We start from the raw sequence: 72,089 nt of genomic DNA on the forward strand, positions 1-72,089 counted from the left end.
AGGCCTAGCTTGCACTAGTGGGCTTAATTAAAAGTTTATTAGGCCTTAAGCCTATTTAACAATTAATTAACATATAAGAGCCCTTAAACCCTATGCTAAGCGCTCACTCTCACGCCTCACACACTTAGACACGCAGCACAAGAGCTTTACAAAAGCAAAACTCTCCTCGGCACACAGGAGGCTACGGCCGTGAGGAAAATAGCCTTTTTCCTTCAAGGTTTTAAGAGTTTCAAGCCTCGGTTCTCCCCGTTCTTCGTCGCCATCGGTATATCGTGCATTTACGACGCAAAGGCACGCCAAAATCTTCCTTTTCTCATCCATTGAATCATAGTATCGGATTTATTTATGTGTGCACGAAGGACATGAAGATTTATTTAAAAATTCTCGGTTTTTACATGTATATGCTATGATCTTATGGTTTTTATGAATCAAATCATGTTTTGTCTGTGTTTAGGGGCTGCCATGGGGTTACTTGACGTTTAGATAAAGGTTTCACGGAAATATATATCCACTTTCACGAACACACACACGACAGAAACCAAACAGAGCAGGAAACGGGAGTCTGTAACCTTACGGCCATGTATGATGGGATCAGGTTTCTTGAGGGCAGGCTGGTCTTGGCTTGGGCTGGAGCCAGGGCACGGTCAGGGCCTGTACAGGGTCTAGGGAGTGTCCTAGCCACGCTAGGACTCAGGATCGAAGGCAGGGAGGAGTCCTTGCACGCAAGGACTCCCACCCGAGAAGCTGCATGTCGTGATGCAGACTTCGGGCGTTCGGCAGGGGGTCAGGGCTCAGTCCAGGGCTCGTGGGCTGGGTTAGGAAGGTTCACTAGGGTCCTAAGTAAGGTTTATGGGTTGGGTTCCAGCGGTAAAGCATCGGCTGGGCTCACACGGTCATGAACATGGAGTTCATGCAAAGTGGGTTCTCGGCCAACTCAACAACATATCTGATTTAGTGAAACGTATATCTTGTGAAAACATTTCGGAATTCAGTGGTGCTCAATCCTTCAGAAAATGAATGGGCAAACACATCTATAACACGGCGGAGACCATGGAAAAGATGTATGCTGAAACCAGTCGTTTTCAGACAAGCTATATCGAGAACTCACGGTACCATCATGCTTGCTCAAAATGATATACTCAACCGAATCACTGAGCATGATGATCTCTTCCGATCACTTTCTACTTCCGTGGAACTTATGGATGCCAAGATTGACTCTCAAAATCAATCTCTCGCTTCATTGGATAATCGCATATCTTCTCAAACTCCGTATCTGGAGATGCTAATCGATGGCATTCAAAACATATCTGGAAGACTGAATGACCTCTTCGCCCATGTAATTGCGGCTGATGCAAAAAAGGGGAAGATAGAGGAGATCCAGCAGGAGCCAGACAACCAGAAGATGAAGCTGAACCATCAAACAGAAGACTTCAAGAACCTCAGAATGAGGAAGTCATATTCAGGGATATTGAAACTGATTGATCATTTTCTTTGATACTCTATTGACATTATCTTTTTGATGAAATGATTATCTGCTTTATTTAACGTCCTTCTACTGTTTAGGTTTTGGCATCACCACAAAGGGGGAAATTGTTAGACATGAATTTTATTGTGGCGATGATAAACTAAAACCAGCAGACCAGAACAGTTGACTAATTTATCAGGAGCTACTGGTCTGATAAAACAAAACCAGTAGAAAGGACAGTAATACAAAACCAGTAGAGGACGTTTCCTAACGTTGCTACCTTAAATGTTACCGTTAAGGAGTTCCTAGTACTAGTATTAATTGTAGCATTAATTACTATACGGAGTCATTTAATGCATTTTACCCAAATAAGTATGAAACAAGACTGATTGTTTTATAGCTTTTCTGCAGGAACTTCTTTTGGAAATAAAGCTGATTGTATCAGTTATCTGAAGACATCCTCTGATTGTGAACGTTGAACTCAGTCGTTTATATATACTTGGATCAAATCCTTTTACGACAGCTCGCTTCGCATAATATTATCTCTCAAGGAACAAAGCTATTCTATTCTTATCTTTTCAGACTTATCTCGAAATTCCTTGAGTTCTTAAAAGTTCAACACAAAGAAAAGTAACACACGCTTCATAGCAAATATCTGATCTTTCGAAGATCATCTTGTGCTACTGATTCTTACACTCTTCACAATCTTTACCTCATTTATACTTTATCAAGAAGAGTCTGTAATCTGAAAAGAGTCTTTTCAGAACTTTGTGTTTCGCATTCTTGTGAGTTGAGAAACTAAGAGTTTCAGTAGGCCGAAGTGTAAGTCCTTTTGAAGTGGGTGTGTACAAGAGTTGTACTGTAATATCCAAAGTCTTTTAGTTATACCTTCTGGAAACAGAAGAAGGGGAGACGTAGAAGAGTTTATCTTCTAACTTCCATAAACAACTGCTGCCTACTGTTTTATTGTCTTTCAACTATTTCATCAGATTGTTTCCGCACGTTCTATTGTAATCAGGTGAAAGTTTTCGCACAAGATAAACTACTATCCCTAACAGGATTTTAGTACCTCATCAGAAATGAAAGAAAAACGAGTAGAGTTTATTCACCCCCCCTCTAAACTCAACTTCGATCCCCAACACTAGCCATGCTAGGACTCGAGCTTAAGGGCTTGTGAGGAGTCCTTGACAACAAGGACTCCTACCCGAGAGATGCTAGGGAGGGGGCGCAGGTTCTGTGTTTTACGCGGGCTTGTGGACTCGGTCCAGGGGGATTGGGCTGTGTTTTAGTGAGTCATTAGGGTCCTAGGAGGGTGCTTAAGGGCCTGGGCAGGGGGAGTGGCGGCTTGGTTGGCGGCTGGTTCAAGAAAACGTGAGAGAAGCACTTTGGAGGCAGCATGTGCGCAGCTGGGTGTTGGAACTTGGGGTTGGTCCGGGTATGGGCTGGGCGTGGTCCAGGGAGGGTTAGTATCGTGAGGGGTCGAGTGGTTAAGGCCGGGAGGTGTCTTAGTTGACAAGGGAACCTAATACACCAAGGATCCTAACTCACGCACACATACAGAGTAATGGTGTCGAGTTTCAGCAGGTTTTGAGTGAGCATGGGCCGGGTTTTTGGGCTTCGCTTGGTCAATAGAGTCCCTAGGTGGGTTGGCTAAGTTTTTGCTCAAGGTGGCTCAGACGTGGCTTGAGTAAATTAGGAGATGGCTCGGTGTGTTTGATAAGGTGTCTATTTCAAAATTTCAAAGGCTAAAAATGAATCCATGTGTCCACGGGGGTGGCTCATGACTTGTAAGGGTAGAATAAATAATAATAATGCTATGTTTAATGTTTGGGATCAAAATAATGAGTTTTGGATTTATTCGGGATTTAATCGCCGCATGAAACGCTAATTAACGAGTTAATTGAAAAGCCTAGTTTTATGTCTCATAAAATTATGAAAATTATATTTAAGCTTAAATAATTATTATAAGTCTAAGTTTTTAGTTTGGGAATTTTATATTAAGGTTTGGTTTAAGTCGGGATTAAAACGCATTAATACGTCATATTTAAAGATTAAATTAGAAGTCATCGATTTAAGTCAAATAAATATATGAGAAAATTCATGTAAGATTAAATAATTATTTAGGACATGTTAGAGTCAATGGAATTATCAAAATGTCAAAAATGTGAAATTTTACGTCTAGGGGTAAAACGGTCTTTTTACACCTAGAAATTAGTAAACGTCATGACAGTGTCCTAAATGCTATTTTATATGCTAATATGATTATTTGCAATGATTATGGATGTTTATGAATTTTTATATGTTGAAATATGATTTTTAAATGTTCATGAATTATTAAGGTTTAAATTGGACATTTAAAAGATATGTTGCATGCTTGGTTTCAAAATAAAATGATATTATATGTATGTTTTTATTAAGTGATGGAAATATGACATGTTGAAGGATGTGAAGGGATTGTGACTAAATATGTTGGAGATATCGTGAGGGTTATGGTCTCAATGGGAGCCCGACGATCGTGTTTTCTTGGATACGGATGTTGGATCCGGTTTTCTACGCGCCCAAACACAGCGGAAGTTTTAAAATTTTTTTATTTATTTTGACAATCAAAATATGTTGGGACGCTCGTATGATTTTACTATAAACATTCATAGGGTGTAAAGAATGTTATACCTTTGGTGAATAAATCACGTGGCTCCAACTACACCGGTATTAACGGACGTAGCTCTTGTTGTAAATCCCTACGAACATTCTTCGATATCCTAATCCGGTCCATGACTGGAATATTTGTCCCTCTTCTAAATTGCACTAGTAATTTAAAAGAACTTTTGCGTTGGAGAGAAAAATATGAGAGACGGTTCAATCCCTTTTTTTTTAAAAAAAAGGAGGCCGAAATTTCTTTCAACCAAGAAAAGGATGAATCTCGAGAAATCAGCAATTCTCGTTTTTTTGGAAAACCAAATCCCACCGAATGCATGCTATCCTTTAAGAATTAGAAATATTCTTATTTTAATACTAATCATTCATTTTACTTAATTAATTAAATTAACTAAGTTAATGAAGGATTCTTTAGGCATGTAAATCTCGGTAAATCTCGAATGAAAAACTTTGGAGTATTAGTGGAGGCTAGGTCAATTTTCTTTTCTTTTCTTAAAAACAATAGTCTTGACCTAAATTCCATAATTAACATTAATGAGCTTGATTAATTAATTGGGCTAGTCCAACTAGTTTAATTAATTAATCAAAGTCCACTAATAACTTTAATTATTTAATATGTTGGACTTGTACTCCTACAAGCCCATTAAATATATTTTCAATATGTTTAATTTAATATTTAATAAACTCAACTATTGAGCTTAATAAATTAAATCAATTATAAATTCAACATTTGAATTTAATATTTAAATTATAAATTCAACTCCTTGAATTTATCACCTCCAAAATTTAATATTTAACAAACCCAACTTTTGAGTTTAATAAATTAAATTCTATAAATTCAACTCCTTGAATTTACTATCTTATAAATTCAACTCCTTGAATTTATTTTCTCAAAATTTAATTATCATAAATTCAACTCCTTGAATTTACTATATCATAATATAAATTCAAATCTTTGAATTTATTCTCTCAACGGGAACAAACGATCCAGTGCTTGTGTGACCCTCAATGGTTCAGGGATACAGCTAGCCGTGGGTTCACAACTCTTTGTGATTCAGGACATAATCCTTTATCCGGGCTTACCCTAGTTAGCCCCATTCTTTTCATCAACACTTTGATCAAGAATGTCAGAACTCATTTCTGATTGCACCCATCGGATCATGGTAAGAGCGTCTAGTAGCATCGCCCCATGATCCCCTAGGTATCACTGATAGTGCCTGCAAGAACCAGTCGATTATGATTAACGTACAGTACGGTCCCTTCATCTCATATATCCCGATCGAATCTGCAACCATTGGTTCATCGAGGGTTGCATATTAATTCGATAACTATGTGATAACTATAATAGTGGCATCACATGTACTATTTGGAGAACTCCTTCTCCAACGTACATCTCGTACTCTGGCCAGAGATTCCATGCACTATTATTTCATTAGATCACATAGGATATCCACACCCGTAGGTGAACGGTGAATCCCCGACTACAATGTACTGGCTCCTATATGTGTCGCAACTGTGCCCAACCTCGCCACCTGATGACTCTCCTGGAGCCGGTAAACGAGTCAAAGCACAGCCCTAGCATATAGAGCCTCAGTGTTGTCCCGGGTAGTAAGGACTAATGGTGTACAATCATAACCACGGACTTATCCTCTCGATGAATGATAACCACTTGGAAAGTCCGAGGGAGGGTTGTTCGGTATAATCATCATATGACTACCCATCTGCATGTTTGGACATCTCTATGCCCTTACCAAGAAACGCAGTACACAACATCACAGATGCTAGTCTCGAGCTCAAGCGACCTTTATCCATTTTTTAGGCGGCTGAATCGACTAGGAACGAATTTAGAATATGCAGTGTTTACAAATGAGTTTCAACATCGAATTACGATTCATTTGTATTAAAGCATAATCAAGGGCTTTATCTATGCTGATTGCATGGGTATACAGATAAAGTATAACGAAACCATTAAAAGTTAAATTATATTAAAATAAAGATTGTTTATTTCACTTGAGTCAATAAATTCCCTAGTCAACCGTTGGCTTGCAGAGCATCTACTCTAACAACGGATACGAATACGAATACGAATACGTTAATACGTTTGCCAAGGCCCAGTTCACAGGTGAGAGTGTCGCTGGTGTCCCACCGCGCAGTACCGTGGTTACATGTAGATGGATCCATCGCCCAATACGATCAAGAATACGAGTCACAATCATGATCTGAATTCAACAAACACGAACATGAATATGAATATGTTTATGTGATATGTTTAGGTTTTTGAAAATGTTTAAGTTAAAAGTTTATGCATTATTAAGAAAATGATATTTTAAGTACAAGTATTTTTCACTGTTATATGTTAACTGTATTACGTATTACTTGTTATCAAGGATATGACGTGTTGAGTCTTTAGAATCACTAGGTGTGATTGATGCAGGTGATTATGATGATTATGTTTATGGAGGTCTTAATTGTTGATTTGACTGGACTGAAGGTGCACATAACCCGAGGAACAACGTTAGTTTTCCGCACTAGTTATGATTTATGGTTTTAAGTTATGTTAAGAGTATTTTTATGACTTTAAATTATGAGTGATTTTTGAGAGGTTATAATATGTGCTATTTCCTTTGATTTCAAATGTTAGTTGGTTGATTTATTTTTAAAATGATGTCAAAAATATTTTATGGTTCGGCTGATGCTAAGTGATGTTTAAAAAAAATTTCTAGCACTTTTAAAGCAATAAAAAAGGGCATACATTTCAGTTAAAATGTTTTCTAATATAACAGTTTTCTTTACGAAGGATTACTTCGAGTTTCTTCTGCTTGGTGTTAACCAAACTCGATTTTCATCGGTGTTAATATTCTTAGAAAACGAGCTATTGCAGCTCATTGGAGAATATATTGTAAGAAATACCTTCGAAGGAACTAGCACACTCGATCGTTCAGTCCTTGTATTTTTCTAGGATGAGGGGTATTTGTTCTCTGTGTGTGCGAGTCAGGGTTTTTGGGTTAGTTTTAATATAAATAACAATATACAAAGTTTAAGCCCATTAACATGGATATAAAAGGCCCATTAGGTAGTAACTAAAATATTTTTTTTAGGTTGCTTTTCTAAAATAATAATCGAACCTCCAAAAAGTCTATATTTTTTGTCAAAATTGATTGTCGGTTTAAAATACGACTCAACACGTAAAAACACCTCAAAATACCCTATGTTCGAAAATATCTATCAAAATATAGGGGTTGTGGGTTTTTCCTACCAATTGAAGCTCTCCCTTCGCCACCCCATGGGTAGGGGTGGGCAATTGGGTCGGGTTTTTCGGGTTCCACCCGACCCGAACTCGATCGGGTGCAATTTTCGGGTAAAATAAGGTACTACCCGAACCCGAATATTTTTTAGTCAGATCGGGTTCAGGTATAGAGTTGCTACCCGAATTACCCGATCAGGTACCCGATTTTTTTTAAAAAAAAACATATGGACTTCTAATGACCGGTCCACTTTAATAAATTGGAAAGACCAAAGGTATTTTAAATTTAATTTTATTTACTTTAGATATATCTCAACATTTCGAAATACCAACATTTTAATTTCTTTGTTTATTTTGTAGAGTTTACAAAATTGGGTGTTGATGCATCTATTTTTGATGTTTGATTGTCATAACTAATTCAACGGTAAATGTGAAAAAAATGTAATCAATTCAAGGTTGGAAGTTTATGCATGTGAAACTTATTATTATTTATATTATGGATTTTGTTTCCTGCATTGATGAAAAACATGAATGGTTGGTACACTTTTTTTTTATGATGTTTATTTTTTTGTTAATAAATTTACATCTTTATGTAGGTGATGAAACATTCCAGATGATATTTTGAAAGTCAAACAAGAAGTTGATTCTGATTTTTTTGGTGAAGATCAAAGTTGGATTTCAATAGTTTATGCTCGATTTAAAGATTTGTTAATTATAATATTCATTTTAAGTTTTGAGATAAATATTTGCTGTGTAACTTTTGTACACATTTACGAGACAATATTATTTTGATAAGCATATTTTCTCGTCATATATTATTTGGTAGACACAAAATGATAAAATGTTACTTTGTCAAAAAAAAAAACCCGAACCCGACCCTTACCCGAACCCGAAATTATCGGGTACCCGAAAATTCGGGTAGTGACCTAAATCGGATCGGGTTCGAGTAATTAAAATGCTACCCGAAAAAATCGGGTACCCGACCCGAACTACACGAAACCCGAAAAACCCGACACGTGCCCACCCCTACCCATGGGGATGGTCTACCATACATTAAATAATTTAAAATAATCATTTAATAAAAATATTTCTCTTATATGGTCATCGATATTCGTTCTTCGATTGTGTCTCGAATCATATTAAAACACAGTTTTATGCATTCTAGTAGAAAATCATATTTTAAATATGTAAACATGTCTATCACATTTAATTAATGCAACTAAAATAAATTGATTAAAATACATAAGAAATTTTATAACTTGTATGCATGTGGTTCTCGTGAACCTTCAAATTTTCAAGACGTTACATAGCACGTTACATTATTTATACTCAATTAAAACTTGCGCAAATGTATATTTTAGATAATTAAATCACTAACTAAAGTAATTTTTCAAATATATTTTTAATAGCAAATACTATTTTATAACAAAATAGGATACATAATATATGATATATTGACTGCAAAGATCTATTTTGGATTTTTTTTTAAAATAAATAAATTATTTCATATTACATTCAAAAATATGCAATCATTATTATTACCTAAAAAAATAAGCCGAAATGGTAGAACAAATTGATTTCTGAAGTTAAAACAAGGCACGCGACGCGATTTCGATCGTCAGTTTGACCCATTACTCATTCGAATTTGTACCCTCTCTTTCACTATCTCCATCACAAATTCGCAGGTCACTATCACTCCAAGCTTCTTCTGTTTCCGCGTTTGAGATTTGTACTTTGCCTTTATTTTACGTGTATATTTTGATGCTTGACGAGTTACCTGCTTTTTTCTTGTACTGGTAGCTATGTTTGGGACTGAATTGATTTATGGATCTGTGATTTGGGTTGTTTCTGAGATTGAACTGACACGGTAGCTGGCTCTGTTGTTAGTTATATCCCCTGCTAGCTCTATACATTGCATATTATTGGGTGTCTAGGGTTTCAGGACGGATTGTCAGAATATTTACTAGATCTGCTTTGTTCTTTTGGTATTCAAATGAGTGGATAGTAATCTAGTTGATATTTTTTCATACTGCCTTTGAATATTACTACACATGGAGAGATGTATGGTTTGTGATGCCTTTTTTTTAAGCCTAGAGAAGGTGTTTGTATACCCTGCTATATGCTATCTTATACTTCACATTGTTTGTTAATCATCTCAAAATGCCTTTCCTTTCCTTTTGAATTATTATTGTCCATTTTCTTTCCGCAATCTTTCAGGATTTGACTTGAATTTTTATCTAGATTTTGTATCTTTTTCTTTATTGCCAAAATTTACATGCATCGGATGGTTGATTGGCGGCTTTGGTGATGCTCTCCTTTTCAGAATATATGTAAGCAAGAAGGAGCAGCTTCAAAATCCTTAGGAAAAGTTTTCGGACTTTAAAGTGGAGGAAAGTTGCCATTCGTTGACTGAAAATTTATTCAGGACCTTTTTGGCATTTTCACAATGTCAGGGTTACTTGATGTATTCTTCCCTCTGATGCAGAACTTACCGTATGATGGTTTTACATGATAAACTTGAATTAGTTGTATTTATTTACTTTGTTGTTTTATTGAGTAACATTACCACTATTTGCACTTGGAGAATATTTTACTCCGACATTGATTAAGGTTAACCATGTGATTATGATGATTTGCTGTAATAAATTATTCAACATCGACCATTCTAGTTTTATGGTCATTTCAATCGGCATTTTATCACTATGCCATGAATCTCTTTGGATGTGTAGGTTTGTCACTCATGTTTCAGTAGAAATCTCTCTGAGTATAAGGATTGAGCCTGATCTTGATATTATTTTATCAGGATTTTTTTTTCCAGAAGTCGTAGAGATAACTAGTAAACCACAAAAAATCAATTCTGCTGGGATATGTTTGAGAATATGACAGCTGACCATGACTGGCTTCCATATTTCCTCGTTATTTTCACGCATTGAAGACGAGGCAAGAATTAGTCATCTAACTCCAAGTGTTTCTGCTAAGTTTTCTAAAATCTTTTTGTTTCTGATATTAATTGGATCATGGACTGGTTCTTTATAAGTTCCAGTATTTTTTTTCTCTGGGATCATTCTTACCTTTTGTCGGATGTTTGATAAATAATAATTAATTTACTTTGAGCATTGACCTATTTAATCCAAATTTACTATTAGAATCAGTGTTCTAAATGGCGGTCGAGGCGGCCGCCTAGGCGGTAGGCGGCTCTCGACCGCACAACCTATACATGAGGCGGGTGTTTTAGGCGGCCCAAGCTATACGGCGTTGGGGAGGCGGGTCGAGACGGCGAGCCAGCGGGTCGAGCGGGGCGAGAGCGAGACGGCGAGCAAGCGGGCGAGGCGGCGAGCAAGCGGACAAGGCGGGCAGTCAAGATTTTTAAGTTGTAGTCACCAATTTTAAAAACCTAATCAATAATTTTAAAAACCTAGTCAAAGTCAACTAATTTTAAATATTAAAACCCTAAGACACCTCACTTTCTTTATTTTATTTTTTGTTTTCACTCTCAACTCTTAACTCTCAACCACCACACACAATCCGTCCGCCGCCTACTGCCGCCAGCAGTCAGAAAAATAATTAAAAAATTTAAACTTAGTTTTTTGGTAAAAATAATTATATTACTTTGTTAGCATAATAACATTAATATGATGATGAATCTTTATTAATTGCACATTATCTAGATGATATTATATTTTGTGCTTAAACATTATTTAATTGCACATTTTATATAAAAATGATTATATTGCATGATTATCTATACAAAAATCACTTAAAAAATTCGGCCGCCTGGGCACCGTCTAGGCGGCTGAGGCGGTAGGCGGTCACCGACCGCCCCGCCACCGCCTCCCGCCATTTACAACCTTGATTAGAATACTTGTCTTTAATTTTTTCCTCAGTTTCTGAAATATCCAGTTGCACTAAGCTAAAATGACGAAGTGGAGCTTGTTTGAGCTCTTGCCTAATATCATACTCCAAACTCCTGAGTGGAGTTTTCTTGGATTCTTGGAACTACTTTTGAAAGTTGTGCCTCGGTAATTGGTTTCAATATTGCGATGTGAGATGTGACTAGGTTGATGTATGATTCTTTTAATGAGCAGACCAAAAAAATGTAGGGAAATTGTTTTTAAAATTCGTGATTGCATATTTGAACTAAAAAGTTAAATCCAAATTTTTTAAACTTTTTTTGGAAATTGCTGATCCCCTAAATGTTTTTTCAAAAATATGGGAGTCGGAGATGAAAATGCTCATCTCGAGCCATTCAAACACTACTAACTTTGTTGGTACTTATCAGTGGTATGATTAAGCATAATTCTTATGTAAAATGTTAGACTCAGTCGCCCCTTAACTTTCTTGTTAAATGGTGAACCAGCGCACAAAATATGACCCGTCATACATGTTACTGTAGCTTCTTTAAATCTACTTTCTTCTCTGCTTAAGGCTTTAAGCACTGCCACAGTCTTAGCTATTATTGTTAGATATAACTTGGGAAATTGACCTTTCATGTTTCCAAATGCATTGAAGCTTTGTGCAATTTGAATTTAATAGTTCATCATTATGCAGATGCCGAAGGGAACAGCTTTGAATCTTCCTGACAGTCCAAGTTTCTCTTTTTCTTCATCTCTCTCAGCTCATTCTGGCACTGTCTTCTGTGGTTCATCACATTGGTTAGTAATTTGTCAGAACAGACATTTTTTGTTATTCGGCAAGTTTTTGTACGAATATAAGCACCTTCTTTTGAAGAAATCTTTTAACATTCGTTGGAATTTCCATGTTGCTGACATGCCAGGATCACTTGGGTTGAGGAATACTACCATGAATAACATTACTTCGGGAGGGACACAACAAGCTGCAGGAAACCTTTCTAGCGGGCGATTTGCATCAAATAATCTTCCACTTGCGTTTTCTCAAGTAAGATTTTCCATCTTAAATGATGCATATGTGCCGCTTTTTATGCTAGAGTTGCTAGTGAAAGGTTGAAAATATATTTGTATAATGGTAAGGCATGCATTTGCTTAGGTACTATCGTAAGAGAGCCTCAAAGCTTGTGCCTCTCTAGTGCCTATGCTATAAGAGGCACCATTATTTTGATCTGCTTATATTATCCATATGGCTCACTGTAAGCACAAATTTGTTAAGAAATGCCTTGTCTCCCCCCGCTTTCCCCTCATTTCCTCGTCTTTTCCCCCGTTTTTTTGAGTATGTTACTAGTATGCAGAAAGTCTTTTGTTTATAGCATTATAAACTCAAATTTCTCTTATTCTTGCGAACAAACAAAATTTTGATCGTGTGTTTATTTATTAAATCATCCAGTCATTACTGATGCAAAATACCTTATGTATGCTGTCTTTGATGTACAGATATCTCACAACAATGCACATGGTCACTCAGGAATGTCTTCCAAAGGTGGTATGGGTGTTGCTGGAAACCAAGGCTATAGTAGCACTAATGGAGGTGGTGGTTCTGTTCCTGGAATTCTACCGTCCTCTGCTGCTACTGGTAATCGGATGGCTGTACCTGGTTTTGGTGTGTCTCCTGTTCTGGGAAATGCAGGGCCACACATTACAAGCTCAGTGGGGAACATTGCTGGTGGCGGCAACATTGGCAGAACTATTAACACTGGTGGAGGACTATCTATGCCTGGGTTTTCTTCTCGCATAAATTTATCATTCAATAATAGTTCTGGAAATCTAAATGTGCATGGGCAATCTAGGCTGATGGGTGGTATGCTTCAACAAGGTAATTTATCAGGAATATAGTTCTCTGCTGCTAACTAGTGCTTACAGACACTGTAATGCTACATTTGAAATACTTTTGTTGTGTTGTGATTTCTGATTCATCTTTCCAGCATCTATTTTTAGTGAATATAGAGCTGTAGTTTTTTATAAAACAATATTTGAAAGATAATGTATATTCTTCCTACTATTTCACTTATTTTGTGTTAAATACTCCATAATTCAATCACCCAGAAGACATGTATATGTTTTGTTATCATGTTAGTCTGTCTAACTAGAGAATTAGTAAACTTTAATGGAAGATGTTTGAGGTAGACTTAAACAATTACGTTCTGTTGGTCTTAGATATTTCGTTTTTGTACTTTTCATGAACAAGAAATATGAATGCATTTAAATTGATTTCTCTGTGGATTTAGAAGGTAAATCTACAGTCTGAAATAACTGAAAGAATCAATATGTGTGTTCGATTAAAAATTAATTTACTTGGATTTAGAAAGGAAAATTTACAATCTGAAATAATTGAAAAGATCAATTTGCGTGTTAATTAACAATTAATTTACTATCCATAGCAATTTGGTATTTAGCCTGAAGTTTTTCTTCAGTTACTATTGTTATTCAAATCACAAAATATGACTTACACATTGTTGAAATATTGCATGTACAGATATCTAAGACAAAATAAAATTATTATGATTACCTTTTTTTTAATGCATTATCATCTTCTAGTATTTAGTATTTTATTAATATTTGTGTTCAAGCCTTTTTTTTAACGATTTGTTTGATAATACTTGAGCTTTTAAAATTAAACCTAAACTTATTTATTCGAGAATAAGATCAAGGAAGTGAGATCAAAGTGGCTTGATGGTGGCAGTGGTTTTTTTTTCAGCTTCCCCACAGGTGTTATCTATGTTGAGCAATTCTTACCCTACTGCCGGTGGCTCCTTAACTCAAAATCATGTTCAGGCTGTTAATAACCTTGGTGGTATGAGTATGTTAAATGATGTGAATTCCAATGATGGTGCCCCTTTTGATGTTAACGATTTCCCTCAGCTTTCTAGTCATCCTAGTTCTTCTGGAGGTCCTCAAGGACAACTAGGTAATTGTTAGACTTATTTCTTTGTGAAGCTTATGTTTATTCTTTCCTATTTCTTCTGCAAGATCCAAGGCAACTTCATATTTCGTAGGGTCATTAAGGAAACAAGGTCTTAATCCTATAGCTCAACAAAATCAAGAATTTAGCATTGAGAGTGAAGATTTTCCAGCCTTGCCTGGATTTAAAGGTGCTTATATTGTGCCCTACATTATGGTCTAATGCGTTTTGCTTGAATGTTCTGTCTTCCTATGTTTACTGTCTGATTCTCTAGTACACTCAATGTGGCAAAAGTCAATGTATAGTATTCAGTGACCGCCTTCCGTCCTGTTTCTTAGAAAGATGATACCTCTGGGAGTTGTTACATTAATCGACCGCCGCCTAGGTGGCTCAAAATCCGTAGGTAGCCGTCTAGATTAATATTTAATTTTTTTAAGTTTTAATTTTTTTTATAAATTTGTTGGCATATTTGCCCATCTCGGTTGAAGACGATGAATATGCAACGAATTTTGAGTTTGACTCGCATATAGAAGAATTGTTGGAAAATATGGAAATGAACAAAAAGAATTATATATTTAGGCTAAAAAAAATAGTCTAGTCTCTAGGCGGTGAGTGGTCGTCCGCTTAATGCATTTTAGAACGCTGATGTGCTTATAGAACAAAATAAAGACGTTTGAATTTGAGATGAATCTTATTTTGATATGCTTAAAGGACATTTAAAAGATTTTTAAATATACGGTTTTAAAATGGTGGTTGATTCTTCTTATTAGGGACTCAGTTATTCTACAGTTCTCTAAGTCCTTGTTCGCTCAAGTCTGAAATGAGGAAAACACCTCAACCATATATGAACTTTTTGGGATGTACCATCAGTCTTTTGATGTATGGATTGCTTCACCTTAGTAACAAAACTCTTAATTGTGTAATATGCTGGTGTAGAGTAATGCACACTTGTGAAATGCATTTAAATTTAATGCATGCCTTTTTAATATTGATCTATTTCTGGTTACTATTTTTTGAAAGGTCAAGTTTAGGGACTAATGTGTTACCATTTATAATTAAGGGGTTGATGTCATACAAATATTCTCCCAAGTTTCAAGGAAGGTTAAATTAGCCTCTGTGAGCGTAACTTGTTATTCCTATGTTATACGTGGTTTTTGGAGGAGTGTATCCTGGAGAGTTACTGATGAAGGAGATATGTGTTTAAATCGGAATATATGAGCTCCTATGTCAATGCTACAACCACTTAGGTTTTCACTCTCTGCTTGCCATCCTGGTGCATAACTTCATCGGAGTACACTGAAAATTGATTGACTTTGTTGCTGTCTGAAGTTATCACCCTTGTCATTCTGGAGATGACCACATGTAACACAGTTATCTCAGTGGATGCCCACATATTCTCTTTTAGGTTAGGAAACTTGGTAGGTTTAGTACCTTTGAGTTTAGTCTAGTTTTGTCTTATATGTAAATTGTTTTATGACATTTTTTACGTATGATGTTCTGAATGCTGACTGTCAGCCATCAGACTTTTCTTATCTTGTCCTTTGTCTGCTTTTGCTTAGCATTGACAGTCTTTAACACAGGTGGAAATGGTGATTATTCTATTGATTTGCAACCGAAGGATCAACTACATGATACTTCTGTTTCTATGATGCAGCCACAACATTTTTCTGTAAGCGATTCATTATGTTGAGAACTGAGGCGCCTTTTAGTTGTTAAATTTTGTATTTTCTTAGTTTTTGGTCAAACAATGCAGATGCTGCTGGTTACAATCTGGGAGCAATATACTCTCCTTTTCGACAACAACAGCAACATGCTCAATCGGCAAATGGCAGTGCTACCTACTTGAATATTAACAATCAAGATCTACTCCATTTACATGGTTCAGAGATGTCTCCATCTCCTCATCCAACCTTCAATTCACAGGTGTGATGAATGGTATTCTCCAATTAATTTTAATTTTCCCACTTCTATTATTACTCTTCTAGGTCAAATGTGTCTACCACGAGAAATAATATTATTGTTTCTTGTCTCATGCATATATTTTCATGTTTTTTTATCACATCTTGATTTTCTCTCAATTATTTTTAAATATAAAAAAAATGACATTCTGTTCATTGCTTTCGTTTTCTTTCTTTTTTTCTTCCGTTAAATTCAGAGCAGTGGACACCCTGGCCTGGGATTGCGACCTTCGAATTTTCCAACTTCAGTATCTGGCACAGGGTCATATGACCAGCTCTTGCAGCAATATCAGCAGTATCATAATCCATCTCGTTTTTTCCTTCAGCAAATGTCTCGTGTTGACCAATCATACAGGGATCAAGGAAATAAATTAATGCAATCCTCACTGGCTGCTTACGATCCATTTTCTTTGCTTGGTTTGTTAAAGGTCATAAGAATGAGTGATCCTGATTTGACGGCTCTTTCTCTTGGAATGGACCTAACTACCCTTGGACTGAACTTGAATTCTGCGGAAAATCTCCACAAGACATTTGGCTCCCCATGGTCAGATGAGCCTTCCAAGGGATATCCTGAATTCACTGTGCCACAGTGTTATTATGCTAAGCAACCACCACCTCTAAGTGTGAGGTTTTTGTATATCCTGGTTTTAGATATCTAGTTTTAACCCCCTTCTTTTTATTGACGTGTGCTTGATTGACTGCAGCAAGCATACTTCTCAAAGTTACAATTAGACACTTTGTTTTATATTTTTTATAGGTAAATCTGTAGATTAACCTCCTTAACTATTATCTTCTCTTGGTGATCGTAAAAATGACACTTTCTTATTCGTTTATGCAGTATGCCTAAGGATGAAACCCAGTTGTATTCAGCAAATGAATTGTATGTTATCCACACAATGAATATTTGTTTTGCACTTGGCCTGCTTGTTTTCTTATAATTATTTAGTTTTGTTTGCCTTCTCTTTTATCTAAGAAATCCTCGTGAGTGCCACAGCTTTCGTGATTGATTATGATTATCCTGTATCTATCAACAATTAACTGAGCTAATTTAACTTGTATGTTTTTCAGGTATAACAGAGGTTGTTTCTATCACAAGGAGCACCGATTATGGTTCAAAAGGGTCACTAACATGGAGCCTCTTATCAAGACGAATTCATACGAGAGAAGTTCTTTTATTTGCTTTGATCCAAACACATGGGAGACAATACGCAAGGTTTGTAATTTCCATTACCTGTTTCAAAACAGAGAAGACATTTTCATTCACTTAATTGTATCCAAGTTTAAGCTCTTAGAATGGATTCGTCAAATGCAGGATAATTTTGTTCTCGATTATGAGATGCTGGAAAAAAGACCAGCTCTGCCTCAACATTGATTTTGCTCATGTTTTTATCGTATAGACAAGCTTGCTTTTAGTTTTACTTTTATTCCTTTTTTTCCCCATTTTAAGTCAGCCATGTAGCCAACTTCACGTTGTCTCGGAATGTTCTCCTTTTTCTCATGCATACAATTGAATAAATTGGTTTAATATAAGCGTATACTGTGCAAATTGGTCACCTCTACGATGTTAACAAGTTACCCGGCATGTCATTGTTAAGTTATGATTTCAGGATCGCTATCTAAGTTTTTATCATGTAATAAAATTATGCTAGTATCGTGATGCTCCCATCGAACCATCCCATAAAAAAGAAAGGTGGAAAAACTTGGACTTTAACCATGGGCATGTGGTGTGATTATATGAAACGACCATTATTTTTTAACATTAAAATCTTATTAATATTTTTTTTCGAAACCTTATGCTTTTGGTCGACATTAAATATACAAGAACATATACATATATATATATATATATATATATATATATATATATATATATATTCTATTTTATTAAGTTTGAGCACATGATAGTAACTACCTAAGAGGACACCAAATTTTTCTTACAATTTTACTCTTATATGATACTAATATTACATTTTTTTTGTTATTTTGTTTTTTTTTTTAAAATTTCAACACACATTTATTTTTTTTTTATTTCAACAATTCAAATATCAATTTAGACACTACATAAATTATCAAATTATACTTTAATCAATAGATAATACATGCATCGCGTGTGCATAGTTGTTGAGGATCGAAGTTGAGTTTAGAGGGGGGGTGAATAAACTCTACTCGTTTTTCTTTCTCCTTCGATGAGGCACTAAAATCATGTTAGAGATAGTAGTTTATCTTGTGCGTATACCTTCACCTAGATTATAATAATACGTGCGGAAACAATCTGATGAAGTAGTAGAAAAACAATAATAACAGTAGGCAGCAGTTGTTTATGAAAGTTCGAAGGTGAAATCTTCTACGTCTCCCCTTCTTCTGTTTCCAGAAGGTATAACTAAAAGACTTTGGATATTACAGTACAACTCTTGTACACACCCACTTCAGAAGGACTTACACCTCAGCCTACTGAAACTCTTAGTTACTCGACTCACAAATAATGTGATACACAAAGTTCTGAAAAGACTCTTTTCAGATTACAATCTCTTTCTGATAAATTATGTATTTTAAAAGATTGTGAAGAATATAAGAATCAGTAGCACAAGATGATATTCAAAAGATCAGATATTTTGCTATGAAGCGTGTGCCACTTTTTTTGTGTTGAACTCTGAGTGATCAAGGAATTTCGAGGTTGTCTGTTGAGTAAAAGCTTTGATCCTTGAAAAGATATTATGCGTAGTATGTTGTTCGTGTAAGGATTTGTTCCACGAATATATAAGCGACTGAGTTCAACGTTCATAATCAGAAGATGTCTTCAGATAACTGATAGAATCAGCTTTATTACCAAAAATGGTTCCTGCAGAAAAGCTATAAAAAAATCAGTTCTGTTTTATACTAAACTTGGTAAAGTACATTAAATGACTCCGTATAGTATTTAATGCTGTAATAAATACTAATACTTGGAGCTTTAACGGTAACATTTAAAGTAGTCACGTTATGCAACATCTTCTACTGGTTCTGTTTTTCTATCTTTTCTACTGCTTTGGTTTTACAAGACCAGTAGCTTCTAATCTCTAGTTAGTCTACTGTTTTCTTAAAGAGTGTTGCTGGTCTGCTGGTTTTTATTTACATCGCCACAATTAAATTCATGTCTATCAATTTTCCCCTTTGTGGTGATGCCAAAACCTAAACAGTAAGAAAGCGTTGAATAACAGATAATCATGTGGCAAAAGGATAAAGTCAATAAAGTAACAAAGTAAATAATCAATCAGTTCCAATGTCCCTGTAAATGATTTCTTCATATTGAGGATCCTGAAATCTTCTATCTGAAGGTTCAGCCTCTGATTGCCTTAGAGTTTTTGATGGATCTCTTCTTTCTTCCCCCTTTTTGGCATCAGCGGCAATCACATGGGCCAAGAGGTCATTCATTCTTCCAGACAGATTTTGAATGTCATTGGTTAGCATCTCCAGATACGGAGCTTGAGTAGAGATGCGATCATTCAGAGTAGTGAGAGATTGATTTTGAGAATCAATCTTGGCATCCATTACTTCCAAGGAGGTGGAAAATGATCGAAAGAGATCATCATGCTCGGTGATTCGATTGAGTATATCAGTTTGAGCAAGCACGATGTGACTGTGATTTCTCGTTATGGCTTGTCTGAAAACAACGGTTTCAGCATACATCTTGTCCATGGTTTCCGCCGTGTTATATATGTATTTGCTCATCCGATCTCTGAAGGATTGAGCACCAGTAAATTATGATATGTTCTCACATGACATCCGCTTGACCAAATCAGACAGGTTATGGAGCTCCCTTTGCAGAACGTCAATCTGGAACTCCAAGTTGAATGAATCTGATTCAGGTGAGGGCGTTCGCGCAAGCATGCCTTGCCTCATTTCAGCAGTGCGAGTGTTTGTGAGAGTTTGAACAGGATTAGTGACAATCAGTGCAGAAGAGACTGGATTTGTATCCATCACAGCAGTAGAAGGACCAGGGTAAGCAGAGCTTTCTTCTGGAATGGCAGAGACATTTGGTTCATCAGCAACTACGGCAGGAACGATCTCTTCATCAGGAGCAGCCATGGTGGAGACCAAGTTCTCTTCTGGTGGTACAATGGCAGCAGGTGAATCTGATGGTTCTGCAGTTATGGGTTCAGATGGTTGATCCAAAGAGCTTTCATTTCTGCTTGATGATCAGCAGAAAATATCTCTATATTTGGCAAAAGAGATATAGCATCTGATTTTTCCATATGTTGTTCTGCGGTTGGAGAGGGTGATGGTGGCAATGAAATAGCTGGTATTGCGGCCTGAGTAGTAGGGGACATGGGAACAATCGACTCAATGACTTCTTCAACTGAAGCCAGTTCATGCACAGACAATAGAGATGATGACGGAATAGGCCTTGTTGGAGAAGCAGGAGTACTGAGAGCAGAAGCCTTTGGGGAGGCTGTAGTCCGTTCCTCAACTGTCTGAATCTGATGAAAGTCTGGAACAAGGCCGACTAGATATTCAATTGGCTCGCCAAAGCCCTTTTCTTGAGCAAGAAGTTGCTCACTCATCTGTTTCAATCTGTCAATGAGAATCAAAATGACGTTTTGATCCTGGACGGCAGTAGGAGTAGCATGATCAAAATTTGATTCAAGAACTTTCAGAACCGATTCCAGCTTCTGACATTTCAGCTGATCGAGGATGTAACTTCTTTTGCGCAAGGCCTCGATTACATTTTCCGTTTTGGCAAGCTGAAATACCCTCTTCTCAATGTTCATTATTTTTCCGTAGGCTCCTTTTGTCTTGAAGTAAGCAAAAGAATGAAAAATTCGGACCTTGTGCCACTCGTCAAAGAAATTCATGTCATCATTTGCAGAGCTTTCGATTTCTGCCAAATGAAGATCAACACCTGTGGTCACAGTTGTTTTGAGTCCAAAAACTTGTGGTTCTTCAATCACCTTTCCTTTGCCTTTGTCGGTTGATGAGATAGGCAAAATGGGTCGAAATGCAGAAGACCCGCTTGTTGATTCTCGAATCACTATTCCAGACGTGGGTCTGAAAGTAGAAGCAATAGATGGTGCTGGAACAGATGCAGCAGCTTGCACTGATGTAGGAGCAGTGGATCATGCAGATGGAATCACTTCTGGAAACACTTGTCTGATTGGCACTTTCTCAATCTCAAAGACTGCTGCTGTTTTCTTGAGTTTGATAACAGTCCGCGCTTTCTTTTTGATTGGAGTTAGTAGAGATGGTTGAACATCAGCAGCAGACTCTTCTGATACTGTTTTATCAGAATCAGTATTGATGATCACTCTTTTCCTCTTAATTTTTCGTTGAGGTTTCTGAGCCTCAGAAATAGTTTCTCCAATCTCCTTTTTCAAGGCAACAAATTCAGCCACGGTTGGCTTGGGCCTTAAAGCGAGTACATTCTCAGCATCAATCATTGTTACTGAAACAACATCTTGTTCACTTGTAGAAGCGAAACCAGCATTCTTGAGCATTGTGCTGATTTGAACAGAGAATCCAGAACTTTTCTTGGTGACCATGTCTTTCATGATTCTGAATATGAAATGATTCCAATCCACTTTAGTTCCCTTAATGATGGCAGCCATCACTTGAACTTTCTCCTTTGTTAACTTGTCGAACGTGCCAGCTTTGACTAATTTAGCTTTTGCCACAATATCAGCCAGAATTTGATATTCCATTTTGAGTAACTTTTTGTGGCAAGAAGGAGACAATTCTTCCCCAGTGGCTGAGAAGGTGCTGAGAGCAATAGACATTTCAAGCTTGGAAATATCAGATAGTTCAGAAATACCTGAAAGTGGAAGAAGGAAAGTTGCTCCCAATAGTGCGGCATCAATGGATATGGATGCATCTCCTTGAGAGTGAACGATATTTCCTTCATGCACAATTGCCTTAGCGTAGAAATCCAGAAGAGCATTTTTGTATATCACAGCTGGTGCTTCCAAGAATTTTCGAAGACCTGATTCTCAAGGGCTTGAAACATTTTAACAAGGTTCTCATCTTTGACATTGAGAACTGAAGAAAAGTTGACTTGATATACATTAAGAGTGTATGCTCCGGCCATTTCTGTACGAGGAAAGGGTTAGATAAAATTTGCAGTAGATAGAGATGATGAAGAGAAAACAGTAGCTGAATAACAACAGTTATGACACAGTAAAGATGAAAAGGTGATATTTAAAATGAATATACAGCCGTCAAGTAAACATAAAGACACGTGTCAGTATGTTTATGGTAGAGCGTTTGAAAAGACTTGCAGAAACTGTCAGAGACGCGAATGATTTTAAAATTTTGAAATAGGCGGGCTGTCTAGACGGTTACTAAGAATAATCAGAAGAGGATTTGTCGTTTTATGATAACGTCTGCTGGAAGTTTCAGGGTGCTGAAATATTTGAGCACTTTGATAAAACCAACAGACTCGTTGTTTTATCGAAAAGTCAAATATTCTATCTGTTTTCTGAAAAAGGTGTAAAAATCTTAGTCTGACTAAGATATTGTTCCCCTCGGTAAATGCAACTAATAAGTGGTCATTAAAGCGACAAGTGACTCTTGACAATATCGCAATCTGAACCGTCGAAAATGAACAGTCGCAAGAGTCTTTGTTTCTTCTATAAATGCCTGCACAATTTTGAACGAAGTTAAACATACATAATCTAAAATGAAAGCTCAAGTTAAAAGAGAGTTAGAGTCTGATCCAGGAGTCGAAGAAATGTTTAGAAGGAAGTTTGGAGATATCATTCTTTACGTAATGATCCTTGAAACATACTCCTGGAGTTGTAATATCAACAATCAAAAAGATTTGTTGCTTCCATTGATATTGATATGTAGCATCGATCCACTCCAGAAGCATGCTAATGCAATAAGAGAGTTCTGGTTGATCGATAAAGCTGATATCATCTATGATGCCCTGTAAGGCATCTAATAATATATTAGTGCTAACAAGACCCAAGCTTGCTAGATTCTTTCTAGACTCAAGCTTGCTGGAATCTTTATTTCTGCTAAAGTACTTTGCAAACAAACTGCAGGGTGCTCATATTACTGAGGACAAAAGCTTAATGTAACGCTTTTGGTTAAAGAGCATTTGTAAATCTACTGTTTTTACTTCTGCATCGTTTAATGTACTGGAATGGTTTCTAATAAAGTTTCCGTTTACGTACTTGACTTTCCCTTCTGCTTTTCTGCAAATAACTTACTGTTAGTTAAATACGATAAATAACTAAATAACCACAGAGAAAAAGCTAAGCCAAGATAACAGATGATGATAAATAATCAAGTTAAATCTATCAAACCAAGTGAGTTTCGAAAATAAGAAAACTTATTTTCTGGCAAAGGTTTTGTGAAGATATCTGCTGTTTGTTGATCAGTAGAAACATATCCAGACGAATGTTCTTTTTCTGCACATGATCTCTGATGAAATGATGTCTGATGTCTATGTGCTTTGTTCTGGAATGAAGTACTGGATTTTGTGTGATTGCAATGACACTGGTATTGTCACAGAAAATAGGTGATTCAGAGGCTTGAATCCATAGTCTTTTAATTGTTGTTGAATCCATAATATCTGAGAGCGGCAGCTTCCAGCAGCCAGATATTCTGCTTTTGCAGTAGATGTGGCTATAGAAGTCTGCTTCTTGCTAAACCAGGATATCAGCCTATCACCAAGAAATTGACAAAAACCACTTGTGCTTTTTCTGTCTAGTTTTCAATCTGCGTAATCAACATCTAAATATCCAATAAGATTTAACGATGAATCATTGGGATACCATAAGCCGACATTTTGAGTTCCTTTTAAGTACTTCAAAATACGTTTAGCAGCAATATAATGAGATTGTTTGGGGTTAGATTGAAATCTAGCACAAATACAAACAGAAAACATGATATCTGGCCTACTGGCAGTTAGATATAATAATGAACCAATAAGACCGCGATACTGAGTTACCTCTACTGGAATTCCACTTTCATCTTTATCAAGTTTAATAGATGAGCTCATTGGAGTAGAAGCAGCAGAGCATGCTTCCATTCCGAACTTTTTCAGATGCTCCTTGGTGTACTTGGCTTGATTTATAAAAATTCCAGTATCCAGTTGTTTAATCTGTAATCCTAAGAAGAATGTTAATTCTCCCATCATACTCATTTCAAATTTATCCTGCATCAATTTTCCAAACTTTGCACACAATTTGGAGTTAGTTGACCCAAAAATGATATCATCAACATAAATCTGTACCAGAAGTATATGCTTATACTTGACTAAAGTAAACAGAGTTTTGTCTACTGCTCCAATTGTAAAGTCATGTTCAATAAGAAATTGCGATAAGGTGTCATACCACGCTCTAGGTGTCTGTTTTAGACCATATAATGCTTTGTGTAATTTAAATACATGATGAGGTGAGAAATGATCGATAAAACCTGGAGATTATTCGACGTAGACTTCTTCTTGTAAAAGACCATTCAGAAAAGCACTTTTCACATCCATTTGATATACTTTGAAATTCTTGAAAGCAGCAAAGGCTAAAAATATTCTGATTGCTTCAAGCCTTGCTACTGGTGCGTAGGTCTCATCAAAGTCTATTCCTTCTTCTTGTCTGAAACCTTGAGTTACCAATCTTGCTTTATTTCTGATCACTGTGCCTTCTTCATTGAGTTTGTTTCTGAATACCCACCGAGTTCCAATGACAGCTTGGTGAGATGGTCTAGGTACTAGAAACCAAACTTCGTTACGTTTGAATTGATTTAGTTCTTCTTGCATAGCTTCAATCCAACTAGGATCCATAAGAGCTTCTTCAATTTTCTTTGGTTCTGATAAGTGCAATTTATTGTACTTTTATTACTTGTTTTTAACTTGGAATTTTGTGATTCTTGAGCAGGTTTTATTTGATTTGTTGTTGTTTTTGTTATTGTAGTTTGGAAGCTTAGAAATGAGAATTTGGAGTAGTATAGTGATGAATTAGAAGGTGCAAAGGATTTTTCTGCCGAAGCAGCACCGCACCCGCGGTCCCTCCTAGTACCGCACCCACGGTCTCACATGTTTGAAGAATGATTTTTGTTGCGAAGCACGACCGCACCCGCGGTCCCTACTTACACCGCACCCGCGGTCATGCACAGACAGAGTCCGGAAATTCTGAAACTTTGGTGTGCTGCGCATGGGAGTTGCTGACTTTGATGTTTTGCGTATAAGATTTGTCTAGGACTATAAAAGGCCTCTATTATTCATCATCTAGGTCATAGAGGAGCAAAGGAAAAGGGTGGAGGACTACAAAGAAGAGATTGAAGATCTTGGGAAAGTTCTTGCACAATTTTGGACAGAAATTTCATTACACTCCAAAACTCTTGTTCTAAGTTCTTCTTTCTTTATTTTTACTCTTATTTGATATGTTTTGTTTAAGATTCATGTATTGTTGTGTTATTTTTATTATGAACTAATTTTTATTTCTAGAGGAATGATGGAACAAAACTAGAAACCATGTGTTGGGATTTATGATTTATGCTATATAAGTTTTCTTATTGTTCATTTGTGTTTTTCCAATCTTAATGCTTTCAATTTATTGGCCATATCTTGAATGATTCTTATGTTTATAAATTATCACTTGGAAAAGGGAATTTATAAACAAGAAAGGGAAAAATACATCAATGGTATTTATATAGTTCGGGAGGATATCTATTGCTATTGAAGCCATAAAAAGAAGTTAGTGCTTATTGTGTTATTTAATTATAGATTGTTGATGGGGACGTTACAATCCTTTGTTAGATAATTAGTATCTACTTAGCACTCGGGAGAGGGAGTAGATAATTATAGAATTCTTGGCTAATGAATAAGAAGGACATTTATAATATAGCTACACAAAATAGCACATGGTGGTTAGTTGCGTGAAATCGGACCTCTAGATCTTTATTTCCATTATTGTTCAACTTTGTTTGGTAATACAATTAAATTTATTTTCAATCTAGTTATTGAGGTGAACAAATCTGTTAATTGAATATTCTAAATAAAATCGAGACTATTTTAATTACAAGCATTAATATAAATTTAGAAATACATTCCTCGTGGGATCGACACTTGTACTCAAAATTACATTTTACTATAACTTGACGTCGTGCGCTTGCGAGTAATCAAGAAAACACGCAACAGGTTCATCCTGAGAGATAAAAGCAGCATGCATGTATTCATTAATCATTTGCCTTCTGGTTCTCAAAGGCGCTGCTGGATTACCAATAACCAATGATGGAGGATGAGATTTCCTCCAGATAAAAGGATTTAGAAGGATATCTTCCTGATTTGATATGTTGAGTTTGTTTTCGACGGAACCAGTAGTAGGTTCTTGAGTGTCTTCTGCTGGTATTGGTATATCCAATGTCTGTACTTCTGGTTCCACTATCGGAATGTCTGGTTCTGGATTTTGAAGATCCTTGATGTTTGCTTCTACATCATCTTCACTGTCCAGTTCCAAGTGAATCCAGTCTAGCCTGTTGCTTAAATCAGACGTGTTAGATATTTCAGGAGCACTGCTTTCTTAATCGAAGACAACATGAATCGACTCTTCAACATTAAGAGTTCTATTGTTGAAAATTCTAAAGGCTTTGCTTACAGCAGAGTAACCAATAAATAGTCCAGCATCTGATTTTGAGTCAAATGTAGTTAAACGATTTTTGCCATTATTTAGTACAAAATATTTGCAACCAAACACATGAAAACAAGATACGTTAGGCTTTTTCCCTTTCCATATTTCATAAGGGGTATGATTTTGTTTTTTGTTGACCATAGATCTGTTTTGCTTGTAACAAGCAGTGTTAATGGCTTCAGCCCAGAAGCGCTGAGAGATGTCTGCATCTGCTAGCATTGTTCTAGCTGCTTCTTTTAGAGTTCTATTTCTCTTCTCAGCTACTCCGTTTTGTTGAGGAGTTCTGGCAGCTGAATATTAATGATGAATCCCCTGTTCATCCAAATATTACTCAAGATACTTGTTAGTGAACTCAGTACCCCGATCACTTCTGATTTAATGATGGAAGTAGATTTTTCATTTTGAATTCTTTTCAGAAGCTTGATCAGGAGGCTACTGGTTTGATCTTTTCTTGCGATAAATATTACCCAAGTGAATCTAGAAAAATCATCAATAACATCAAGAGTATATTTCATTCCCCCTAAGCTCATGATAGGGATTGGACCAAATAGATCCATATGCAGTAATTCCAGACATCTTGAAGTTGATTTGCTATCTTTGTTCTTGAAGCTAGATCTTATCTGTTTCCCAAGCTGACAAGCAGAACAAACATGATTTTTAACAAAATTAATATCAGGTAATCCATCAACTATATTCTGCTTTTTGAGATAATTGATTGACTTGAAATTCAGATGATTCAATTTCTTGTGCCATAGCCAGTGTTTACTGCTAAGAGAGGCAACTAAGCATGTAGGAGTATTGACTTGATTTGAGTTCCAAGAGACTCTGTAAGTGTTGCCTTCTCTCTTTCCAGTTAGCACAGTAGTTTCAGCAGAATCTCTGACTATACATGAATGCTTCTGAAAAGCTACAGAATAACCATTATCACATAGTTGACTAATGCTGATTAGATGGTAACATAACTATTAATAATAACATTGGTCCAATGCAACTCACTATCTCGGAAAGTAGGATTTTCTATCCAGTCATGTGTCTGGAACATCCACTGTCCAGATACCATGTAGAGTTACTGATTTCTGCTTTCTTCTGCTGTTCCTGCAAACACAAATTTTAGTATCTGGTATCCAAATCTATTTGGGTCCAAGCCTTATCAGTCCTTTGGGGACCCACATTTGTAAAATTTTTGGTGACCTTGTACTTCGGGTATCCAAAGATGTGTGTGCAACAGAAGGTCTGTTACTTCTAACAGTATGCATATTAAAATGTTGTTCCTCCCTTCTGTTTCTGTTTTCCAGCCTGTATCTCTTCTGAACAGGTTTAGAGTTGTAGTACTGGTAGTTTTTAACCTTCATAGGAGGTTGTCTTCCTGAGTTGAATCCTCTCATGATTCTAGAACTCTGGTCAACTTTTTCCTTAGGTTTAACATAACCCAGACCATAATGCATTCTTCTGTTCATCTGATTTACATTCCTTTCTACTGAAACAGTAGGTACTTCTGGTTTCTATACCACACTGGATTTCACAAAGTGAATATACTTCCCTTTGCACATATCCAGTTTTGGCTTAGTATTCGTTTCAGAAGTGCCTTCATTATTACAAAAACCGAGACCACTCCTATCTCCAGATTGTTTTTGTAACTCTTGCATCTTTTCTAGTGAAATAGAAGACTTGTTCCAAGCATTTACCAGTAGTGATAACTTCTGGTTTTCAGAAAGCATCTTCTGGTAATCTGCTTTTGCTCTTTCATTCTCCGTTTTTAATTTACTTATCTCAAATTGTAAATCATTACAGCTGTCTACTTGCAAGCAAGTTAACTTACTGTTCTGATCCTTTAAGTTTTGATTTTCGATCTTAACTTCTTCGAATGATTGAGAAAGTCTAGAATACTCTTCTACCATGTCATGTAATGCATTAACCAGATCAGTTCGTGTAAATTCGTTAGAATCAAAATCAAATACCTCTTCAGATGTCGAGGTTGAATCAGTGTCTGCCATGAGACATTTAACTTCTTCTGCATCACTGTCACTGGAATGACTTTCTGAATCAGATGACTCAGAACTGGAGTCTGCCCATTTGGATTTGCTTTCTTCAGCAATCATTGCTTTTCGATCTCTTCTGGACTTTTTGTCATTCCTCTTGTGATCCTTTCTCTTCTGGTCATCCTTCTTTGGTTTAGGACAATCAGCAATGAAGTGACCTATTTTTCCACAGTTAAAGCATCCCATATCACCAGATGGTGAATCTTTCTTGAAGTTGCGATTGGGACCCTGATATGTTCGATGGTTCTTCTTCACGAACCAGGAGAATTTCTTTACAAATAAGGACATAGCATCACTACTGATTTGTTCAGCAGTCTTCTCCAATGTATTGTCAATGATCCAGTAGGTAATGCTTGAGGTACAACTGTAGCAGCAGTAGAGGAGGTGGTGACAGTAGCAGTAAAAGCAGTAGCATCAGCAGCAAGAGCCTTGGTAGGTAGACTTGAAGGCTCTTCTCCACTTCTTATTTCTAATTCGAACTCGTAAGCTTTCAGATATGCAAACAAGTCGTGCAGTTCCAACTTGTTCAAGTCTTTGGACACTCTCATAGCCTTTGTTTTAACATTCCATTCTCTGGGTAAGGCTCTCATAACCTTGAGAGCTATTTCTCTGTTGCTATGCTCTTTACCCAGAGCTGTTAGCTCATTTACCAAGCTACTGAATCTTTCATCGAACTCATTTAGAGTTTCACCAGCTCTCATTTTTAGATTTTCGAACTTCTGCATTGCTACAGACAGTTTGTTTTCTTTCGTTTGCTCATTTCCCTCACATATCTGGATAAGAATTTTCCCAAATATCTTTTGCAGTAGAACACATTTTGATCTTGCTAAAGGTGTTCTTGTCGAGAGTTTTATACAATATATCCTTTGCAACATTATCAAGGTTGGCCTTCTTCTTATCTTCGCTGGTCCATTCACTTCTTGATTTTTCAACCATCTGTGGTCCGCCTCCAGTAACAACAACACCTGTGTTAGGCTTTAATATTTTTAATGGACCGTCTGTGATGACATACCACATGTCATCATCTTGTGCTGCAAGATGAGCTTGCATTCTAATCTTCCAATCGTCAAAATCTTCCTTAGAGAACATAGGGATCTTGCTAAAGTGTGCCATCTATTGTAGTTATTCACGAACAAGAGTGACCTGCTCTGATACCAATTGTTGAGGATCGAAGTTGAGTTTAGAGGGGGGGGTGAATAAACTCTATTCGTTTTTCTTTCTCCTTCGACGAGGCACTAAAATCCTGTTAGAGATAGTAGTTTATCTTGTGCGTATACCTTCACCTAGATTACAATAATACGTGCGGAAACAATCTGATGAAGTAGTAGAAAAACAATAATAACAGTAGGCAGCAGTTGTTTATGGAAGTTCGAAGATGAAATCTTCTACGTCTCCCCTTTTTCTGTTTCTAGAAGGTATAACTAAAAGACTTTGGATATTACAGTACAACTCTTGTACACACCCACTTCAGAAGGACTTACACCACAGCCTACTGAAACTCTTAGTTACTCGACTCACAAATAATGTGATACACAAAGTTCTGAAAAGACTCTTTTCATATTACAATCTCTTTCTGATAAATTATGTATTTTAAAAGATTGTGAAGAATGTAAGAATCAGTAGCACAAGATGATCTTCAAAAGATCAGATATTTTGCTATGAAGCGTGTGCTACTTTTCTTTGTGTTGAACTCTGAGTGATCAAGGAATTTCGAGGTTGTCTGTTGAGTAAAAGCTTTGATCCTTGAAAAGATATTATGCGTAGTATGTTGTTCGTGTAAGGATTTGTTCCACGAATATATAAGCGACTGAGTGCAACGTTCACAATCAGAAGATGTCTTCAGATAACTGATAGAATCAGCTTTATTACCAAAAATGGTTCCTGCAGAAAAGCTATAAAACAATCACTTCTGTTTTATACTAAACTTGGTAAAGTGCATTATCATTATAGTATTTAATGCTGTAATAAATACTAGTACTTGGAGCTTTAACGGTAACATTTAAAGTAGTAACGTTAGGCAACATCTTCTACTGGTTCTGTTTTTCTATCCTTTCTACTGCTTTGGTTTTACAAGACCAGTAGCTTCTAATCTCTAGTTAGTGTACTGTTTTCTTAAAGAGTGTTGTTGGTCTGCTGGTTTTTATTTACATCGCCACAATTAAATTCATGTTTATCACATAGTAACTAGTATATATGAATATTTTGCATCATTTAAAATAAATTCACCAATTAATAATTTAAAAATCCAAAAGAATGCAATTCAAAACATGAAAACGTAAATCGTCAATCAAATATAATTTTAACATTTTTCAAAATAAAGCATAAACACGTATTCTCTCAAAAGCGTCATGAGTCATAAAATCTTTAAAGTAAACTTAAATCATAAACGTAATGCGGAAAACTAGCAAAAGTCATCGGGTTGTGTAAACTTTCAGCCCAGCTAGTTCAACCATCAAGTCTTTCATCAAAATCATGCTCACCTGCATCGATCACACCTAGTGAGTCTAATGACCCAACAAACCTTAATCATGATAACAAGTAGTACATATACAATCACATGCATCAATAAAAATACTTTTTACTAAAAATACTTTTCATTAATATGCATAAGCTTTATACCTTTTTCCTTTCATCATAATTTTTTTTCATTCATCATATTCGTATACGTTTCCCTTTTATTGAATTCAGATCCTTAATTGTGACTTCGTACCAGCTGTAGTCGATGGATCCATCTATGTATAACCATGGTACCAAGCGGCGGGACATCAGCGACATTCTCACCCGTCAACTGAGCCTTGGCCTTACATATCATCATATAATTTCGATGGAAATACAATCGTTGGGCTGCCTTCGGCCTTCTCCTGTTAACGGGCTCTTTCTAGGGCTTTTTCCCGCATCCGGGCTCCCTCCGAGACCTTCTCCCATAGACAGGCTCCCTCTGGAGCCTTTTGCCATACGATATCCCCAAACACATCCTTATGTCACAATCAAGTCACCTCCTGCAACCTTTTATCATTTTCATCACTTATAAAAATACATGCATATATGTACATATATATATATATATCATATTTCTTTTAAATTAATCATGGAAGACCTCTTTTAGCATTAACGTTTTTCATCATAAAATTTCATAAACATTTAAACATTCATTACAACATTCAGGGCACTCGCTGCCAGAATGTTTTTTCAGATATAAAATGACCGTTTTACCCCTAAAACCATAACTTTCCCAATTTATCCTTAGACCTCAAAACAACGACTCAAATCCATCCAAACTTTACATAACACCTTAAAATACATCCATAAATATTTCTTAGACCTAAACTTAAGTTTCTCGACTAATTTCCCTATTTACTTTAAAACTTAATTGTAAGTCCCAGTTTTGACCTGATTCGAATCGAAACTTTCCCAAATATTAACAAACTTGAACCAAAGCTTAATAACATCTAAACATACCATATACAACCCAAATCAAACCATTTAATACCTTCGGAATTTCCTAAAATGCTTACTGATTTTTCTGCACTTGTTACTTTGAACCCTAGCTTGTTCGACCCTAGGTTCCTTCGTTCCTAGCCCTTGGACGACTCCACCAGACCTTAGCTGACCCTCTTAGAACCATCACCAAGCCCTTAGAAACCTACTGGAACAACCTCTACCATCCGTGCCATTTCATCCCACTAAACCATAACCCCCATGCCATGCGCGGCCCCAAGCTCACGCGGAAGTCCTTCACCTACGATCCAGCCGTCATGCAATCACCCTAGGACCATCCTACCATCCCTTTAGGTCTCCTGTAAGTGACCCTACAATGGTTGTGATCCGTGGCCCTCTACGACTGCAAGTCGATCCTTAGCTTCCTTCAAATCCAATTTTCATTCATCCTTGGTTCCATCACGTCTAGCCCCTATGCAGCCTCCTATACGGCTCCTAATGTAACGTCCCGTACTTTTTACTACTTAAAATTTACGGAAAAATTAAAAATTTTCTTAAATAAGCGTGAACGTTCAAAATTCGATAAAAGAAATAAACTGTACGTGTCACAAGTTGTTGCAACAAGATTTGAAGTTTAAAGTTTGACAAAAGTAATAAATGTTTTCATAAAACTTAAAACATGACGGTCCTCGGGTTTAGCCTCCCGCTCAGTCCAAGCATGCTCCTTGGTCCCCACCTCTAGTCTCTTCATAAACATCCTCACCTGCATCGATCAAGTCTAGCGAGTCTAATGTGTTGGAAACTAAATTCTGGAGTTTGACAAAACATAAAATCAACTAATACATGAAAGCATATTCGGCAGCTGAACATTCAACTAAAATCAGTTGACACAAACTGATCAGTTGAGAACTGATCAGTTAAAACATTCAGCCGAAAACATTAAAGCTTCTCAACTGATGATACCTTGGGAAAGATCATTCAACAGACAAAAAGACATATCAGACAGCAACTGAATGTGGAAAGCCGCACTGTATAGAAAAACGTATTTCGGCTATTGAGATTAATACGCCGTCTTACAATAAATGATGAAGCGGCAATCAAGAACTCTGTCCAAGAAATGATAAGGAGGCAATCAACGGATACGAGAATTCAAAATTACCGTTGAAAGATAAGTCTATAAATATGACTAAAGATCAGTTGACAAGAGACGATTGACCAATCTCAAACTTGCCATTACTCTGTTAAAAATCTCTGCTCACACCTATCAGATCTATTCATAGAAATCAAAGGCTACATATTGAGCAATCTAGCACTGTGAAATATTGATAACTCGATAAGTGCTAAGTTCAGTTACTTACAGAGATCATTGTATTATACTAAGAGTTTCAGTTCAGGCAATAGATAAGTCCTAACTGAAGTGAGTCTGTACAAGCGTTGTACTCGATCAAAGTCTTTTAGTAAATATCCTATCCTTGTGATAGAAGGGGTGACGTAGGAGTTATTCAATTCTCCGAACATCCAGAAACATATTTTGTTGTCTTTACTTCAGCTTTTTACTTCCAGTTAGATATTCTATCTTTCAATCAGTTTATTTTCCGCAACTGCTTATTCAGTTTAACTGATTGATAATTGACAGACGGGATACTCAGTTCAGTTTGTAACAAAACTGAACTACCTTTTTCGAAAAACATTTAAATTACTAGAAGTTTTTATTCAACCCCCCCCCCCCCCCCCCCCCCCCCTTCTAAACACTCCTTAGTCAATAACCGATCCTAACAAGTGGTATCAGAGCGAGGCATATCCTGTCAAAGATTATCTATCTTCAATCTAATCACTATGTCTTCATTCAATAAGATTCCAATGTTCTCCAGGAAGATTTTGATGATTGGAAAATCAGAATGCAGGCTCATCTAGCTGCACAAGATGATGACATGTGGTACGTCATAACTGACGGACCCATGAAAATTTTGAAAGCAAACACAGCTGTTGCTATTACTGAAGGGGCACCTCACCGAATTGAAAAGCCTCGAGATGAGTGGACTACAGAGGACAAAAGAAAGGCAAATCTAGACAACGTTGCAAAAGACATATTGTATAAGACACTGGACAAAGTAACGTTCAGTAAGATCAAAATGTGCAAAACCGCCAAAGAAATTTGGGAGAAGTTAATTCAACTTTGCGAAGGAAATGATCAAACAAAAGAAAACAAACTTTCAGTTGCTATGCAGAAGTTCGACAACATCAGAATGAAGATGGGAGAAACAATGGATGAGTATGATGAAAGAACAAGCTGTATCATCAACGAACTAAATACACTTGGAAAAGTGTATACAAATAAAGAAGTAGCGTTGAAAGTAATCAGAGGACTTCCCAAAGAATGGGATGTCAAAACTATGGCAATGAGGGAATCCAAAGATCTTAACAAAGTTGAACTTCATGATTTATTTGCAGATCTAAAAGCATATGAGTTTGAACTTCAAACTCGAGAAGGAGAACCATCTACTCCAGCAGCAACTACTGCCTTGACTGCTGTTAGAAATGAATCAACTGGTTCAGTTGAGAAAACTGCTGATCAGCTGAGCAATGATGCCATGTCTCTATTCATTAAGAAATTTGGAAGATTCATGAGGAAAAATCAAGGAAATTTTCAGAAAAACTACCAAAGAAACAACTCCAGAGAAGAGACTAATGTATGTTTCAACTGTGGCAAATCCGGTCACTTTATTGCCAACTGTCCAAAGCCTAAAAAGGACAATCAAATCTCAACTGAAAGAAAGAAAAAGATGTATGAACACAAAAGAAGGTCTAAAGACGAAAAGAAGCCTTACAAGAAGAGACATGAAGTACTTCTAGCTGAAGACAGCAAAGCCAAATGGGCAGAAACTGACAGCGAAGAGTCAGATCCAGAAAGCTCTTGCAGTTCAAGTGAGGATGAGGAAGAAGTAACATGTCTAATGGCAGATAACCTAGAAGATCAATCAAGCTGCGAGCAGGTATTTGATTTTAGCTCTATTGATTTTACACGAGAAGAACTCATCTCAACTCTTCATGACATGGTCAATGAGTATCAAAAGCTTGCTTTATCATTTGAAAAATTCAGAGCAAAGCAAAATGATCCCAAAGACAATAAAACAAAAACTGATGAATCAGTTGAAATGTCGAGTCTGAAAAGGGAGATTGCTAAACTCACTGATGAAAGAAGCAGGAATCAATCAATGATTCAAAAATTGTCGCTTGAAAATACAAAGCTCAATGAGCTCATTCAAGTTTGGAACAAATCATCTAAAACTTTAACTAATATACAGAACTCTCAGAAATCAGTTGATGATAAAACTGGTTTAGGATTCTGTGGTAAAGATGATTTGTCTTCCCAAGATACTCAACCAAAACTGAATATGAACAAAGGGAAATATATTCACTTTGTAAAATCAGTTATGGTACAAAATCAAGAAGAGTCGAGCAAACCGACTGAACAGCCATCTCAGAATATGAATAAAGGCATGAGATGTGGAATTGGATATACTCCAAAGGGTAAGACTGACTCATGGAATCAGCAACCGAAAACTCTCAGCAGGAAATATTCATATGGCTACTCAAACTACTACAATAGTAAGCCAGTTCAGAAAAGATATCGGCTGAACAATCAGTTGAAAAAGAACAAAACACATGTCACATCATCCACACACTATACACCAAGCACACACAGACAGGGAAGGACTATATGGAATACAGCAACAGGACAGTCAGTTAAACTGATTCAAGTCTGGATTCCAAAAGGACTAATCAACTATGGACCCAAATAGAAAAGGGTACCAGAATCTTATTTTGTGTTTAAATGCAGGCAACAGGAACAAGTATTGGATCAATATGGTATCTGGACAGTGGATGTTCACGACACATGACAGGAGATTCAAACTTATTGTCACAACTGGTCAAATACAATGGTCCAAACATCAGTTTTGAGGATAATTCCAAAGGTAAAACTGTGGGTAAGGGTAAGCTTATCCATGGTAACTTCACCATTAATGATATTTTATTAGTCGAGAATCTTAAGTATAATCTGATAAGCATTAGTCAGTTATGCGATAATGGATTCTCAGTTCAGTTTGACAAACACTTTTGTTCAGTCAAAAACACAACTGAAGAGATTATTCTAACTGGCAAAAGGTGTGGAAACACTTACAAAGTTAGTTGGAATGATCAACCTTATACACCAGTATGCTTTATTGCGTCTAAATCATCTCAAAACTGGTTGTGGCATAAACGGTTAAATCATTTAAATTTTAAATCTATTGCCTATCTGAGTAAGCATGAACTTGTAACTGGTTTGCCCAAAATAAATTTTTCAAAAGAAAAACTTTGTTCAGTATATCAGTATGGAAAACAAGTTCGATCCTCTTTCAAAAACAAAGGTTGTAAATCTTCATCCCGATGCTTAGAATTATTGCACATGGATCTCTTTGGTCCAATACCAATCATGAGCTTAGGGGGAATGAAATACACCTTAGTGGTCGTAGATGACTTTTCAAGATTTACTTGGGTTATATTTCTCAAATCCAAAGACCATACTGCTGCACAACTGATTAAACTTTTCAAAAGACTTTTAAATGAAAAATCAGTTGGGATTGATCGAATCAGATCTGATCGAGGAACTGGATTCATAAATCAAACACTTTCAAACTTTTTAGAAAATACTGGAATCAAGCATGAGTTCTCAGCAGCAAGGACACCTCAGCAAAACGGTGTAGCTGAGAGAAGGAATCGGACTCTTAAGGAAGCTGCTAGAACGATGCTTGCTGATTCGGGTATTTCTCAAAGATTTTGGGCAGAAGCAGTAAACACTGCATGCTACACTCAGAACAGATCAATGATTAATAAAAATCACAAGAAAACACCATATGAGATCTGGCATGGAAGAAAAAGCATAATCACTTACTTCAAAATATTTGGTTGTAGATGATTTATTCATAACAATGGTAAAAATTATCTAAAAGCATTCAATGTCAAATCTGCAGAAGGAATATTCCTTGAATATTCATCAGTTAGCATAGCTTACAGAGTATTTAATAAGAAAACTTTGAATGTTGAAGAATCTGCACACGTTGATTTTGATGAAACTGAACTAATCGATAAGCCAACTGATCAAGTTGAGCTAGCTGATCGTTTTACAGATATCAGTCTGGAAGATGATGACTCAGACGAAGATCGTAATAATCAGAATATCTTTCATACACCTGAACCTGAGATATTGGATCAACCAGCTGAATTGGAAGCAAATCTTGACAATCAGTTGATGGAGCAAACTAATGGAAATCAATTATCAACTGAATCAGTTACAACTGAAACTGAAAACATTCAGTTACCCAACGAAGAATTTGCTGGCTGTGAACCAACAAATGCTGAATTTAGATGGAAGAAATCACACCCTCCAGAACTGGTAATAGGTAACCCATCTGATCCAGTAAGAACCAGAAATCAGGTGCTCAATCTATTTATTCATTCTGCTTTTGTATCTCAATTAGAACCAAAGAAAACTGACGAAGCTCTTGCTGACCCTAATTGGATTAATGCAATGCAAGAAGAGCTAAATCAGTTTGTTCATAACAATGTCTGGAACTTAGTTCCAAGACCAGTTTCTAAAACTGTTATAGGTACAAAGTGGGTATACAGGAACAAACTGAACGAAGACGGTTCAGTTGTGCGCAACAAATCAAGGCTCGCAGCACAAGGCTATAGACAAGAAGAAGGGATAGATTATGATGAGACATTTGCACCAGTTGCAAGACTGGAGGCAATCAGAATATTTCTTGCTTATGCATCTTTCAAGAACTTTAAAGTCTATCAAATGGATGTGAAAAGTGCATTCCTAAATGGCCAATTGCAGGAAGAAGTCTACGTTGAACAACCTCCAGGTTTTATCAATCATAATTTCCCTGATCATGTTTATTATTTGAACAAGGCATTGTATGGTCTCAAACAAGCTCCACGAGCTTGGTATGAAACCCTATCAAAATTCCTAACTGATCATGATTTTACTGTTGGATCAGTTGATAAGACTTTGTCTAAATTCTCGAAAAACGATCATATCTTACTTGTTCAAATCTACGTTGATGATATTATATTTGGGTCAACTAACCCCAAATTATGCAAGAAATTTGCTAAGTTGATGCAGGAAAAGTTCGAGATGAGCATGATGGGTGAGCTGACATTCTTTCTTGGTTTACAAGTGAAGCAACTGGATTCAGGAACATTTATTAGTCAAACAAAATATACCAAGGAATTGCTGAAGAAATTTGGCATGGAATCTTGTTCAACAGCAAGTACTCCAATGAGCTCATCAGTTAAATTAGATACTGATCAAGGGGGAATATCAGTTGAGACGACACTTTACAGAGGTTTAATAGGTTCTTTATTGTACCTAACTGCTAGTCGTCCTGATATTATGTTTGCTGTTTGTATATGTGCAAGATTTCAAGCTAACCCTAAGCAATCACATTTTTCCGCGGCCAAACGTATCTTGAGATATCTTAAGGGCACGGAAAATGTTGGTTTATGGTACTCTAAAGACTCATCTTTCAATTTAGTTGGCTATTCAGATGCAGATTATGCAGGATGCAGGCTTGATCGAAAAAGCACAAGTGGATCATGTCAGTTTCTAGGAGACAGAATGATCTCTTGGTTCAGTAAAAAGCAAACATCCATAGCAACTTCCACAACTGAAGCAGAATATCTTGCTGCTGGAAGCTGCTGTGCACAACTGCTTTGGATTCAGCAACAACTGAAAGATTATGGTGTCGATGCAAAGGAGTCACCGATATTCTGTGACAACACAAGTACAATCGCTATAACATATAACCCAGTTCTTCACTCCAGAACCAAGCACATAGATGTCAGACATCACTTCATCAGGGATCATGCACTAAAGAAGAACATCAGATTGGAGTATGTCTCAACGAAACAACAAGCAGCAGACATCTTCACAAAACCACTACCAGAGGCTAAGTTTTCTTATTTTCGAAACATTCTTGGTTTAATTGATTTATCTTAAATATTATTAGAAATATAACTTCTTCAATAGAATTAAAAACAGAAAATAAGAACACAATAAATTAAGAATAATATTTCATTAAGAATACCAACGTTCCCAATTTACAGAAGAAATCATAGATCCAACTGTATCTAGCCATTCTCTAACCCAATCATTCAACTCATAGATCCGAACTCTGGCAAATGCTCTAGACTTCGAAATTTTATCAACAACATGCCATTCCTTCCACAGCAGTGCCTCTAAAAGACATTTATCCTCCACCAACTCTCTAACATGGCTAACCTCAAAACGAGCAAGATATTTCAGTGCTCTCCTTTCCTGAGCACGAGTAGGAATGACACCACTGTCACTCACATTCTTCAACTCTTGAATTTTTTTCCCAGGTTGTCAGTACCTTTTGAAAGACATATTTCTCCATTTTTCTTTAATTTCAGCTAAACGAGGGGCTGACTGATCAGTCACATGAACTTGAGTGCTACTGCCTGTATCAGAATCAGACATATTGAAAGTTTTACTGATAATATATCCCATTGTGATCACTATTTATAGGAAAATGAAGAAACCGAAGAGTTTTAAGTCATTAAATATGTCTTTCCTATTTACCAAGGATTTTTAATTATGAGTTAATTATTAATAACTCATATTAGTTTGAATATTATAACCAACTTATTAAAATTAATCCTTTATCAGTTTATTTGTTTATCACAACTGATATCAGTTAGCGTTTAAGTGTTTATATCTCATCGTAGATCATTGTGAACAAAAACAAAATAAAATGACACATTAATCAAAATAAATATTTCATTCATCCATAAATATTTGATAGGATTACATGATCATAAGTTTCCTTCACACTAGCTATCCACATGTTCATCCAAGCAGTTAGTGCTGGGGAAGAAGTTTTGCAGAAACTATGTGAAGATGCGATGCTGTTAAGAGTCTCCAACTCCTTACGCAACATCAATTCATAAAGGTGGCCCTCCTTGAAGGCATCCACCTCTGCAGAAATTTTTAAGTGCTCACGCACTTCTTTCAACTGGGCCATCCGCCTAAAGGTGGTGACCCTTCCTGAGTTGTACAGGAGCTCCAGCTCCAGTAATTCTTCCCAGTAGGGAAGACTAGCATAGAAGACCTTGTCTTCTATCGCAGCTTTTTGTGCCTCAAGTGAAACTGGAACGACGCTTGAACTACTTGCTCCTGCCATTTCTTCTTAAAACTTTTCTACTGATACTTGTGACTAACTTTTCAGTCTTATTTATAGGCAAGGACAAGGAAAACGAAAGGACGCTTCTCTCTGTGACGATTGATATGCCAAGCACTATACTCGTCTTTAATCATTACTGTCTATTGCCGTTATTTTTCTTTAATGCATTTATTTAGGGGGAATGATGGTCTAAGAGATTAACTGAGAAGACAGTTGTTAGTGAATTCCTAACTGAAAGGACTCAGTTTTTCCTAACTGATCGTTCAGTTGAAAATTCTACTAATCTTCTCATCAAAGTTAATAAATTAAACCTATTATATTCCAAATCAAATGACGTGACTATCTGCTAAATCATGATGAATTTAAGTTTACAACGTGTACACATTTTTAACCGCTCAAAATTGCACACACATGGCACGCGTACATTATTTTTTGAAAAACACAAATTATTTACGGACTGACACGTGTCCAAAAATTTGAATAGTCACGAACATATGTAAAATTGCCCGCTTCATTTCAGTTCTACTTTTTGATTATTCACAAACTGCCGAAAGTAAGAACAAATATCTTCTCTAAATTTCTCTTTCAGCAAATAACCCAGTACGAAATGACGACTCAGATTCCCGCTTACATGCTTAATGCTATGACAATCAATTTTGGATCCGTTTTATCTTTCGGAGATGATGAGGTCAAAAAGGTGTTTCAAAAACTCGAAAATGCTGGTCTGAGAACATTTCTGGGACAATCATCGCAGGATATATATCCAAAAGAACTTCAAGATTTCTATTCCTCTGGCAAAGTTGACTCAGAAGGTATCATAAACTCTACTGTTAATGATCAGTTGCTGACTATATCTGAGGATTCTTTTGGGGAATTATTTTCTTTACCTTGTGACGGATTAGCACAACTTTCGGATGTCAAAGCATCTGATATTGATGAAATGCAAATCCTTTTATCTGCTGATGGACGGAAAATTAAAGTTTCCGATCCTAAGAAGGAACTGAAACATGAAATTCAGTTGCTTCCTGATATAATTGCTAAAGGACTCTTAGCAAAAGCAGGATCATTTGCTGCACTTACATTGGAAAAGTTTCAAGCGATTACTACTATTATGACTGATCAAAAATTCAACTGGAAACGACTCATCTTCAACATACTGAAGAATATGTTTTTGTCGTCAAAACAATCCAAGGGTTTTGCCGTACAAATCAGTTATCTTTTGAAAGTAAAAGGTTTAGTGGATGCTGATTCTGAAAGATTATCGAAATTCAAGGTGTTCAATGCAAAGAACACTATGCCACCAAAAATCAACCTGGACATTTCTCCTGCCAAATTCGTCAAGATTAAGAAGGAGATTGGAATTGATCAGGCGACTACCAAATCAGTCAAAAAACCAAAACGTTAGCTCAACTGAAGGCTGCCAAAAGGAAGTTGATTTTTAGTCCATCAGAGTCAGAAAAGACATCATCACCTCAAATTGCGAAAAAGCCAAGAACTCAAAGGGTTAAAACTACTTCTGAGGTATCCATTTCTACTGACAAAATAATTTCCTTTACTGATCAGCAGCCTATAGAAGCAGTTCCTCTACAGATTATCCCACAAGCTGATTCAGTAAGTACCATAAAGAAATCAGTTAGGACCCAGGTTCCTGTTACTCAAATACCTCGACCAATTGGTGTGGCACCTGCAAGACCCAAAGGAATAAAATTTGTAGAACAAATTGAATCAACTCGAACTGGACTGGAAATTCCTCATATCATGAGTACTGATAAAGGGAAAGGGAAATTGATTGAAGAACCCAGACCCTCCAACCCGATTCAGACTCATATTGATCTTGTATGGGGAAAGGTGAATAGTTTTGCTGCTGCAAAAACTAAGTCCTATGATGCTTGGGTAGGCTATCGTACTGAGGTTTTTGCCAAGCAACTGAAGGAAAAGTCCGAACTCCGAAAATTCATCAAGCTGGAGGCCTTTGTTCTTCAAACTGTCAAAGCTGCCTCTATTGCTCAAGCCTTAGAGAGGAAAAGTTATTTCTTTGATCAGATGAGAGCGAAGAAGTTGGCTCAATTTGTCGCTAAGCTTAAAAACAATTACTTGCCAACTGGTCCTACTGCATATGCTGATCAAGCTGTAATTACTCAGCTTGACACTGACCTTATAGGGCTACTTTCTCGGATCAAATTTTGGGAATTGGATCAAGAACTAGTAGTCTACCAAGAAGATTCAGATGATGATGTGGAACTAGTTGAAGAAGCACCCTCTAACACTACAGAACCATCATCAGCTTTAGTTCTTGTTCCAACTGAAGAGCCAATTTCTGATAAGCTTTCTTCACCACCTATTGAACAACAACTATATACTGAAGCTGAGTTGACTTTCGCTCATATTGATGAAGTAATTCAAGCCGTGGTAGAAGAATCCAACCTTAGTAAACCAGTTCATGATAAAGTAGATCATTCTGTTGATCAAACCCATCCAGAGGTCACTATTCCTTCAGAGGAAATTATTCCACCAGATCAATCTGTTGATCAGGTTATACCAACAGAAATGACAGATGACTCAATCGATCATTCCCTAGAGACATCAGTTCAGGTTGTGCCACCATCAACTGAACAAAATCCTTCCTCAAAATCTCAGGATCAAGCAGAAATCCCTGCTGATGATGCTTCAGTTCGAAATGTTACTAAAATAGTTTCAACTGATCAAGCCTTGATCGTTTCTGAACTTGATAAGGGTAATGCAAGCACTTCTCGCCAATCCAATCCTCCATCTTCAGCAGATTTTGATCTCATTTTTGAAGAAGTCCAACATATGCAGGACAGCATGAATCAAATCATTACTGCCATTTCCAAAATTCAAAATACACAACTTTCGCACAGTCTGAAATTGGAAGAAAATCAGGAATCCTTGAAAAGACTGAAGGATATTCAATCTACTGTTACTGCTCTCTCTTTTGCAGTTGGTGATATTCAGAAAAATAGAGGTATCATGTCCAGTCTGACTGCCACTCAAGAATTGATTAACCAACGCGTCAACAATGTGGAATCGCTTGTATCTCGGAAAATTGAACTACTGCAAGTCACAATGACTACTGCTATTGAAAATATGTCATCATCTGTCACGGTCCTCTCTTCTCACGTTCGCAAGCTATCTGACAAGATGGATGTATTTGACAAAAAGGGGGAAAGCAGCTGAAGAAACTGATATCATTTGACCAGTTATTTTATGATTCAGTTATGATAAAGAATTAGAAGAAGAATTAATCAAGCTATTATTTTCAACTGATACCAGTTTCTCAGACTTCTACAAGAAATCCAAATATTCTATGATTCAGTTGCGAGCTGAGTTAAATCTCTTGGTTTTGTCAAACACCATAAAGGGGGAAATTGTTGGAAACTAAATTCTGGAGTTTGACAAAACATAAAATCAACTAATACATGAAAGCATATTCGGCAGCTGAACATTCAACTAAAATCAGTTGACACAAACTGATCAGTTGAGAACTGATCAGTTAAAACATTCAGCCGAAAACATTAAAGCTTCTCAACTGATGATACCTTGGGAAAGATCATTCAACAGACAAAAAGACATATCAGACAGCAACTGAATGTGGAAAGCCGCACTGCATAGAAAAAAGTATTTCGGCTATTGAGATTAATACGCCGTCTTACAATAAATGATGAAGCGGCAATCAAGAACTCTGTCCAAGAAATGATAAGGAGGCAATCAACGGATACGAGAATTCAAAATTACCGTTGAAAGATAAGTCTATAAATATGACTAAAGAGCAGTTGACAAGAGATGATTGACCAATCTCAAACTTGCCATTACTCTGTTAAAAATCTCTGCTCACACCTATCAGATCTATTCGTAGAAATCAAAGGCTACATATTGAGAAATCTAGCACTGTGAAATATTGATAACTCGATAAGTGCTAAGTTCAGTTACTTACAGAGATCATTGTATTATACTAAGAGTTTCAGTTCAGGCAATAGATAAGTCCTAACTGAAGTGGGTCTGTACAAGCATTGTACTCGATCAAAGTCTTTTAGTAAATATCATATCCTTGTGATAGAAGGGGTGACGTAGGAGTTATTCAATTCTCCGAACATCCAGAAACATATTTTGTTGTCTTTACTTCAGCTTTTTACTTCCAGTTAGATATTCTATCTTTCAATCAGTTTATTTTCCGCAACTGCTTATTCAGTTTAACTGATTGATAATTGACAGACGGGTTACTCAGTTCAGTTTGTAACAAAACTGAACTACCTTTTTCGAAAAACATTTAAATTACTAGAATTGTTTATTCAACCCCCTCTTCTAAACACTCCTTAGTCAATAACCGATCCTAACATAATGACTTCACACGTATAAACTAGAAGTAACAAATAATACATAATAAGATCACATGCAACTTTAAAGTATGACATACATACTTGAAACTTGAACTTGCACTAAACTTTAACATACGTACATATATACTTAGAAGTGCCATCAACATAAACTTTTCTTAAACATGTTTGCATACTTAATCATACTTGAACATACATAACTTCATCATTTTGCGTAGAAATATGTTTCAAAACATGTGACCCATAACATAATTCGCCTGATCAGACTAAACCACAGTACTGGGATGACATGGACGTATTCACTACCACATACATGAGATCCTTGTTCATAATTTAACGGGCTGATTGGTCCCCGTTCATAATTTAACGCTTTCCAATCCTAAACATAATTTGGTCACAAGACATTTAGCATACCTCAAAAACTTAAAATATTTTCTTGCACGTCAAAATACTAACTTGGCGTTGAGGGATTCGTTGGACTTCAATTGGGGCCGTTGCTGCACCTACTAACTGAATTTAAAATACTTAACTTGCATTGCTTAGACGTAGGTACACATGCTCACCACCCAACTCTATAAATAACTTAAGACGTTCTAAAACACTCGGGAATTGACTTCATTTAAATCAATGTACTAAACAATCACGTGAAATCCCAAAGCAAACAATTAAGTTTTCTCAAAACATGAAGTACACGGACCCTGGGTCTGGGTCCGTGTGTGTGAGCAAAGAAAGTACCAACAAAAGGTAGGGACACGGAACCCGTTCCCTGGTCTGGCCCCGGGTCCGTGTAGGTGCGCAAAGTGGGATACTCGGCAATTGAAGGGACACGGACCCCGTGCCCAGGTCCGGCTCCGGGTCCGTGTATGTGCGCAAAAATGGCAGCAATAAGAAATAAAGGCACGACCCCGTGCCAGGGTCCGTGATGTTTATCGTTCTAGACTCGATTATACGGACCATGAACCGACACCCCGAGACCCATCTTAGCATGCCATAACATCGAACCAAAATTCGCACAAACACCCAAAGCAACGACATCCACCCTACGACCGTATAATTAAAAAAAACGTGGCAATTGACACCAACTCGTTTCCTACGACTTCTAATGTATTCGAGTGCCTATCGACACTAAACGACATATCAAATAACATCTCATCATCATACTAAGCATACCTAGATGCAGAAACGATCACCCGTTGATCCCCAACGAAGCCTACGACAATAAAATCTCAAGAAAACATCAACACATAATTTTCTGAAAAAAGCAGTTTGAACAGTCCCACGAAAAACGTCATAACTCACTCAATTTTTATTCAAATATTTCGAATTTACTGTAAATCGAAGGTATCAAAAAGTTGTACAACTTTTAAATCGAAAGTTTTCTCAGAATCACGACCAAAAAATCGCAGTATTTAAAAAGACAGTAAAAACGAGTTTTCAGATCTAAAATTATTTCAAAACTGATCCAAACCATTTTCCGCTCAAACGACTAACGTCACACATAAAATTTTACGCATAAACATAACACAACGCATAATATGACAAGATCGATGCAGAAATAACAGGTTATACGTGCCTTTTGATGATTAAAAATACCGAAACTACGATACCGAAGCGGAGATGGCGCGAGGATTGATACGGACTAACGTGGCGCTAAAATCTTTGAAGAAACTCAACAAAACTTGCTGGAAATTTAGAGGAGGGGGCGGCTGCACTAGTTATCCAATAACCCTAGTGTTTTCTTCTCTCAAAAAATATAAAACTTGAATGAATTGATTGTGTGTGAGTGTTGTGCGGTTTTTAGTGGGTGTAAAAGTATGTGCGCGTTTTAATTAGGAGCAAAATTAGTGCCAAATAATTAATAAAATTACTAATAAAAAGTGTAACCCACTCTAACTTAAAATCAATTCCTCAATTAAAATAATGCACACAAAAATGCTAATTTTAAAAGTTCTAAACTTTTAAATCACTAAATACATAAATAAGGCTTTTAAAATACTAAAAAATAAATAAATTATTTAAAATGCCCCATCCTTAACTTAAAATAAAATACCACATTTTAAATTGTTAAAAATCGTCACCGGTCTTTTCCTCGATCCCGCCTTGAATAATCGCCTGAACATGAAACTCGAAAAACATTTTAACGTGCATCACATAAATATAAATAATTAAAAACAATGCATTTAAATAAATCATGCATGACTAAAACTCAATTTAAATTAAATAACTGCTTTGATAATTTAATAAATTCATGAGTTATACGTGTACTCAATTTGAGCACTACAGTTCCTCCCGCACTTATAAAAATTTCGTCCTCGAAATTAAATCTTATCGAACAACTCCGGGTAGCGAAGTCTCATATCTGCCTCTGACTCCCAAGTGGCCTCTTCCACTGATTGGTTTAGCCACTGGACTTTGACTAGCTTAGTCACCTTGTTCCGAAGTCTACGCTCCTGTCTATCTAGGATTTGGTCGTGTCTTTCCTCATATGACAGATCTGGAGCAAGTTGCAATGGCTCATAACTCAGAACATTCGAAGGATTAGCTAGATACTTCCTTAGCATCGAGACGTGGAACACATTGTGTACCCCGGCCAGATTAGGCGGGAGGGCAACACGATAAGCTAGTGTCCCAACTTTGTCAAGGATCTCAAATGGGCCAGTAAACCTCAGACTGAGCTTGCCTCTCTTCCCAAATCTCATAACACCCTTCATTGGTGCTATCTTGACAAAAACGTGATCACCTACGGCAAACTCCAGATCTCTTCTCCTCTTATCGGCATTGCTCTTTTGGTGACTGAGCAGTCTTCATTCTGTCTCGAATCTTGACCACCACATTTGCAGTCTGCTGAACTATCTCTGGACCAAGTTCTGATCTTTCACCGACTTCGTCCCAATGAATCGGAGATCTGCAATTTCTTCCGTACAACGCCTCATAGGGAGCCATACCTATTGATGATTGGAAACTATTGTTGTAGGTAAAATCCACTAGAGGTAAATTCGATTCCCAAGTCCCTTGGAAATCGATCATACAGGCTCGCAATAAATCCTCCAAAATCTGAATCACTCGCTCAGACTGGCCATCTGTCTGTGGGTGAAAAGCTGTACTGAAAAGCAATTTCGTCCCCATGGCTGCATGTAAGCTCTTCCAAAAGGACGATGTAAAGTGTGCCGACTTAGTGAGTCGATCCACTATAACCCAAATAGAATTGGATCCCCTGATTGACCTTGGCAAACCAACCTCAAAGTCCATTGTAACATTCTACCATTTCCACTCTGGGATGGGGAGTGACTTAACCAATCCTGCTGGCCTCTCATGCTCTGCCTTCACCTGCTGACAAGTGAGGCATTCAGACACAAATCTGCGGATGTCTCTCTTAATCCCTAGCCATCAATACAACATCTGTAGGTCCTTGTATATCTTGGTACCTCATGGGTGACTAGAATACGGAGATGTGTGTGCCTCTGTCAGAATATCCTCTCTGATCGAAACAACACTAGACACCCACATTCTACCTCTGTATCTCACAATACCATATGACACTGTGTAGAGTACACTGCCCTTGGCTTCATCCTCCAGCCTCCATTTCTGTAACTGCTCATCTGAAGGCTGACCTGTACGAATACGGTCAAGCAAGGAAGATTGGACTGTTAGATTAGACAGCCTCGGAGCTCTGCCCTTGCGATAAACTTCTAAACCAAACCTCTGAATTTCAGACTGCACTGACAACTGTGCTACAACTGCGAATTTTCTGCTCAAGGCATATGCAACAACGTTAGCTTTTCTCGGATGGTAGCTGATCTCACAGTCGTAGTCTTTAACCAACTCTAACCACCGTTTCTGTCTCATGTTCAGTTCCTTCTGCGTGAAGAAATACTTGAGACTCTTGTGATCGGTAAATATCTGACATTTCTCGCCGTACAAGTAATGTATCCAAATTTTCAACGCAAAGACGACAACGGCTAGCTCAAGATCATGAGTCGATTAGTTCTTCTCGTGCACTTTCAACTGCCTGGAGGCATAGGCTATAACCCGCTGCTGCATCAGAACTACGCCTAACCCGAGCTTAGATGCTTTGGTGTATAGCATAAATTCGCCTTGCCCTGTTGGCATGGCTAACATTGGTGCTGAAATAAGAGCTTGCTTCAAAGTATCGAAGCTCTTTTGGCACTCGTCACTCCACACAAACTTAGCATTCTTCTTGGTCAGTGAAGTGAGTGGCACTGCTATGGACGAAAACCCCTGAATGAACTTACGGTAGTAACCTGCTGAACCCAGAAAACTGCGGATCTCTGAGGCATTCTTCGGTTCAACCCAATCTCTAGGCGCTGCCACCTTGGCCAGATCCACTTCAATCCCACTGCTAGATATAATATGACCCAAATACGCTACCTTCTCCAACCAAAACTCGCACTTATTGAAATTCGCAAATAACTTGAGACTCTGCAAGGTCTGCAAAACTGTCTTCAAGTGTTGATTGTGCTCCTCCTGACTCTTCGAGTATATAAGAATATCGTCAATAAACACTATGACGAACCGATCTAAGTACGGCTGAAATACTCGATTCATGAGGTCCATGAAAATTGCTGGAGCATTCGTCAGTCCAAATGGCATCACTAGGAACTCGCAATGCCCATACCGGGTCCTGAAAGCTATTTTGTGGACATCTGCATCCTTCACCTTCAGCTGGTGATACCGTGATCGAAGATTTATTTTAGATAACATTGTAGCTCCCTAAAATTTATCAAACAAGTCCTCGATCCTAGGAAGTGGGTATTTATTCTTGATCGTTACTTTGTTCAATTCTCGATAATCGATGCAAAGTCTCATACTCCCATCCTTATTTTTCACAAAAAGCACTGGTGCGCCCCACGGTGAGAAACTAGGGCGAATGAATTCCTTGTCTAGAAGCTCCTGGATCTGCTGTTTGAGCTCTAACATCTCAGCCGGAGCTAATCGGTACAGTGCCTTAGAGATTGGCACAATGCCTGGCATAAGATCGATTGCAAACTCCACCTCTCTCTCTAGTGGAAGAAATGTGACGTCGTCAGGAAAGACGTCTGGGAAGTCTCTGACCACTGGCACCTCTGATAGTGACGGAGTGGGTATGTTAGGTGTTGAAATGATGCTGGCCAAGAAGGCCTGACACCCCTTGGAAATGAGTTTCTGCGCCTGCATGCAAGAAATCATGCGAGGAAAACTCCTCCATCTAGCTGGCTCGAAGAGAAACTGCTCAATACCCAAAGGTCTTACTAACACTGATCTCTTCTGGAACTCAATAAGGACTCTGTTCTTTGTTAGCTAGTCCATTCCCAAAATAATGTCGAATTCTGGCATCGGCAAGACGATCAAGTCGGCATACACTAGGTGGCCGTGCAATTCCAGATCGATGTCCCTGACCACACTAGTAGCTGATAATTCTTCCCTGGATGGGACTGTTACTGAATAATTCACGTCAAGGCCGATGGTCTTGACATCCAAGTGACTAGCAAACGTCTCTGATATGAAAGAATGGGTGGCTCCCGAGTCTATCAGGGCTTGAGTGGCTATTCTTTTAATTAAAATATTTCCTGAGGGACGTTAGCACAACACAAACTTATATCCCAAAATTTCTTACTTTTAACATCAAGCATAGTAGAAATTAGCATTCCAAGTCACTCAAAAGTATTACTAGCACCCTAATAATCCCAAATAAAATTCCACATGCAAGGAAAAAAAATAATACTGAGCTTAGGTAGAAAAGTTTACTTGTCAGTAAAGTCGTGTCTGGGTTCGCCTCCTGTTCATGCATGGCGAACACTCTGCCCTGAGTTGGCTGCTTCCACTGTGGGCACTCTTTTAGCATGTGGTCAGTAGCTCCACATTTAAAACACTTGCCTGATCCATATAGGCACTGCCCCGGATGCTGGCGGTTGCACTTAGGGCATACCGGGAAAACAACTGGCCTCTGTGGCGCCCCTTGCTGCTGAATTGGACCCTTGCCCTTTGGCGGTCCCTGATACAGCTTCTTCCTTGGCGGCCCCTGAAACGGCCTCTTAAACTAAGGTCGTTGTTGCTGCTGCTGCGCTGGGTCCTGATGGGGCCTCTTGCCCTGCCTGTCTTCCTCAATATCTATCTGATCCTGTTCTGCTGCCAAAGCTCTCGACACAGCAACCGTGTAGGTAGTAGGACCAGCAACTTGGACGTCACGGCACAAGACCGGCCGTAACCCATCCATAAAATGCCTCAACTTGCTCTGGGCATCATTAACTATCAGGGGTACGAAATGACACCACTCTCAAACTTCCTCATAAAGTCTGCCACGCCGTTGTCTCCCTACCGCAACGTCATAAATTCCCTGGTTAGGCGAGAGCGTACTTCCTCAGTGAAGTACTTGGAGTAAAAGACCTCCTTGAAACCATTCCAATGCAACACCTGCAAGTTGACTGCCACTGATGCTCTCTCCCACCACAGTCTAGCGTCCCCTATCAGAAGGAACGTGGCACACCTGATCCTATCTGCATCGGTCAGTTCCATAAAGTCAAAGATTACCTCGATGGACTTAATCCATCCCTCAGCTATCATCGGGTCAGTGGTACCCGAAAACTCCTTTGGGTTCATCCTCCTGAACCTCTCATACAATGCCTCTGGCCTGGGCCTCGCCCCAGCGTCCACTGCAGCTGTTGCGTGTTTTTTTGATTGCTCGCAAGCGCACGACGTCAAGTTATAGTAAACTGTATTTTTGAGTGCAATTGTCGATCCAACAAGGAGTGTAAATAAAATATATATCAATGCTTGAAATTAAAATAGTCGAGGCTTTATCTAGAAAAATTAATAACCAGATTGGTTTGTTTAAAACAGTTCAATTGTGAATAAACAATAAATCGAATTACTGAATGGAGAAATATCAATGATAGAAAATATCTAGAGGAATTATTTCACTAAGTTTCTACGATAATTCTTCGTGGTTGGATTTAACTTCAAGAGTTCCTATTGTTTAATGGCTAAGAACACTTACGTATTTTATTCCCCCTTTCCCAAGTGACGAATAAGTTATATCAATCAAACTTCGATTCAATTATTCCTAATAAAAATCTAAGTTTAACTGAGTAATGCAAACAATGTTCTCACCTAAGCATCGCTAACGTTATACGCCTTCCGAACGATATAAACATTCAACGATGTGTCTCTAATGATCTATAATCCTAGTCCCTCTCCCGAGTTGTAGAACTAATCCGACAACACACAATTTATGGCCGATAAATTGCAGTGAAATAAATGTAGAGAACACAATCAAATTAAAAGGAATTCAATCATCAAAATATCCACGTCAAATCACCGCATAGACAAAGATACGTCAACCTATAGAATGGAAATTTAGTCCATCACGAAATCCAAGAGAAAACAAGACATATTCATAGTTCTAGACATCGCTACGCAAACGAAGGAAAAGATAACAAATCCGAAGTGTCGTCACCGTCCCCAGATCCGTTGTTCTTCGTATTTGTGATTGTTCTTCGCACTCTGAATCTTCGTCTCATTTATGCGCTCCGTTTCTCGCATCTTTTCCTTCCAAAGATGGTATTTTTCCGTGTGTTTTCTCTCCAAGGAGGCTAACTCCCTTCTGACCTAAGGATCGCGCTTTTATATAGATTCTCTGGAGGCCGCGCGTGCGATTGCGCGAGTTCTGGCACAGATGCGCGGCTGCTTCTGCTCGTTGGGCCATGCGTGTGTGCGTGCGGTCGCGCGTAAGTGTCTGGTCACTCGCTTGTATGGGTGCGCGCGCGCCTACGCGTGATGTCGCGCGGCAGCGCGCACGCTTCTGGTCTCCCGTCCATGTACATGTGCACGTAGTTGCGCGTGAAGTGTCGCGACTGCGCGCACCTTTCTGTCTATCTTCTTGCATATCATCGCGCGCGGCTGCATGTGATCTCGCGCGAGCGCGCGCGGGGTTCTGTGTGAGGGCTTCATGGCACTATGTTTTCTTGACTTTACTTGGTTCCATGTCCGCTATTTACTCCATTCCTGAAATGACAACAAAAACAAACCAAAACACATAATTCAGTTTGAAACAAGCATAATTGAATTTGGATTCTAATATAAATTAAGTGCAAATCTTGCACTTATCAGTTGTTGCGACTTTGATTGTTGCACTCCCAAGAGCAGGTTGTCCACAAGTAGTATAATTCGGTGAGTCCGAATATCGTATCCACAGGGAAGCTAAGGTAATTACAAGTCCACTACAATGTCTTTTTGTTTTTGTTTTTGTTTCTTTTTAATTTTAATTGAATCTTTAATGGGTAAATTTTAATTGTTCAAATTTAAATTTAAGTAGTTGAGATTAAAGGATCCACTCTTGGTATTTTAATAAAGTTAACATTAACGAACAATATTGAAATCCACTTAATAAAATGGTTCCAATATATTAAATAATCATATTTATATTATGTTATAAATTATAATCTTATAAGTACATAATATATACCAAAACTTATAAATGTGGTCAAGTATTTATTGTGCTATATATATTTGTAAACACTAAATCAAGGTTCCCACTTTAAATGGTTGGTAAAACCAAACAAACATTTAAATGGTACCAATAAATTAATACTATAATATATTCATATATAATAAATCAAGGAATCCAAGTTAAATGGTTGGTAAAACCAAACTAACATTTAAATGGTTCCAAGAATTTAATATTATAATATATTTATATATAATAACTCAAGGCATCCATTTTAAATGGTTGGTAATACCAAACTAACATTTAAATGGTTCCAAGAATTTAGTGTAACATATAGCAACAATAAATCAAAACTCCCACTTATAAGTAGGGTATAAAAATGCTTAAAGAAATAAATATAACATAAACAATAAATAATGATTAAATAATATAAAACATAGATTCTTACCTTATAATAACCTTATTATCATGCCAAGAGCTTCACCTTATCATCTCAACTTTAGGAAGTTAGCTATTCATTATTCAAAGTGTAAAACTTTGAATATGAAATTAACATGCTAATTATATTTAAATGAAGAAATAAAAGAAAAATATAGAGAGAAATATTATGAACTCAAAGATTTGTTCATAGAATGAGGGATATCTCAATACATTACAATGCACCCCTATTTATAGCCAAATTTGGGGAGACAACCACAAATAAAATATTATTTTTTACACATAAGTCTTCATTGGTGTTCCAAGAAATTAATATTATATTGCACATCACTTTTGACAAGCATCTTCTCCGAATTTTCTTCTTCACATAAAATGAAACATGTGGATAATTGAGTTGTCTAGTTGTGGTATTTTTTTCAGAATATTTGACCAAGTAGTTTGAGAGATATGGTCAAAATACTAGAGCATGGTAAAACTGCCACTCCTTCGGTAACTTTAATTGTTGCTTAATTTGATCCCAATTGTGAGAGGATTTTTATCTCATGCTTGCCACCAATATTGTAGATATTAACATCAACTTTCTACAGGTCCAAGAATCATCTTAATCCCATTTGCAACGCCAAGGTTATTCTTGTTTTATCGAACCTGTAAAAATAGTAAAAACTTATAATTACACAACAACTTATATTTTATACAATTTATTATAAAACATATAATATTTAAAAATTTAATAAAACAAAAACTATATATTTATATTATAAAACATTTAATTAATGTACAATTTTTATGTTTATCACACCTCCCAACCAGCTTATTGCTAGTCCCTAGCAATTTAAGCGTTAATAGCAATACAAAACATATTGATTAATTTAAATAGAAATGTAATCAGAACTATCTAAGTGTTTAAATAAAATTTGAAAACTGTCAAAGTTATATCAAGATCATCATAATTATAATTTATGAAATAATTTGAGATGATTAATTCAAAGCTTATTTTAGGTAGTTAAATGTACACGGCCTTCAGAAATTCCTAGTAAGAGTCTCAACTCCATATCCTCACAGGTTAATAAATGTTTCAATTTATGGCAACGATTTCTCTCATGGAGTTGGAATACAGATAAATGCTCAGAAAAATGGTTTACAGAATGCAGACAGACAAACGAGCCAAACTAATCAAAAGATAGAAAATCAATTGATTTAAAATCCAGTTGTTCTTATTATATTTTTTTTTCCTGATTTTTTTTTTTTTTTACATCATGGAATCAGACTAAGTTTATGCTTTTTGACCACATATTTATTTAATTTGTACAATGTATTTCTCTCTTTCTTTTTTTATTATTATTTTTTTTTTATTTTTTTATTCTTATGAGAGAAAAATGGGTCGCAGCATATAACTTAAAAATTACATAGATCTTCAACATCTTTCTTTTTGTATTTTTCTTTTTTTTTCTTTTTTTTTTTCAGGAAATATATATTTTTTTTTTCAAAATAAGAACTCAAGATCTAAACAATAGATAGTCTCTCTCATGATCAATAAAGGCTCGAAAGCTGTTTTCTCAGTCCTCTCCACTCACTCACAAAATATGTGTGAGTTCAAAAATTTTAGGCACTCTTATAAGGTATATCTTGGGCCATATACTTTGCTACCTAATTTTATCACAATGGTTAATCACTCAAAAAGATTTCATAAATCATATTTTTATATTGATCAGAATATTAAAAATGACCTTTTTTCAAATAAAATTTAAACATTCTTAAATAGATTAATGCATGTTCTAATTTAAATCTTTCAAATATGTAATGTATGACATTTTTGCAAAAAATTACTAAGGTACAAACAATAAACATGGTTTTATTTTAAAATAATATTTAATTTTTTTTTAAATTTGTTTTTTTTTTTTTTTATATGTGTTCTCCCCCCAATCAGAATATGACATTGTCCCTAATGTCAAAATAGCTATTAATAAAGAGTACATAATGAAAGAGATATCACCTGGAACTTTATTGAAGATAACAAACTGAAACAAACGCAAACCAATCCACGACTTTTGAATCAATGATCCAACTTCCTTTTCTTACTGCTTGATTGCGACCAATTGATCTTTGTTATCATCGGATCAGGCTTATGAACAAAAGCTTCCAAATCATCAATTAATTGATCGGTAGTCGAAGCACAGATGAGCATCCGTCGTGAATTTTCTGAAATGAAATTCTGTTCCACAGCTTTATCAAGAAATGTCAACAAACTGTCATAATAATTATTGATATTCAACAAGCCCACGGGTTTATTATGGATATTAAGTTGTGCCCAAGAAACAGTGTGAAAAATTTCTTCTAATGTACCAAAACCACCTGGTAGTGCGATAAAAGCATCAGAATTTTCAATCATTTGAGTGATTCTTTCATACATAGAAGAAACTTTTAATTCCTCCCCAATCGTAACACCTGTAATATTTCCTTCAGCTAAAGCTATAGGAATAATACCCAATACCTGACTACCTCCAAGATGAGCAGATGTTGAAACAGATCCCATTAACCCAATATTACCTCCCCCATATACCAAGTGAATTTTTCTCTCAGCCAATATCTTTCCAAGATTATTCGCTGCTTCTACAAACACTTCATTTTTTCCAGGACTCGACCCACAAAATACACAAATATTTTTCAATGTTTGTGCAGAGGATCCAGTCATGTTTTTACTTTCCTTTTTTTTTTTTTTCTGCGAAAGTAGAAAGAAAGATGAGAGATTTTATAGGGGTAATATGTTATCATGACAAAACTATGGGTCACAGCTGTAAACAGAATAAATAGTAAAAAAATAATGACACACATGCTTATAAACAGTAGTGTGATTGTGGCTCACAATTTTCCTCTGGTTTTACGTCCAGAAACGGCTTCAACGCCTTCTATGAGTCGAGGATATGCTTCCCATACAATTTTCTTATAAATTGGCAAACAGGGTCTTTTTTAGTCAGATTCCCAAGACTATGACGCTCATCTTGAAATTGTTTCCATAAACGGAGAAGTTCAATATGCACATGTCCACTAGAATGCGTCTCAAGAGTCAATAAGATGTTATCTAAAGACTCCTTACTCAGCCCATTCTTAATGAAATCAATTTTATCTTCTCTGTTATTGGAAACACATCCCAAAGATCTGCATCGTTTGTCACAAGTCCATCTTGCACACTTATGACAAACCCCTAAACTTTTGGCCCTTCGTTTTTTCGCATAAGTGCTTTTTCCTAATCCAGGCAAATACCGAATAAGCAATGATTGTGGAACTTCTCCTCCTAATCGGACCTTAGCTTCTATTACAAGACGAATATCTTCTGGAATTCCTTTTTGCATTAGTAATCTCAATCTTTCACACCTTCCTGCATAAATTTTTCTTAGAACATTTTCAGAAACAGAGGGAAAATATTTACAAATTTTTGAGAGAATTTCATCCATTTTGAAAAGAAAAGAAATGATTTTTTTTTTTTTAAATTTTTGTATCAGCAATTGTGGGAAACTGATTTAACCGACTATGAGAGTCACGGAGTACCGTTATCCGCCATTTAACCGGGAAAATAAAAAGATTAAGAAAACCTGAAATAAAAACAAATAATAATCAAATGCAACACAAAAAAAAAAATCAAGGATCAGAAAGGGAAATAAACTCTTCTTGAAAGATTTCATTTTCCAAAAATGGTTTAAGCCTTTGTCCATTCACTTTAAAAACATCACCATTTTTAGGATTTTCAATATCCACAGCTCCATAAGGATACACATGCTTTATAACATATGGGCCTGTCCATCTTGATCGTAATTTTCCTGGGAATATGTGAAGTCGAGAATTATAAAGCAAAACTTTTTTACCAATCTCAAAAGATTTTCTAAGAATTGTTTTATCATGAAATGATTTGATTTTTGCTTTATAAATCCTTGAATTCTCATACGCATCATTTCTGAGTTCATCAAGTTCATTAAGTTGCAATTTACGCAATTTGTTGGCATCATCCATGCTTGAATTTAAAGTTTTTATCGCCCAATAAGCTTTATGTTCCAATTCCACAGGCAAATGACAATGTTTTCCATAAACCAACCTATAGGGAGACATATTCAATGATGTTTTAAAAGCTGTTCGATATGCCCACAGTGCATCATTAAGTCGCAGAGACCAGTCTTTTCTATTTGAGTTAACAGTTTTTTCCAAAATTTGCTTTATCTCCCTATTAGCTAATTCAACTTGTCCATTTGTTTGAGGATGATAAGGAGTTGTTACTTTGTGAGTAATACCATATTTTTTCATTAATGAAGCAAATGGTTTATTAACAAAGTGAGTTCCCCCATCACTTATCATAGCTCGAGGAATTCCGAATCTACTAAAAATATTTTCTTTCAAAAATTTGATGACGATTTTATGATCATTTGTTCGACATGGAATTGCCTCTATCCATTTGGAAACATAATCAACTGCAACTAAAATATACAAGTATCCAAACGACGGTGGAAAAGGTCCCATAAAATCTATTCCCCAACAATCAAATATTTCAATTTCAATGATAGGATTCAAAGGCATCATGTTTCTTTTTGAAATCGCACCCAATTTTTGACAATTTTCACAGATCTTGCAGATTTCGTGGGTGTCTTTAAACAAAGTGGGCCAATAAAATCCACACTGCAAGATTTTTGCAGCTGTTTTCTTTGAAGAAAAATGTCCCCCGCATGCTTCTGAATGACAAAATTTAATGACACTACTTACCTCATTGTCGGGTATGCAACGTCGAAAAATTTGATCCGGACAATACTTGAACAGATACGGATCATCCCAATAAAAGTTTTTTACCTCATTCAAAAATTTTCTTTTATCTTGGGAACTCCATTGCGGTGGCATTTTTCCTGTCACAAGAAAATTTACTATGTTAGCAAACCAAGGTGTAGTAGTAACTGAAAATAGATGTTCATCAGGAAAATTATCGTTAATTGGTGTCATTTCAAAAGATGATCCTGTTACTAGTCTCGATAAATGATCGGCTACGACATTCTCGGTTCCTTTTTTATCTTTGATTACAATGTCAAATTCTTGGAGCAACAAAATCCATCGTATCAGTCGTGGCTTTGCATCCTGTTTGGTCAACAAATATCTAATAGCAGAATGATCAGTAAACACGATAGTTGTTGATCCAATCAAATAAGAACGAAATTTATCTAATGCAAATATTACAGCAAGTAGCTCTTTTTCAGTTGTGGAGTAATTCATTTGAGCATTGTTTAAAGTTCTACTTGCATAATATATCACATAAGGCTTACCGTTTCTTCTTTGACCCAATACTGCACCGACTGCATAATCACTCGCATCGCACATGATTTCAAATGGTAAAGACCAATCAGGAGGTTGCATGATAGGAGCTGATGTTAAATGTCGAATGATTTTATCAAAAGCATTTTGACATTCTTGAGTCCACTCAAATGCACTGTCTTTTGTTAAGAGGTTACAAATGGGTTTAGAGATTAAACTAAAGTCCTTTATAAACCTCCTATAAAATCCAGCATGTCCCAAAAATGAGCGAATTTCTTTAATGGTTTTTGGAGGGGGTAAATTGGCAATGACATCAACTTTTGCTTTATCGACTTCAATTCCATGAGATGACACGACATGTCCCAAAACAATTCCAGAAGTAATCATGTAATGACATTTTTCCCAATTTAAAATAAGACCTTTTTCCTCGCATCTTTTTAAAACTTTTTCCAAATTTTCAAGACAATTATCAAATGTATTCCCAAAAACAGTTAAATCATCCATAAAAATTTCCAAACAATTTTCAACCATGTCGCAGAAAATGCTTAGCATACATCTTTGAAATGTTGCTGGGGCATTGCATAAACCAAATGGCATCCTTCTGAATGCAAATGTTCCAAAAGGACATTTTTTCTTGATCTTCGAGTGCAATGGGAATTTGATAATAGCCTGAATATCCGTCAAGAAAACAGTAGTAGGGATGACCTGCTACTCTTTCTAAAATTTGATCCAAAAATGGTAATGGAAAATGATCTTTTCTAGTGGCGTCATTTAATTTTCTATAATCAATACACATCCGCCAACTAGATGGGACTCGACTTGTTAACAATTCACCTTTTTCATTTTTTATCACTGTGATGCCAGATTTTTTTGGAACTACTTGTGTTGGGCTTACCCACTTACTATCAGAAATAGGGTAGATAATTCCAACATCAAGTAGTTTGAGAACTTCAGTTTTCACAACATCTTTCATGTGTGGATTTAATCTCCTTTGTGGTTGTTGAGATGTTTTTGCATTTTCTTCTAAGTGAATTTTGTGTGTGCAAATTAGTGGATTAATGCCCTTAAGATCTTTTAGTGTCCAACCAATTGCATTTTTATGTCTTTTAAGCATATCAACTAATTTACCTTCTTGATTACTTGAGAGTTTGGAAGAAATTACCACCGGATATGTTTCATCTTCTCCAAGAAATGCATACTTCAATTCTTCTGGCAAGGGTTTTAACTCCAATACTGGTGGTTCGTCTTTGTTCTCATATTTTTCATCAAATTCTTTCTCTGATCCTGGTAACGAGTGATACCTGAAAAAATCGTCAAGATCAATTTCAATATTTTCTTTAACAGTTTCAATTGAACAAATATCTAATTGATCACGAGTACTCCCTTCTTGAATGTTTTCTTCCACAAGAGTTTCAATAAGATTTTCATCTTCACTTTCATCTCCTTTGTCATGTGGTTGCTTACAAAGATTAAAAACATTGAGCTCCAAGGTCATGTTACCAAATGACAACTTCATTATTCCATTCCTGCAATTTATAAGAGCATTAGAAGTTGCTAAAAATGGACGACCTAAAATTACAGGAATTGCATTACAAGCTTCAATAGGTTGTGTATCTAAAACTATGAAATCGACAGGATATACAAAGTTATCAACTTGGACCAACACGTCTTCTACCATACCTCTTGGCACTTTAACAGATCTATCAGCAAGTAAAAGTGTTACCGAAGTAGGTTTTAACTCGCCTAGATTGAGTTCTTGATAAACTGAATATGGAAGTAAATTCACACTAGCTCCAAGGTCAAGCAAGGCTTTTTTAATCTTTCGTTCTCCAATAATACACGAAATAGTAGGACAACCAGGGTCTTTGTATTTCAAAGCATTATTATTTTGAATGATTGCACTTACTTGTTCGGCTAAAAATGCTTTCTTTTTCACATTCAATTTTCTTTTCACAGTGCACAAGTCTTTCAAAAATTTGGCATATGATGGTACCTGTTTTATTGCATCTAATAAAGGAATATTAACTTTTACTTGTTTAAAAATATCATATATATCAGAATTCAAATTTGATTTTTTTGTATTTTTCAATGCATGAGGGAATGGTGGTGACACTGTCTGTTGAACCTCCTCTTCGCAAGTTATGGGTTCCACTTCCTTACCCTTTGGAGTTGATTTATCATCATCTTCACAAGGTTCAAGAATGGATTTTTCCACAACCTTACCACTTCGAAGGGTAATAACAGATTTTACCTGATCCATCGGTTGAGTTCCAGAAGTTCCAATTTGTGTATGATGATCCTTGGGATTAGGCAGAGGTTGTGAAGGAAATTTACCTTTTTCATGAACATTAAGTGCAGATGCAAATTTAGCAAGAGTATCTTTCAAGTCTGTCATGGTTTGAGCAGTTTGAGTATTGATAGACTCTTGCTTTGCAATGAAAGAATTCAATGTATCTTCCAAATTTCTTTTCTGCGGAGGAACATAAGGTGCATAATTTTGAAAATTTTGTTGATTTTGAAAATGTGGTTGCGGAAATTGTGCAGCATTATCATTCCTCCAACTAAAATTTGGATGATTTCGCCAACCTGGATTGTAATTTTGAGAAAATGGTTCAAAATTTGGCCTTTTGAAATTGTTCAAAACATTGGCTTGCTCATGGAGACATTCTTTAAAAGAGGGCAAAGTGGGACAATCTTTTGTAAAATGATCACTTGTATCACAGATGTGACACACAATTTCTTGAACAGATTTTAATTGACCATTCTTTTTCAATTCAAGTGCCTCAACTTTTCTTGCCAAAGAGGTAAATCTAGCTTGAAGATCATGTTCATCTTTGAGAGTGTACATACCTCCACCAGATGTAGGAGATTGAATCTTGTTTGATGGTTCGATTGTACCTATAGTGTCCCAATTTTGAGCATTTTCAGCTAATGAATCGAGATACTCAATTGCCTCGTTCGGATCTTTATCTTCAAATGTTCCATTACACATAAATTCAACCATTTGCCTATCTTTAGGTGTTAAGCCTTCATAAAATTGAGAAACAACTCTCCAAATTTCAAAACCATGATGTGGACAAAGATTAAGCAATTCTTTGTATCTATCCCAACACTGATAAAAAGTTTCTCCTTGTTTTTGAGTGAAAGTGATGATTTGCCTTTTGAAAGAATTTGTTCTATGAGATGGAAAAAACTTTTTCAAAAATTGTTGTTGCAATTCATCCCAAGTTCGAATGGATCCCGATCTAAGATTTTGTAGCCAAGTTTTAGCTTTATCTTTTAAAGAAAAAGGAAAAAGCTTAAGGCGAATGGTGTTCATGCTACAATTTAGATCATTATATGTGTTGCACACTTCTTCAAACTCTCGTAAATGCATGTATGGATTTTCAGAATCTAAGCCATGAAAGTTGGGTAAAAGTTGGATAATACCAGGCTTAAAATTGAAATGAGATGCATCAGGGGGAAAAACTAGACATGAAGGTGCACTAGTACGTGTAGGATTCATGTGATCTCTAAGTGTTCTTCGTCTATCATGATCATGTTGAGATTGAATTTCATCTTCATTTTCTTGGATGGGTTCTTCCGCCATGTTTTGTAAAAATAAAGGGTTATTTCGAATGAGTCGACCACTAAGTGTACGTGACCAAATGCTCATGCAAATGCAAAACAAAAAGAAAAAAAAAACACACAAAAGCAATAAAAAGAAAAATAAACTTTAAACAATATTAAATAGACTTGAAATTAAATTATACTTCCCCGGCAACGGCGCCAAAAACTTGTTGCGACTTTGATTGTTGCACTCCCAAGAGCAGGTTGTCCACAAGTAGTATAATTCGGTGAGTCCGAATATCGTATCCACAGGGAAGCTAAGGTAATTACAAGTCCACTACAATGTCTTTTTGTTTTTGTTTTTGTTTCTTTTTAATTTTAATTGAATCTTTAATGGGTAAATTTTAATTGTTCAAATTTAAATTTAAGTAGTTGAGATTAAAGGATCCACTCTTGGTATTTTAATAAAGTTAACATTAACGAACAATATTGAAATCCACTTAATAAAATGGTTCCAATATATTAAATAATCATATTTATATTATGTTATAAATTATAATCTTATAAGTACATAATATATACCAAAACTTATAAATGTGGTCAAGTATTTATTGTGCTATATATATTTGTAAACACTAAATCAAGGTTCCCACTTTAAATGGTTGGTAAAACCAAACAAACATTTAAATGGTACCAATAAATTAATACTATAATATATTCATATATAATAAATCAAGGAATCCAAGTTAAATGGTTGGTAAAACCAAACTAACATTTAAATGGTTCCAAGAATTTAATATTATAATATATTTATATATAATAACTCAAGGCATCCATTTTAAATGGTTGGTAATACCAAACTAACATTTAAATGGTTCCAAGAATTTAGTGTAACATATAGCAACAATAAATCAAAACTCCCACTTATAAGTAGGGTATAAAAATGCTTAAAGAAATAAATATAACATAAACAATAAATAATGATTAAATAATATAAAACATAGATTCTTACCTTATAATAACCTTATTATCATGCCAAGAGCTTCACCTTATCATCTCAACTTTAGGAAGTTAGCTATTCATTATTCAAAGTGTAAAACTTTGAATATGAAATTAACATGCTAATTATATTTAAATGAAGAAATAAAAGAAAAATATAGAGAGAAATATTATGAACTCAAAGATTTGTTCATAGAATGAGGGATATCTCAATACATTACAATGCACCCCTATTTATAGCCAAATTTGGGGAGACAACCACAAATAAAATATTATTTTTTACACATAAGTCTTCATTGGTGTTCCAAGAAATTAATATTATATTGCACATCACTTTTGACAAGCATCTTCTCCGAATTTTCTTCTTCACATAAAATGAAACATGTGGATAATTGAGTTGTCTAGTTGTGGTATTTTTTTCAGAATATTTGACCAAGTAGTTTGAGAGATATGGTCAAAATACTAGAGCATGGTAAAACTGCCACTCCTTCGGTAACTTTAATTGTTGCTTAATTTGATCCCAATTGTGAGAGGATTTTTATCTCATGCTTGCCACCAATATTGTAGATATTAACATCAACTTTCTACAGGTCCAAGAATCATCTTAATCCCATTTGCAACGCCAAGGTTATTCTTGTTTTATCGAACCTGTAAAAATAGTAAAAACTTATAATTACACAACAACTTATATTTTATACAATTTATTATAAAACATATAATATTTAAAAATTTAATAAAACAAAAACTATATATTTATATTATAAAACATTTAATTAATGTACAATTTTTATGTTTATCATCAGTAGCCTGGTTCTCGCAAACTATGCGAAAACTGAGTCATTCCTGCAAGCATCTGTGCCTGCATATCTGGAGGTGGAGGTGGATGAGCGTCTCTTCTCTCCTCTCGAGGCTCTCTTTCCTCATCCCCTGCTTCACGGTCGATCACACGTCTAGGAGGCATACTGTTCCAATAATTTACCCAACACGTTAACCCCACATGCAAGAACATGATATAGACAACATAAGATGCACGTACTTGAAATTCACAATATGCACATGCCGAAATCAAAACTTAATGCTTACTACATAACATAAATATTAAACCTTAAAAATTACAGACTTTAGGTGTGACTTCGTGAGTTTCTTGCTACTGGCAGTAGGCATAACCCTTTAAATAAGCGTGATCAAAATTCGATAAAAAAAAAATAAACTGTACGTCTCACAAGTTGTTGCAACGGGATTTGAAGTTTAAAGTTTGAAAAAAGTAATAAATGTTTTCATAAAACTTAAAACATTACGGTCCTCGGGTTTAGCCTCCCGCTCAGTCCAAGCCTGCTCCTTGGTCCCCACCTCTAGCCTCTTCATAAACATCTTCACTTGCATCGATCAAGTCTAGTGAGGTTAAAGACTCAACACGTGTAAACTGGAAGTAACAAATAATACATAATATGATCACATGCAACTTTAAAGTAGGGCATACATACTTGAAACTTGAACTTGCGCTACACTAGAACATACGTACATATATACTTAGACGTGCCATCAACATAAACTTTTCTTAAAAATGCTTGCATACTTAATCATACTTGAACATACATAACTTCATCATTTTGCGTAGAAATATGTTTCAAAGCTTGTGACCCATAACATAATTCGCCTGATCAGACTAAACCACAGTACTGGGATGACAAGGACGTATCCATTACCACGTACATGAGATCCCCGTTAACGGGCTGATTAGTCCACGTTCATAATTTAACGCTTTCCAATATCGATCTAAACCCTTCATAATTTAACGAGCGGATTGATCCCCGTTCATAATTTAACGCTTTCCAATCCTAAACATAATTTGGTCACAAGACATTTAGCATACCTCAAAAACTTAAAATATTTTCTTGCACGTTAAAATACTTACTTGGCATTGAGGGATTCGTTGGACTTCGATTGGGGCCGTTGCTGCACCTACTAACTAAATTTAAAATACTTAACTTGCATTGCTTAGACGTAGGTACACATGCTGTGGGGACCCGGACGCTATTCATCTTCTTAATCATCTTTGGGATTTAATTATCAGTTCAGATAATAGGGTCTAAAAATTTTTCTTTTTAAAATATAATTGCGGAACGTAATGGATTGTAACTAATATACATCTCAATATATAAGTACAATAATGTACAACGATTATTCAAACTAGTCTAAGGTTCAACTACTAAATTTCAAGTATTAAACCAAGTCTACAATAAGTCCGGAATCACCACTCTAAACTCGTCTTCTCTCATCATATTCTTGACCCCGATCCTGTCCCACCTGTTGTCATGCACACATACAAAACAAGACAACAACCGGATACTCCGGTGAGAATAAATCCCAGTATAAAACATGGTAGACATGCATGTACACAATGTAAATCATAAAGCATACTATCATGCATAAATCAATAACAATAGGTTTCATAGTCTATGAAATTAAATCAACATAAGCATGCAGTAACAATAGGTTCCATAATCTCTGAAACCAAAATAAAATAAGCATGCAACTCAATTCAACTCATATCTTGACTCGACTCGACTCTAACTCTAGGGATCCCGGTGTGAATAAGACGTCACTTTCTGTCACCTACCCTCCCAATCGGGGTGATGGTACGTCTTATTCCTAGACTTCGGTCCTGTCTGTATCGAATTTCTACAATCGGAGTGAATATGATCCGAAGCGTCGATACCACCGATCATCTAGAAATTTGGCAAATATGCCAATGACTCTTCTATCTTAAATGCTTGAATATAAATCTATAAACAAAGCATAATCATAACAAAATATAAACAATAATCTAGTATGTGATTTTGTTGGGAAACTCAAATTTGAATCTCATTTGAGGGTTTTCTTCCCAAAACAAAACATGAATTATACCTTTATCTTCTTTGTCTGACGAAGACGAAGTCTCGTATCCCAATCTATCCATATTCAAATCTGATAACGACAATAGTATAGATACCATATCAGTATATAATTCGATTCAAAACCTGTTCTGATCAATACTCAAATCAGTATATAATCTGATCCATATCTGAACAAGGTATAATATAATTCATATCAACGATATCACGATACAATCGAAATCATTACTGAATCTGATCAATCTAAATCAACTGATGTTTCGACGACATAACAATACAGTCTCGATAATCCCGTCACTTTCAACATCGCAGAGATACTACCAGAATTCATAATCAGTATCAATACAATTCATAATCTCAATATCGGTACACTCAAATCTGTAATAACCCAACTCTGATATCAAATCTCAATTAATTCGATTCTGAAAATCATAACAATTGTATAAACAGTCTATTCTTTAATCTGACTTCAATTATACAATGTCTACTGTAGCCGAAACATCATATCTGATTCGTATTCAATTCTGACAATATCATAATTTCAAATCATGTCTAAACGTAACAAAACTTACGTCCAGTTGTAGTATGCGTTGATAGAAACACCGTACTGAAGTCAGATTTAAAATCGGACGGACGGATTTCTCGTAAATCAATTTCTAAATCGGAACTGAAATATTTCCTCGGAACCTTTCTTTCTTTCCTCCTTTTTGCTGTAGAAGACGATTGTGTATGTATATACACATATATATCTCGTGCATGCAAGGCAAGTGGCGCACTCTTTCACATAACATGTATCGCGCATATGCGAGCTTCATCTCGTGCATATGCGCCAAAGATTCTGGAGGTGTCGCGCATATGCAGTGCCTTATCTCGCGCATATGCACGAGGGCTTCTGGACCCCTCGCGCATATGCGCGTGTTTCTTCGCGCATGTGCGCCGGCCGTTTGAGATGTTCGGCCCAACATCTTGGCTTATAATGTAACGATGCCCGGCTTCTTCATTCAAGTTCATATAACCTCAATCATGTCAATTAATCAACGTCTGATTACAGTAATTAAGTCTCGGGCATTACATTTCTCCCCCTCTTAGATCTGAGTTCGTCCTCGAACTCGCAAGCAATCAATTCAGATATATCAGAAGAAATGGATAACAGAGTTTAAATTAGAAACTCATCTCGATGAATCAATTCTGAAATCTTAAACTCATATCAGAACAACTCTACTGAACTTTCAACAGCGAAATAATCTTCATTCTGAATTCTCTTACTTCTACTGATTCTGATTCCAATCTGGAATAATAATTCAATAAGTAAAATCTCATAATACCATTCGAAATATTCTGATAGAATCAATCTTAGATATTGGTTATACAACATCCGTATATACCCATCAACAGCTCATAATAAATTAATACTATCATCTGTTACCAAATCTGTTTATCCCATTCAAGGATATATTAAATCTCCGGTCCCAAATACCAATCGTCAGCATCCGATATTGGCATATTAAGTCTGTCTGGTTTGAGCTATCTTCATTCTCTTCTAAATTAGCGACATTTTCTTTGTCATATCTCTGACCGTATCAGATCCTATCTCAGGTATCTCCGAGATATTATTCTTATACCAAAGAAATATGCAGTACTCACTGTACAATGTCTCGTTTGTACTATCTCATTACTCATCTGATGATTATCATTGTACCATAATTCATAAAATGACGCTAGATCATGTCCACTAGTGCTAGCCTCCAGCACTGAAGCTTCCTGGATATATTCCAATATCTGGATAGTACCCTCTGGCTATCTGTCAGTCGGTGGATAATATATGAGAAAGTTTATGGTATATTCTGCCACAAGTACAAAATCAATCCAAATTCACAATCTGATATAATCTATTTCAACATTCTGGTCAATCTGACCATTTCTTTGACATCGATCTTTGTCATTTGGTCATAGTGTGTACGTCATCTTGTACAACTAATAGATATAGATTGAACAATCTGTCAACCACAATCATATCATATCACAATCTTGAAAGTATTGCAGTGGTCTCATTACGAAATTCATCGAAATATACTTCCCGATGTCTAGGCAGAAATATACAAATTCTGTAATAAATTTTCTGATTTCTATCTTTCTGTCTTTATTTATTGGCAATTCAGACATTTCAGTACAATTCCTGCCAACATTTCAGTAAAAATTCTATCATAACTGATTTAATATGTCTATATCAAAACTGTCTGTCCGAATATTATACCTTCTAAGTCATCAAAATGAAAACTGAATCTACTACTGTGTGTTTCTGACACTATCTGCCCTTTCAGATTCGAACTATTTGGTACAAACAAATCAGTTAAGAATATAAATTAAAGAAAAATACCTACCTGGTATTCGGTTCTGACTATCGGTATCAAATTCTGTTGTACAATTCTGAACCATTTGACATCACAAGATAATCATTCTCATACAGTAAAAATCACATATCTGTCACTCTGATCGATGCTGTGTTCTGATTATCGAAATTAAGTTCTGAACATTCTGGTTAAATCTCTGAACTACCGTAATTCTCGAATTCAGCTCTGATTCGATTTGAATAATCTGTATTAAATACTGACTCAGAATAACAGTACTATCAAATCAGATTCACAATATCAATAATCTATACTGAAACGGCAATTTCTGGCAATATTGTCAATTCTAACTAATCAATCATGTCTTCATCTCGTTCTGATCAACTGCTATATATCATTTGCCAATATAATATGCCCCCAAACAATATAAGTTGTCTCAATTACTGTTCTAGAACAATAACAATACTCAAAGCAGATACACAACAATCACATAAGATAATCTGCCAACTCAGAAAAATAAATTTCTGACATTTCTGACATTTCTGTAATTTCAAGTATCGATATTGTTCTCAGTCACCTGATCACAATCTCAACTGTGTCAAAATCAATCAGTATACTAACTTCATATATCACATATTCTGAATACAATCTGTTTCAATCAGGATTCATATCTGAATAATTTCTGTATATAATCATCACAGTTCTCAGAATATTCAATACAATTTTCAAATGTTCGATTCAATCAATCAAACGCTGCAAATATATCAACATATCATGGATATAATGAGCATAAATCATCAGAATACCTTTGAACACAGAATTTATCAATATATAGACAGAATTGAACATTTCCAAGAGAAGCACTAAATCAGATGTAACTCTTGGCCAATACTCTTCTACTGATCTTTCAATTCACTCTGTCATTCTGTACATTCAATATCATTCTGTACTGAATTCTGATAAAACAAACAGTACCTTGATCTCGATTCAACTCTGAAGTCTATCATTCAATTCTAGGCAAATACGGAATCTCATCTGAACAATCATCAGCCAACTCGTACATTATTGGAAACTCTGCCAATGCTAGGCTCGATTTCAGTACGTCTACTGAATACATAAGGATGCCATCTGCTCATTTCCGTAACAATCGAGTCATAGACAATACAAATATCAAAGGAATTCTAAATCTAAAATCCTTACCGTGAAATCTCTACTCATCAGCCATATCTGGTCTGAATCTTATACTTTCCTGAAAGGAATCTATAATAGTTATGTACTTATTCAGCATACTACTATCAATAATGCAGTCAAATCAGGAAAATACAAGTACCTCATAATCTAACTCGATCTCATTCTTCTCTTACTGTAGTATACACTATTTCACAGAAATATGTGATATCAATATTTCTCTCAAAGGTAAGGAAATTTATACTACAGTACAACCAAACTCAACAGATAGGGCATATCTCAATGCAATTCAGTCAAAGATAATCGTATGGAATGCATTAGTATATATCAATACATATGCACTATAGTCATAAAAGAACAGTACCTGCTACTATATCATCAAGTGCCTCTTGAGTATGTTCCTCGGTCACTACCACCAGATGGTCCTGATCCCTGAAATCTTCGGGAATCTCTCTGTGGACAAACTCTAGCAAAATGTCCCCGCTGTTTGCAGATATTGCAAATACCAGTCACTCCCTGGCATTGCTCTGTAGGATGTCTTCCTCCACAAGTTCTGCAATACACTACATTATAACTCGAGCTAGAATCACTGGAGCTAGATGACCCGCTCTCTAACTTCTTGAACTGCATCTTTCGAGCTTGTAACTGTTCTTTCTTCCTACTACTGCTACTGCCCATCTCAACTCTGTGGGGCAGTTGCTGTGAACTCGATAATGGAAGAACATACGATGCTCCCTTTTGTCCTATCAGAACTGTTTCTGCTCTTTTGGCTCTGTTCAATGTATCAGCAAAATTAATCGGTCGTTTCACATTCACCAATATACGTATCTCCGGATTCAATCCCCGAATAAACTGATCAGATATAGCATCATCATTTCTAGCCACATGAGGGACAAAACGTAGCAAGGTAAAGAACTGAGCCAAATACTCATCAATACTCAAGTGACCCTGTCTCAAATTTGAAAACTCTGCACTTTTGTCTTGTCTGTATGATACGGAGAAAAATCTTTGATAGAATTCAACCTTAAAAATTTTCCACGAAATCAGTGAACTACATTGTTCCAAAGCTTCTTTGGTTATTAGCCACCAACTCCTTGCAATCTCCTGTAGCTGGTTCTCAATCAGTGTAACTCTACAATCATCTGTGAAACCAAGGAATTCAAATAGCATTTCTATGTCTTCAAGCCAATTCTCACCATCTACTGGCGTCTCAGTACCCTTTAAAATCGGCGGTTGAAACGACTGAAACCTCTTCATCTGTGTTTCCATCGGAGTTTCTGATATACCTATCTGTTCAGTCGAAGTGCTACCCCTTTCCGGAATTCTTCGAGGCGGTATATCTGATTATCAAACAGATTAGTACACAATCTATACAATCTGGCTCAGCCCTCCACTGATCATATACCTCTGATCCAGAATCAGTTCTGATTCAATCTTGATAAATACATGTTGTACTCAACTCAGATAGCAATACAACATGTAATAAGGAAAGCAATAACTCATGCTAGCACACACAATATAGATCAACATTATAATAAATCACATGCTAGCATACCCATTCAAGGAAAGAACTCAATCTACCCCGCTCATTCTCTTCTATCTCAGTCCTAAAGGATCTATTGCTCTGATACCACCTGTTGTGGGGACCCGGACGCTAATCATCTTCTTAATCATCTTTGGGATTTAATTATCAGTTCAGATAATAGGGTCTAAAAATTTTTCTTTTTAAATATAATTGCGGAACGTAATAGAATATAACTAATATACATCTCAATATATAAGTACAATAATGTACAAAAATTATTCAAACTAGTCTAAGGTTCAACTACTAAATTTCAAGTATTAAACCAAGTCTACAATAAGTCCAGAATCACCAATCTAAACTCGTCTTCTCTCATCATATTCTTGACCCCGATCATGTCCCACCTGTTGTCATGCACACATACAAAACAAGACAACAGCCGGATACTCCGATGAGAATAAATCTCAGTATAAAACATGACAGACATGCATGTACACAATGTAAATCATAAAGCATACTATCATGCATAAATCAATAACAATAGGTTTCATAGTCTATGAAATTAAATCAACATAAGCATGCAGTAACAATAGGTTCCATAATCTCTG

General features: G+C 36.2%; 1 protein-coding gene and 1 non-coding gene across 2 annotated transcripts; one reads left to right on the forward strand and one right to left on the reverse strand.

Moving 5' to 3' along the window:
• Positions 1 to 11,937: 11,937 nt before the first annotated feature.
• LOC140824930 (small nucleolar RNA snoR35) lies at positions 11,938 to 12,016 on the reverse strand. The gene has a single exon (XR_012116544.1). It is a non-coding gene; the product is annotated as a small nucleolar RNA snoR35 (small nucleolar RNA).
• A 115-nt stretch (positions 12,017 to 12,131) lies between these two features.
• LOC140823060 (probable NOT transcription complex subunit VIP2) lies at positions 12,132 to 17,685 on the forward strand. The gene is made up of 11 exons (XM_073184159.1): positions 12,132 to 12,260; positions 12,710 to 13,088; positions 13,971 to 14,180; positions 14,269 to 14,364; positions 15,755 to 15,859; positions 15,928 to 16,097; positions 16,330 to 16,755; positions 16,837 to 16,889; positions 16,971 to 17,012; positions 17,201 to 17,345; positions 17,445 to 17,685. The coding sequence occupies exons 1-11, from the start codon at positions 12,132 to 12,134 to the stop codon at positions 17,502 to 17,504; spliced, it is 1,815 nt and encodes a 604-aa protein (XP_073040260.1). The 3' UTR covers positions 17,505 to 17,685.
• The last annotated feature ends 54,404 nt before the right edge of the window (positions 17,686 to 72,089 follow it).

This window comes from Primulina eburnea, chromosome 2, assembly GCF_022965805.1.
Source record: "Primulina eburnea isolate SZY01 chromosome 2, ASM2296580v1, whole genome shotgun sequence".
Classification (NCBI taxonomy): Eukaryota; Viridiplantae; Streptophyta; class Magnoliopsida; order Lamiales; family Gesneriaceae; genus Primulina; species Primulina eburnea.

Excerpts from the sequence above, each read along its gene's own strand:
- LOC140823060 (XM_073184159.1), top strand. The coding sequence starts at position 12,132 with ATGCCAGGATCACTTGGGTTGAGGAATACTACCATGAATAACATTACT. Across the intron at positions 15,860-15,927 it reads TTCTGTAAGCGATTCATTAT|ATGCTGCTGGTTACAATCTG; the intron begins GTTGAGAACTGA and ends CAAACAATGCAG. Across the intron at positions 16,098-16,329 it reads ATCCAACCTTCAATTCACAG|AGCAGTGGACACCCTGGCCT; the intron begins GTGTGATGAATG and ends CGTTAAATTCAG.